Source organism: Arachis stenosperma, chromosome 10 (assembly GCF_014773155.1).
Source record: "Arachis stenosperma cultivar V10309 chromosome 10, arast.V10309.gnm1.PFL2, whole genome shotgun sequence".
Taxonomy (NCBI): Eukaryota; Viridiplantae; Streptophyta; class Magnoliopsida; order Fabales; family Fabaceae; genus Arachis; species Arachis stenosperma.
This window is the reverse complement of record NC_080386.1, coordinates 111257579-111329273: the sequence shown is the minus strand read 5'-3', so window position 1 is coordinate 111329273 and position 71695 is coordinate 111257579. Positions and strand designations below refer to the sequence as shown.

The 71695-nt window shown below is 34.8% G+C and overlaps 6 protein-coding genes and 1 pseudogene across 6 annotated transcripts; 3 read left to right on the top strand and 4 right to left on the bottom strand.

Annotated features, from left to right (window-relative positions):
- Positions 1–7679: 7679 nt before the first annotated feature.
- LOC130957469 (uncharacterized) lies at positions 7680–10068 on the bottom strand. The gene is made up of 3 exons (XM_057884326.1): positions 9804–10068; positions 8921–9150; positions 7680–7973 (listed from the first exon to the last, which is right to left on the bottom strand). Exons 1-3 carry the CDS (start codon positions 10066–10068, stop codon positions 7680–7682), a joined length of 789 nt encoding a protein of 262 aa, XP_057740309.1.
- Positions 10069–10256: 188 nt separating this feature from the next.
- On the bottom strand, positions 10257–12541 carry LOC130957468 (uncharacterized). The gene is made up of 2 exons (XM_057884325.1): positions 10696–12541; positions 10257–10540 (listed from the first exon to the last, which is right to left on the bottom strand). The coding sequence occupies exons 1-2, from the start codon at positions 12539–12541 to the stop codon at positions 10257–10259; spliced, it is 2130 nt and encodes a 709-aa protein (XP_057740308.1).
- Positions 12542–22720: 10179 nt separating this feature from the next.
- On the top strand, positions 22721–26051 carry LOC130954291 (BTB/POZ domain-containing protein NPY1-like). The gene is made up of 4 exons (XM_057881026.1): positions 22721–22782; positions 23952–24021; positions 24116–25294; positions 25386–26051. The coding sequence occupies exons 1-4, from the start codon at positions 22721–22723 to the stop codon at positions 25863–25865; spliced, it is 1791 nt and encodes a 596-aa protein (XP_057737009.1). The 3' UTR covers positions 25866–26051.
- Positions 26052–31904: 5853 nt separating this feature from the next.
- Positions 31905–34386, top strand: LOC130955052 (uncharacterized). The gene is made up of 7 exons (XM_057881829.1): positions 31905–32202; positions 32316–32520; positions 32642–32843; positions 33002–33195; positions 33315–33468; positions 33602–33766; positions 33830–34386. The coding sequence occupies exons 1-7, from the start codon at positions 31995–31997 to the stop codon at positions 34292–34294; spliced, it is 1593 nt and encodes a 530-aa protein (XP_057737812.1). The 5' UTR covers positions 31905–31994; the 3' UTR covers positions 34295–34386.
- Positions 34387–34811: 425 nt separating this feature from the next.
- LOC130955051 (DNA-directed RNA polymerases IV and V subunit 2-like) lies at positions 34812–40912 on the bottom strand. The gene is made up of 7 exons (XM_057881828.1): positions 40235–40912; positions 39887–40099; positions 38838–39727; positions 37640–37931; positions 36239–37174; positions 35844–36115; positions 34812–35544 (listed from the first exon to the last, which is right to left on the bottom strand). The coding sequence occupies exons 1-7, from the start codon at positions 40712–40714 to the stop codon at positions 35043–35045; spliced, it is 3585 nt and encodes a 1194-aa protein (XP_057737811.1). The 5' UTR covers positions 40715–40912; the 3' UTR covers positions 34812–35042.
- A 7381-nt stretch (positions 40913–48293) lies between these two features.
- Positions 48294–50015, bottom strand: LOC130957467 (uncharacterized; annotated as a pseudogene).
- A 5834-nt stretch (positions 50016–55849) lies between these two features.
- On the top strand, positions 55850–61026 carry LOC130958033 (potassium transporter 5-like). Its single transcript, XM_057884913.1, has 8 exons — positions 55850–56009; positions 56098–56326; positions 56612–56863; positions 58052–58102; positions 58270–58530; positions 58840–59007; positions 59469–59723; positions 60074–61026. Exons 1-8 carry the CDS (start codon positions 55977–55979, stop codon positions 60949–60951), a joined length of 2127 nt encoding a protein of 708 aa, XP_057740896.1. The 5' UTR covers positions 55850–55976; the 3' UTR covers positions 60952–61026.
- The last annotated feature ends 10669 nt before the right edge of the window (positions 61027–71695 follow it).

The following is a 71695-nucleotide window of genomic DNA, read 5'->3' as shown; positions in this document are numbered from 1 at the left end:
CGCTGGAACTGACGAGGTTAGTGCTTGATTTTTTACTACTAGGACTTTGAGCTCCTTTTTTAGTACTGAATTTGACCTTTTCGGCGCGTCCTTTCCAGTGATGACATTAACTATTATGGTGGCGTCGGTTTTCAGACTTTCTTGGGAATGTCTGTCGTATCGCCCTCGGGTTACGTCCTTCTTGTTCTGGTGATCTTTCTCTTTCAGGTTGCCTGGATTCTCGGATGATCTTGGCGAACTCGGGTAGTTTGCCATCTCGGATAGCTTGTTCGAGAGCGTTCTTTAGGTCAAGCGGTCTTGTATTTTATGTTCGTATCCTCAGTGGTAATCACAGTATAGGCTCTTGTTGTCGCATGTTTGTTCCTTCAGTGGTCGCGCCTTCGGAAGGATGCGTCGTTTCACTATTTAGTGATAGATTTCTGTGATGGGATAGGAAGGAGATGTAGTTCATGAACTTCCCTATCCTAAGTGGTGGCAATGGATTTGAAGTGTTTTTTTGGGTTATCTTTAGGTGGTGAGTTGCTACGAGGTGCCATGTTACCGTGCTGCCGTTTATTGGCGGCCACGACTTACCTTACCTCTTCGTCATTTATGTATTCTCTCGTGATGTTTTAGATTTTGTGCATGGTCTAGACTGGCTTGGTGGTGAGGTACTTTCGGAAGTCTTCATTCATTAAGCCATTGGTCAGACAAAGACTGGCGACCGAGTATGTGAGTGTGTCGACTGTTAGGCACTTATCGTTGAACTTGTCGAGGTATTTTCCCAAGGATTTGTCTTGTCTTTGGGTGATTTTGAGTAAGCTAATTGGGTACTTTGCTTTGATGATCCTGGTGGTGAACTGGGCCATCTTCCTGGAGACATCGTCGAAACTGGCTCTGGAGCTGTTCGGGAGGGCGTTGAACCATTTGATCGCAGGGGTGGCTAAGGTTACCAGAAAGGCCCTGCATCGGACCGCATTGGTGGCTCCTTCCAAATTCATCCTAGCCTCGAAGGCCATTAGGTGTTACTAGGGATCCTTGGTACCGTCGTACTTCATGTCGGTGGGTTTGTCAAAACCTTTTGGGAGTTTGTCTTTCAAGATTTTCTCTGTAAATGAGGTGGCTCCCATTATCATGTGCTCGTTTCATGTTTGCTTGGCATCCTAACAGTGTTGTTGATCGTCCTCGTCTCGTCATTTTTCGTGTCGTCGTTCGGGTGATTTGTCGTTCCTGGTCTTACGATGGGATCTTGTCCTAGAGGTTGCTTGGCTCGTGTATTCCAGGTGGTATCGCTCCTTGGACATGAGTCGGCCTTCAAGGTTTTACACTTTGAGGCAAAGTTCTTGGATTATCTGGATGGCTTTCTCTCCCAGACCATCAGGTGCTCGAGTATTACCTGGCTGCCGATCATTCTCCTCGGTTGCTGTCGATCGGGGGTTGGCTGGCGGTGCACAGCGCTGGTTATCCTCTTGTGGGTGAGGGAACGCTATCTCAAAGGTCGGGCATTGGGCTTTGTGGGTTTGAGTTGTGGTGGCGGCTCCTCAAGCTTCTCCGTCATGCTGCCACAACTTGGCAGTTTCTCACAGTCGGCGCCAATGTACTAAAGGTCTCTGGTACGGGTTGTGAGATGTATCAGAAATTTGCGAGTCAAAGCGGTCGTCGGATTATCTAACTGGAGCAATGGGGTGGATATCTGCAAAGACACTCTGACGCTCAAGTAAAAATGGATCTAAGAGGTATAAGGCGTGTGGAATGAGTGACGTATCTGAGGGGGCTTCTGGCTCCCCTTTATATAGCCAATGGTAGTTATCTTATCTTATCTAACTAAGATAAGGAAGGGATTTGAATTTGAATGTTAGACCATGATATTGAAAGTTATTGATCCGTTTTGAGCGGTATGAATGGCCCAATTCCGAGTATCTAGGTTCGTTGACCGTTCCGAGGAAGGACTTGGGGCCGGGTTTGGAACAATTTTGTTAATCTCTTTTTTATTTCTAATTTATTTTACATTGGATAACATTATTTTTTATTGATTATTAGATTGACATATAGCATTTAAATATGGCAAGATAAAAACTGTGTTATATATTTTTCATTATTTCAATCTTCTTTATTATTTTTCTCCTCTTTATTTTTCTATCTCATGGGACATGTAAGTTTTAATTTATTATTTTTTTATATATATTCTATTTTTTACACTATTTTATTTTATTAGATTTTTTAATTTATTTTATTATATTTTTGTTTTACTTTCAAAAGTTTAGGGTCTAAAGATCTCCCGTTTAAACGATTCCAACTATACGATCAAGAAGTAGTTTAAGAGAATATGTTTGAAGTTTGGTAATTTATTGAGTCTAATTGAAATAAACATATTAAAATATAATAAATAGAATCATTAATTCAACATTTATTAATGGATAACCAAAAGAAAAAAAATATTGCATAAATAATAGAAATAAATTGATATTATACAAACTAATTTAGATAGAAAAAAAGTAATAGAAGGAAGATATAAATTTTCACCTTTTATTATGTAGTACAAAGATAATATATAATATAATAAATGATAATATTCTCATATATAAGAACATGAAATTTAATATTATCTTTTCATGAAATTTCTCTGTATTTATATTTATTTTTGTGTTTAAAAAAGAACTAATATCATTTAATTTTAATTTTTATCTTTTAAAATAAATGAAAAGATGTGATTTTTCATGCATTAGATAATTTAAAAGATACTTATTATATAGTAAGTTAAAAATACTGTGAACTTAAAAAACTATTTAATAACAAAATTAAGTTTGTTCAAAATTATTAAGAGAGATAGAGAGAGAAAAAAGTTGAAACTTTTTAACTAATTACAAAAAATTATGACCATCAAAGCTATTAAATTTGAGTATATAAAATGAGGATTAAGAAGCAAAACAGAACGATAACTCTAAAAATTTTTTGTCTCTTTTTATATAATGTTTTACTTTAAATAATTATTTTTTACGGATAATATTCAAATGACAAATAAAATAATAAGAAAATTCACATTAAATTATAAAAATTAATCTCTTCCTTATAATACGATGGTATTATTTTAAAACATATAAAATAAAATAATAAAATACAGTTTAATTAATGTGCATAAGAAAATAAATTTAAAATTTATATAGTAGCAGTCAAATGTGGATAGCAATGGCTTAAATTGCGACTTAAGTTTATAATTATTAGTTAAAAAATTTACAATTATGTATTATTTTTTATTATTTTAGTTGAAAATAATATATTTTGATATTGCTTTTAAGGATTACTGACATTAAATTTTGATAATTTGGGCAAAATTTTTAAATGTTTCATATTTTAATTCTTTTAGCAAAACTTCAATAACTCATAAAAGTTAACAGAATAGATGATTATAAATCAAAGTGATAGATAAGATTAAAAATTGCGATAATAATACATGGTGATAATTAATTACGATCGGGTGAAGAGAATGTGGAAGAAGAAAAAAAAAGAAAGGAGAACAAGGTAATATAATAGTTGCAATGAGACAATGACGAGTATGTGTATAGAGAATAATAGTAAGAGAAAGAATAATGTTTGATATAGTGAGTGGATATAATAAAAATATAAATTAATAATAAAAAATAATAAAATTAAAGATAATTTAAAAAATTAAAAAGAAAAATAAAATATTTTTTAATTAGAATTATGTATGAAAATAAAAAATGTTTTTAATATAAATTTTTTATCTCTGTTTTAAATTAAATACTATTAAAAATAAATAAATAAACTTAACAACTTTTATAAATAGTTAATTTGTAAATATTTTTAAATATTTATTTTGATTTTGCTACACATAATAACAACATAATAAATTTGTTTAATATCTTATTTAATTTAAATTTATAAATTTTATACATTCTAAAAATTAAATAATTTATAAAATTTTTATTCTTAATATTTAAATTATTTGATCAAATTTTTATTTTTAAAATAAAAATACAAAAATTAATATCTTAAAATAATAAAAAAATGATTGAATAGTGTCTGTTGAATCGATAATAGTTATAAAATAAATAAAAAATTTAGTTATTGTATACATGTAGTTTAAGAATATTCCGATTATGAAATTAGTGTCATTTTATTCTTATTTATAATATTTCTGCAACGTATTTAATTTTTAACAGAACCGAAAAAGTCTTATTTTTCGAGAGAAATAAGAATTTGGTTAAAGAATTGTCGGACACATTCCTCTTTATCTGGGATTTTTTTAATAAATAAATTGAAGAGTATTTATAAATTAATTATTAATATTTGTTCTTGCGAAATGGGAGTATTAACCGAGCTTATTAGCTTTGAGGCTGATCGTCCGATCCTCGGATTCCGAGCTTTTCTCTCTCATGTAGCGTAGGTGGTGCGAACAAATGAGGGGGAGTGTACCTGCAAAGGCACTTCGAAACTTAAGTCAGTATATTGTGTTATTTCTTATTTGCCGAAGAAAATACCTTACCTGGCTTTATATCCTTTATTCCTCGGCTGTTACGCTTTCTAGTATTTAAAGTCGGTTACCAGAAGATAGGTAACGTCCCTTGTATTTAAAGTCGATTACGAGGGGACAGATAACGTTCCTTGATGACATTACCGTTTTATCGTTGGTTATGATGAGGTATTTATCTGACCGAGTTATGGCTCATGAATAGAGGAGTTATAACGGACCATGCCGAGTTATAGCTCATTTATGACGACCATATCATAGCCCCCAAGCTTAGCCTGTGGAGAGTTTTTAATGAAGCAGGTTGAGCTTCTTTAAGGAGTTATAACTCGGTTAGATAGGTATTGAGTGAGCTCCCAGTTCAACTTACTTCATTAAAAATTGTTGGTTGCGTGGCGTGGGGAATCGTGGCGCTGTTTTGGGGAGGAGAGAGAGAGTTTAATAGGAGCATTTAAAGCTTGTTGCCTTTCCAATGTAGTTTTGTGGTTTGAGGTTTTAATGGGAAACAGTTTCAGTATTCGAACCGTTTGGGTTACTGCTAGAAGTTAACTCTAGTTTTCTTGGGTGCTTGGGTTTTTCAATTTTGGGAAGAGAATGAGCAAAAGAGGTATGTGCATGTTGTCTCCTTGCTTCTGAATTATTTTTGTCTTTTTCTTTTCTCTGCTTCTTTTCTTGCTTCCTTCTACTGTTCTTGTTGTTGTGCTCCAATGGGGTTTGAGAAAGATAAAAAGGGTGGTATTGATTGGTCTTATGACTGGGTTGGTGAGGATGTGAAATCTCGATTGTCTCTGTTTCGTGATGAATCTGCGGTGAAGGAGGTGAACTTAGCAAAGGTCGTTAGGGCTGGTTCTGGTGTTCAGATTGAGTTGCTTCCGTGTAGTGATGATGATAGGGTGTAACATCGATGGGATGGTTTTGAGTTCTTCTACATGCACAGTTGTGTGCTTGAAGAGTTGGGGTAAAATTGCCATTTACAGAGTTTGAGTGCCAAGTTTTGAGACAGTTGAACTGTGCTCCGTCTCAGCTTCATTCTAATGGCTGGGCGTTTCTCCGTTCCTTTGAGGTTTTGATGGAATATCTTGAGGAGTTGCCAACAGTTGATTTGTTTTTTTCTTTATTTCAGGCAAAAGGGATATGGAAGGGGGTTGGATTAATTTAAATAGCACCCCTGGGTTCGCTATTTTTAGGTTGTATAAATCCTCATTCAAGGACTTTAAAGAAATGTATCTTAAGGTTAGAAGTGTAGAAAATGAGTTTTCTTTTTATGCTGATGAAAATTTGGCCGAGAAGTTTCCGTTGTGGTGGTGTTCGGAACCGCAAAATATACTCGGTCCTGATGTCATTTCGCCGAGGAATGTGTGTTTGATTGAGTTTTTGGTTGAGGGTATTGATCGTAAGGATCTAATATCGATGTATGAGTTACTCAAATTGGAAGATAATAAGGAAGTAGTGATAAATTATCTGGGTGAGTTTGGGATATTTGTTGTTTTTGTATTGGCATTGTATGGTTGTTTGATGTGTTTTGGTGTTTATATTTCAGGTGGGAAGTACCCTGGGGTTTCGGCTGCTTCTTTGAGGTCACGCTTTAAAAATAAGAATCTGGAAAAGGAGGTTTCATCAATGAACCGGGAGAAGGTGGCGACGCCTGGGGAGGTGGTTCAGCCTTGTCAGGGGCGCAGAAAGGTAATTGTCAGGAAGAGGAAGTCTGGGGTGGTGGACTTGTCCGATGAGTATAGCGAGATGGAGGAAAAAGTGTCTTTGGATGAAATTCGGGCTTTTGTTGGGAATCAAAGAAAACTTCATGAGATGTCCGAGTTTAGTGAGGGTGTCTCTGTGTGGGGGAAAGAGTATCCTTACATGGCTGTGGTAGACGAACATTGTCAATCTGAGGTTGATGTTTCTCTTGCAAAGGAGGTTGGTGATGTAGCTGTTGGGCAATATATGTAGGTAAGGTCTTTCCTTTAGTTTAGGGTTTTTCTTGGCTAGCTCAGTTTTATGTATTTTGTTGTTTGTTATATTTTGCAGGTTGTTGGGTTGAGGTTGGCCAGCTTGGGGCGGAGTCAGGAACTGAGACATAAGAAAGTGGTAGAGGAGAAGGATAAACTTCTGGTGATGAAAGAAGAGTTAAGTAAGAGCAAGAGTGTTATTTCTGAGTTGCAGAGTAAGTTGGCTGAAAGTGAAAAGTTGTTAAAAGAGACTAAGGATAGTTATGCTAAGGATATTGAGGATTTGAAGAAAAAGGAAGCTGATCTGGCGAGTATGGAAACTCGGATGATTGATGTTACTGCTCGGCTGAAGGAGATGGAGAAGAAGAAAAGTGATGAAATTTTGGATTCCTTTGTGGAAGGTTTTGAAAGAGCGGTCTTACAGGCGAGGTTTATTGCTCCAGGTGTTGATTTCTCTGAGTTTGATCCTGGTAAGATTGTTCGAGATGGGAAGATGGTTGAAGACGATGGTGTTGCTGAAGATGAGGCAGAGAATATTTAGTATTTGAATTTATTTAGGTAAAATATTTTTGTGTTTTGTTGGATAATGTAATTGATGATACATTATTGATAGTGACTGTTTTGAAGGTCATTAATATGGTTTGTTTGACCTTATTTATATTCATTTTTGATTTGTGCTGAATGGTTTGATCAGCGGTTTGTACGATTGATAGAAATTCAGCTAAGAGCATTCCATTTAGTATTTGCCGAATATGTTTGATGTAGATGAAGACGTGTGTCGTTTTGAGGTTTGACCATAGATGAAATCGTGTCAAGCATTGTAAAAGCAAATGTGATAATGTGACACATTTTGTATAAAATGAGATAGATTCATTACATATGATAGAATTGGTAGTCCTTTGGTTACAAAGGCTCAGGTAGGTTAGCCTCGTTAAAACCTCTCCAAGCAAAATCCATTGGGAAAAAATTTTGTAGTAGGAAAAAGAGTACTAGCATGTCCCTGATGTTTAACTGTAAAATTTCTTTAATGAGGAAATGTTCCAAGTGTTAGGGAGTATTGTATCATTCATGTATGCTAACCTATATGCTCCATTACCGAGGACTTCTATAACTCGGTAGGGGCCGTCCCAGTTTGCTGCGAGCTTTCCATGGGATGGAGGTCGGCGTGCTGCTTCTGTCTTTCGAAGAACTAAGTCGCCCATTTGGAATGATCGGTTTCTTACTGATTTGTTATGTCGTCGGGCGATTGCTTGTTGAGCCACGCGTTGTCACAGTGTGGATGTTTCTCTGATTTCTTCGATGAGATCTAACTCGGCTCGCCGGGCTTCGTCCTGATTGCCGATTTGAGTTCGGACCGAGCTGTGTGAGATTTCTAAGGGTATCATAGATTCAGAGCCATATACTAGACGAAACGGAGTCTCTCTTGTTGATGACTGAGGTGTTGTGTTGTAACCCCAAAGTATTTCTGGTATTAGTTCAGCCCAGAGTCCTTTGGCATCATCTAATTTTTTCTTTAAAGCATGTAGTATGATCTTGTTCGCTGCTTCTGCTAGCCCGTTTGTCTGAGGATGTTCAATGGAAGAGAAATGCTGTTTCACTTTAAGGTTCTGCAAAAAGGATTGGAACTTATGGTCGGCGAACTGGCGACCATTTTCAGTGATGATATGATGTGGAATGCCGAAATGGAAAATAATATTCTTCCAAGTAAAGGAAATTATTTGTTGGGATGTTATTCTTGCTAAAGGTTGGACTTCCAACCATTTTGAGAAATAATCAATTGCAACCAATAAAAATTTTACCTGCCCCGGTGCTGTTGGGAAAGGACCGAGGATGTCTAACCCCCATTGATAGAAAGGCCAACTTACGTCAGAATAGTGTAGTTGTTCGGCGGGAAGATGTATCAGTGGTGCATGTTTCTGGCAGCTTTCACAATTTTGAACTTTGGTCTTGCTTTCATGTTGTAAGGTCGGCCAAAAGAAACCTGCGCAGAGTATTTTTGAAGCTAGGCTTCGAGCGCCTGTATGTGTTCCACAAATCCCTTCATGTGCCTCTGATAGTGCAAGGTCGGCCTTTGCTTTGTTGAGACATTTTAAAAGCGGCCGAGTATATCCTCAGCGGTATAAAGTTTCGTTGATCAGTGTGAAGAACGACGCTTGTCTTCGGAATCTTTTTGGGTTGTCGACCTTATCAGGTATGTGACCTATTTTTAGATATTGTATGTAATCGTCTTGCCAACCCTGTTCCTGTGTGACACTTAGTACATCTGTTAGACTTACACTTGTGATGTGATAGTAGATTGGTGTAGTGTTGATAAGTCAGATTGTGTGCTGCCGAGTTTAGATAAGATATCGGCTCTTTGGTTTTGTTCTCGTGGGATGTGGTGAATTTTGAAATTTGAAAACTTTGAGATTAAATCTTTAACTAATAATAAATACTTAGAAAGGAGAGGGTCTCTTACTTGGAAGTGGTCGTTTACCTGTTGGACGACCAATAAGGAGTCACAGTATACCTTTAGGGTTGAAATGTGGAGGTCTGAGCAGAGGCAGAGTCCTGCTACAAGGGCCTCATATTCGGATTGATTGTTGCTAGCTTTGAATGTTAGGTGCAAGGAATATTCGAGAATAAAGCCGTCGTCGGACTGGAGACGTATTCCGGCGCCACAACCTTCGTTGTTAGATGAGCCATCGACGTACAAGCTCCATTGGGTTGTGTGATCGTCTGCTGAAGGAGTAGTTAGTTCTGCAATGAAGTTGCTAAAAATTGGGATTTAATCGGTCCTCTTGGTTGGTATCTGATGTCGAATTCTGACAATTCTATTGACCATTTAATAAGTTGTCCGGCGATTTCTGGTTTGTGTAACACTTGGCGTAATGGGTGATCAGTTTTGACATGAATCACATGACTTTGGAAATAAGGTCGGAGTCTTCTTGCTGAAAAAATTAGTGCTAAAGCCAGCTTTTCAATTCTCGGGTAATTGAGCTTGGCGTGCTGAAGAGTTTTGCTGACGAAGTAAACTGGATGTTGAGCTTTGTTTCTTTCTGTAACAAGAGCGGAGCTTATAGCCCAGTCAGTCACTAATAAATATAGGAATAAGTCTTCCCCTTGGTGAGGCTTTTGTAAGATCGGCGTTTGGGAGAGATTAGTTTTTAGCGTTTGAAAAGCTCTCTCGCAATCGTCGTTCCAATGAAATTTGTTTTTCTTTTTCATTGTTTGGAAAAAGGGAGTGGATTTTGAAGCTAAGCATGGGACAAATCTGGATAGTGCGGCGAGTCTGCCAGTGAGGCGCTGGACTTCCTTTATGGCTTTTGGGCTCGTCATCTCTAGGACTGCTCGACATTTGTCTGGATTTGCTTCGATGCCCCTGTTTGTCAGTAAAAAACCTAAAAATTTACCTCCCTGTACTGCGAAAGCGCATTTTTCTGGGTTTAGATGCATGTTGTAATGTTGAATCTGCTCGAAAATCTCTGATAAGTCGTCGATATGGTCTTTCCTGAGTTGTGTTTTGGCGACCATGTCATCGACATATACTTCGATGTTTCTGCCGATTTGTTTTGCGAAGACCTTATCCATGAGTCGCTGGTAAATTGCTCCTTCATTCTTTAGTCCAAATGGCATAACTTTATAGCAATAGTTACCGAATTCAGTTATAAATGCCATTTTGTTTTGATCGGAGGGATGCATAGGATTTGATTATAACCCGAATAAGCATCCATGAAACTCAAGGTGGCATAACCGGAGGCGTTATCCACCAAAGAATCTATGGATGGTAAAGGGTAAGAATCTTTGGGGCAGGCTTTATTTAAATCAGTAAAGTCGACGCACATGTGCCACTTACCGTTTTGTTTTCATACCATTACCACATTTGCTAGCCAGGTAGTGAATCTGATTTCTTTGATGAACTCTGCATTGATTATCTTTTGGGTTTCTTCTAATGATGCTTGTTTCTTTTCTGCGCCGAGGTTTCGCTTCTTCTGTTGTACTGGTCGTGCAGATGGGTTTATTGCTAATTTGTGGCTGATTACCTGAGGATCAATGCCAGGCATGTCGGAAGGTGTCCATGCGAAGAGGTCGGCTTGTGTTTGTAAAAAGTTGGTGATGGCTTGTAGTTCACCATCGCTTAGGGATGTGCCTACATAAGTGAATTTGTTAGGATTATTATAAAAATATATTTTTTGTAAGTCTCCTGATGGTGTTGGTCGTTCCAAAAAGTCGGCTCGGGGGTCAAGGTCGGCTTTGCCAAGTTGTTTAATGCGTGGTGTAGGTTGTTGACTTGTTGTTTGAAACGGGTTGGTAGCTTCATGCAGATGTTGTAGCATTGGCGTGCCTCTTTAAGATCTCCATGGATTGTTACAACCTGGTTATGCTGCGAAGGAAACTTGACACACAGGTGAACTGTAGATACAATAGCGCCGAACTTATTCAAAAAAGGTCGGCCTAGTATGAGGTTGTAAGGGCTAAAGCAGTCAACGACTAAATATTGAATATCACATGTTTTGGAAAGAGGATGCTCACCCAGTGTGGTTTGTAACCACACTGACCCCAAGATTGGTACTCGTTCGCCCGAGAATCCGATGAGGTCTCCTCCTGTTTGCTGGAGTGCGTTGTTGCTGAGCTTCATTTTTTGGAATGTTGTGTAGAATGGAACGTCTGCGCTGCTTCCTGGATCCAAAAGTACTTTCTTTACCAATAGATCTCCTAATTGAAGGGTGATGAGTACAAGGTCATCCAAGTTGTGTATGCTTGAATTGAAGTCGGCGTGTGTGAATGTCACTTGTGGAAGTTGTGTTGAGATAGTTGGTTCAGGGGGGATCCCATCTATCGAGCATATAGCTCGATACGATCGTTTTCTTGCCGAGCTTGATGACCCTCCACTGGCGTATCCACCTGAAATATAATTGATTATACCTTGGGGTTTTTCATATTGACTTGACGTTGTCCTTTCTTTTCCCCGGTGTTGTTGATCCGATGAATCTTCGTTCCTCGGGGCTGTGGAACGTTTTTGAATGTGGCCGCCGATGTACTTGTCAAGGTGGCCCTGCCGAGCTAAACGTTCTAAAAGATCCTTTGCTACCACACAGTCATCAGTTGTGTGGCCGTGCTTCTGGTGGAAGGCACAATACTTAGATTTGTCTACATTTTTAGTGTCCTGGTAGGTGCCGGCCTTTCGTGGTGGCTTGATGAGCTTTGAATTTAGAATTTCTTTGATAATATCCTCCCGTTTAGCGTTAAACTGCGTGTAAGAATCAAATCGAGGTGTTAGTTTGAAACATTTCTTACTAGTTGGAGTTTTATCATCGTCTCTGTAGGTTGTTCTATCAGATTTCTGAGCTTGTCTGAGCTCCTCGATATCGATTTGCCCTTTTGCTTTTTCCCGGAATTCGGCTAGGATTTTTGGCTTCGCTATCGCAATGGTCTCTTGGAACTTTCCAGGTCGGAGGCCGCTTTTGAGTGCGTGCAAATGGACTTCTGGGTGGAGATCAGGTATGCTGATGGCTATTTTGGTGAAACGAGTCATATAGTCTTTCAGGCTTTCATTATGGCCCTGCTTAATGGTGTTCAGATAGTCAGAGTCATGCAGATATATTGCGGATCCGGCAAAGTGCTCTTCGAACAGCTTGGCTAGTTGTTGAAATCGCGAAACAGAACCTGCAGGCAAAGCACACAACCAATCAAGTGCAGGACCGTCTAAATAATTTGGAAAACAACGGCATAAAACAGTGTCGGATGCACCGTTAACGATCATTATTGATTGGAATTTCTTGAGAAATTTTTTCGGGTCCCCGAGGCCATCATAAGGTGTGAGTGTTAGTGGTAGAGTGAATCTCTTCGGCAACTCGAAGTCCATCACTTCCTTGGTGAAGGGTCCCACATGATCATCGGTTCTTTCTTTTTCATTTTCGGGGTGAATTACATCAGCTCGGATGGTCTCTGAGACATGGGAGGGTGAATGATGCTCATCATTCTCTGTTTGCTGGTGTTGAGCGTCGTTGTGTTCTGTCCGAACATGGTTCAGTTCAGCGATTTGAGCGGCCATTATTTGATTTTCGTCGGCCATCCGCTGGTTGGCTTGTTGTAACTCAGCTATCATCTGCATGAGCTCGGATAGCGAAGGAGGCGGTGCGTCGGCCATTGGCGTAAGCAGGGGTAATGGGACCAAAAGAAAGATTTTATTTCCTCGGCCCCACGGTGGGCGTCAATTGTTCTTACTTGCGGAATGGGAGTATTAACCGAGCTTATTAGCTTTGAGGATGATCGTCCGATCCTCGGATTTCGAGCTTTTCTCTCTAATGTAGCGTAGGTGGTGCGAACAAATGAGGGGGAGTGTACCTGCAAAAGCACTCCGAAGCTTAAGTCAGTATATTGTGTTATTTCTTATCTGCCGAAGAAAATATCTTACCTGGCTTTATATCCTTTATTCCTCGGATGTTACGCTTTCTAGTATTTAAAGTCAGTTACCAGAAGATAGGTAACGTCCCTTGTTTTTAAAGTTGGTTACGAGGGGACAGGTAACGTCCCTTGATGACATTACCGTTTTATCGTTGGTTATGATGAGGTATTTATCTGACCGAGTTATGGCTCATGAATAGAGGAGTTATAATGGACCATGCCGAGTTATAGCTCGTTTATGATGACCATATCAATATTAAATATAAATAGTTGAATAATTATCGTTTACGGTTTAATTCTTTCTCTAACGTTATGTACCTGTATATATATATATTTTTTAAATGTATGGCGGGCAATAATATATATAATATAAAAAAATATATGTAAATAAATTATAATGTAAGATGCATTATAAAAGTATAATGATAGAGAATATATATTTAAAGTACAAAAATATGTGTACTTTTTACTAACGAAGTGGTACACGTTGATTCTTCATATCATAAAATTCATCGATAATAGAATCTGTGTCAAATCTTTCAGCAGTTTTCTTCTCGTAAATCAAAAGACAATTAGCAACTAGCAAGCAATTCATCTTCCATTTTGTTTCTGAGTCTATTCTTCACAATATTCATAGCTGAAAAAAATCTCTCAGTTGTAGCAGTTGAACAGGGAGAGTTAATACCAAGCGAATCAAATGATCAATCAAAGGATATATTAAAGACTTTTCTGTCTTTGTTAATTCTTGACATAACTCCAAAATTGTGCACAAGTTAGTTAATTCAACATGATTAGGAACGTCAAGTTCATAATGTTGAGCTTGCATTCTAATGTGAAAATTTTCTTGGTCACTAAAGTCACTGGATAAAACTGTTTTACTAATTCACATACTTCGTTGATACTGAAGAACTTATAATTATCTTTGGGATCTAAAGTTGAACTTAAAGTAAGCAATTCCACCATATTATCATTGAATCTTCCATTAAGCTCTTGCAATTATGTATCAATTACAGCAAAAAATAAATTAACACGGTAATGATGCTCCACTGAAATTTGATCAACAATTTTGCGAGTTCGGCCTCTTCTAGGAATATGCAATGCATTCATATCAGGAACTTCAACTTCATATTTCTCAAAAAATAATATAACTTCTTTTATGAAAGTCTCCCAACTTGATTCTCTCATTCTTTGGATTAAAGTCTTCGTAGTAGAAACAAGAGTTAAAGCATTCAATATGTCTTGATTTTTTCGTTGCAAAGCTTGACAAAGATCATGACTAACTTCCAAAATATTTCTCATCAAATGCAAAACAAAGATAAATTCAAAGGATGTGATAGCATCATAAGCAGCACTAGCATCACCACGAATGGAAAAATTACCTTCTTTGGTGCTTTTTTCAAGAACTTCACAAGTAGCATCAAACATGCATAACAAGCTACGTAAAGAATTCAAATGAGACCCCCATCTAGTATCTCCAGCTCTTTGAAAAGTACCAATTTGATTAAGTCCACTACCTGTCACAATTTGATCATTGGCAATTAAGTTTGCAACATTATTTGCTTGAGCAACCCTTAACTGATCATGACGTTTAGGAGAAACAGTCACAACATTCACAATTAGTGTAAGTTTTCAAAAGAATTGATGAACATAACAAACTTCTTTGACTGCAAAAACAAGTGCTAATTGCAATCGATGAGCAAGACAATGAATGTAATAAGCAAAAGGGCAATCTTTTAAAAATAGAGCTTGCAATCCATTCCATTCACCACGCATATTATTAGCTCCATCGTACCCTTGTCCCCTAAGATTTTGGACATCAAGATTATGACGAGAAAGAACTGATGAAATTTCTGTTTTCAATGTCAAAGAACATGTATCAGAAACATGTATAAGATAAAAAAATCTTTCTTGAACACAACCATGTTTGTCTACAAATCTCAAAACCACAGACATTTGTTCTCGCTTTGACTCATCTCTTGCTTCATCAATAATTATACAAAATTTAAAATCACCAATTTCTTCTCGAATTGTTGCACGCACTTTTCTAGCAAAGATATGCAATATATCTTTTTGAACACCAGGAGATATATATTGAGCATTTTCAAGAGCATTTTCAAAGACAACATTATTAACATTCTGATTACAAGAAGCTAAAAGCTTAATTAACTAAATAAAATTTTTCCTATTCAAAGATCCAGGACTTTCATCATCGCCTCTAAATGCACATGTTTGAAATGCAAGCCATCGAATACCATTAATAGATGTCTTCAACCTTAAACGGTTATTTGCAAAGTTTCATCACTATGCCTATCAAGAATTTTATCTATATGCTTAGATTGAGCCATTAAATCATCATAAGATTTCACACATAAATTATGGGGAGAATTAGGAATAGAACCCTCGTGACATACAAATGCACAATTTACACCATTGTTTACTTTCTTCCAATTACTAAATCCTAACTCTGAAAATGCATTTTTTTCATCATTGCGAGCACCATAATGTTTACCAAACAAGTAACAAGGCAAACAATAAGCAGCATCTTTTTCTAGTGAATATTCTAACCAACTTGAAAATTTCTTAAACGAAGAAGATTGAAAATATCGACGGTGATTGTTATTACCAGAAGCTGGATAGCTAATATTTGTTGGTTGATATGACCCAGCTATTACTTACTCTACGAATTTTATCACGTTCATTGACATTATACTGCAAAATTGGACGTCGCTTTCTTGGATCCCTTTCTAGTAAAGAGATATCAACATCTCTTTCTAATTTTGGAACTTTGGTTTCATGTTGATGTGTATTTTGAGTAAGATTAGAGAGCTCCCTTGCTTGACCTTCTTGTGAAATAAGATTAGAGGGTTGACTTGTTTGAACTCCAACATTATCAGTAACTTTTCTCTTAAAAATTGTATCAATTTTACTTTGCTTTTTCATCATAAAATGTTCTAGTTTCTTTTTACCTGAAAAAAAAAACTCAAATAATTATATACTTACATGAATAAACAAAGTCTAAGTATATTTTATTAATTAAACATTAATAATAATAATTTTTTCATTAAATCACTATCAATTTTATTAAAAAATAAAATAAAAAAATAAGAGAGAGTAAATCTTAAAATTAGGTCAACAATTTGTCTATGTAAATACAAAGAAATAAAATTACATTATTTCATATAAAAAATATACTTTGTTAATTAATAATTTTATGTAAGTATAAAAGAAGTGAAAAATAAAATAAATACCTTGCAGCCTTGCTTTAATTGATATGAATATGAATATAATTGAAAATTTTACTAGAGACTGGTGACATGACCCAGTAAAGACGCCGCGTGACTCGTGAGTGAGGGAACAAGAGGATTAGGAAAGAATAGGAAACGTGAAGAAAGAGAATTAGTTTTAGGGATTTAAGCAATTTTAAAAATTATTATGTTTTGTTTGGGTTGGTTGGGTTGCTACTACTTTTTTTTTTAAATTTGGGGGCAGGCTTCCACTTGTCCCCCATGTATCCGTCCCTGTGTAACAAAATAATAACAAGTATTATGTGTACATTTGATTTTAACTATTGAGAGTTTTCTTTGTTCAAGAGAGTTAATAATTTTTTATTATTGCTAACTAAGAAATTCATTGGTTTCATTATATCCTGGGAGTGTATTGTCATCAACCCTATAGCAACTAAGTATGGGGACAAATGTCTCTCTAAAGAAAGCGATCTAATTGTGCCTTGAAACCACTACACAAATATAAGATTGTCATCTTACCATCTTTATATACCCAACATTTTTAGAGAGATATTACTTGAAGATGGCACAAGATCAAAACACCACGTTCAAGATCATGAATCAAGAGTTTGTCAAGTTAGATTGCTTTGATGGAACAAACTTCAACCATTGGAAGGACAAGATGATGTTCCTTTCTTCGGTTTTCAATTTTGCATATGTGATTGACCCAAAGACTACACCAATTGCCGATGCCGTTGAAAATGTCACACCGGAAGAGAAAGAAAAGATTGTTCAATTGAAGAAAAAACGTGATGAAGATACTTTCGTATGTCGAGGTCATATTCTCAACACTTTATCCGACCGACTCTATGATCTCTACACGTTAATTCAATCACCATTTGAGATTTAGAAGTCTTTGGAAGAAAAGTACATTATCGAACGACAATGAACAGATAAGTTTATTATGATAAAATATTTTAAATTTATTATGAATGATACTATGCCAGTCATGGATCAAATTCATGAATTACAAATTCTTGTAAGTAAACTTCGTGATCTACAATTGGTGATTCCTAAATCATTACAAGTTGGAGCAAATATTTCAAAATTACCTTCATCTTGGGATGGTTATAGGAAGAAATTTTTACATCTTGGTGGGAACTTCACAATTGAGAAATTACTAAGACATATACGTATAGAGGAGGAAACTCAAAAATGGAATGCTGTGTATCGTTCTCAAAGTTCAAAAGTGAATCATATTGGTGAAAACAACACCAATAAGAAGAAAAAAAACTCTAAAGATTCAAAGCAAAATAAGAAGAGACAAAGAGAGTGTTATTATTGTCACAAGAAAGGACACTACATCAAAGAATGTAGACTTTTGAAAAAGGAAGCACTAAAGACTAACTTAATAGAAGAGAAGGATCTAATTGCTATGGTTACAGAAAAAGTATAAAATATGCATATTGGCATGATTATAGAAGTCAATATAGCAACATAAGAAAAATCACTTGAGTGATTAATTAGATTATGGGGCTACTATTTACGTTTGCAATTATTGCAACCAATTTAAAACATATGAAGAAGTGAACAATAGAGAAGTTTTGATGGAAAATGACAACTCAACTAAAGTTTATGGTCAAGGAACTGTGGAATTGAATTTTACATCTGGAAAGAAATTAAGTTTAATAAATATACTTCATGTTCCAGATTTGAGAAAAAATTTAGTTTCTACTAGTCTCTTGTGTAAGAAGGAATTTAAAGTTGTAATGGAATCCGATAAAGTGATATTGCTTAAGAATGATGTATTCATATGAAAAGGATATTGTACTAAGGGTATGTTTAAACTTAGTATTAATAAAGTGAATATTTTCTTGTATATTGTTGATTCTTGTAATTTATGGCATAATAGATTAGCACACTTAAATTACAAATCAATTGAATATATGCATAAAAATAACTATATTGATCTTAGTAACAAAAATTTTAATAGAAAATGTGATATTTGCATACAATCCAAAATTACTAAGAAACCTTTTCCTAAAGTTGAAAGAAATACACATTTACTAGAATTGATTCATAGTGATATTTGTGAACTAAATGGCAATATTACTAGAGGAGGAAAAAGATATTTTATAACCTTTATTGATGATTGTTCTAGATTTACTTATGTGTATTTGCTTAGAAATAAAGATGAAGCTTTTGAAATGTTTAAAAAATATAAAATGGAAGTAGAAAATATGCATGATAAGAAAATAAAAGTTCTTCGTAGTGATCGAGGTGGGGAATATTTTTCTAATGAATTTGATTATTTTTGTGAATTACATGGTATTGTGCATGAATCGTCCGCTCCATATACTCTGCAACAAAATGGTTTTGCGAAAAAAAAATTGTACCTTAGTGGATATGGTTAATTCAATGTTATTAAATACAAAATTGCCTTACAATTTGTAGGGTGAAACATTATTGACATCATGTCAAATCCATAATAGGATACCATCAAGACATAAAAAGTTTTCTCCTTATGAAATTTGAAAAAGAAGAAAACATAATTTGAAATAGAATATTAGACTTAATGTCTAATGTAGTTGTTGAATCAAGAGAGGTAGAATTTATTAAAAATAAATTTATCAACGATTCAACTTCTAATTCAGAATATTTTCAAAATGATACTAATATTTCACAAGAAATAAATAATCAAAATAATAAACATGTAAGCGATAAAGAGTTGATTGAACCAAGAAAGAACTTGAGAGTAAGAAAAGAAAAGGACTTGGGTCCAGATTTTATTTCCTCTCAGGTTATCACATTTTTGGTAGAAGAAACTAGAAATTCTATGACAAACAAAGAGGCTATAGCTTTAAGGGATTCTGCTTTTTGGAAAGAAGAAATAAATGATGAAATAGACTCAATATTATCAAATAATACTTGGGTCTCGGTTGATTTACTTCCAAGATCAAAGCCTATAGGATGTAAGTGGATATTTAAAAGAAAATATAACACTGATGGTTCATTTTTAAAGCAAGGTTAGTGGTTAAGGGGTTTAGAGACAACAAGAAGGTCTAGACTATTTTGATACCTACGCACTTGTGGCAATAATGACTTCTATTAGGACTCTTATAGTATTACCATCCATTCACAAGTTTCATATACATCAAATGGATATTAAAACAACTTTTCTAAATGGAGATCTTAATGAAGAAATTTATATGGAGCAACCGGAAGGCTATGTGCTATCCGAAAATGAAAAAAAAGTTTGCAAATTAATTAAGCTTTGTATGGGCTAAAACAAGCGCCTAAACAATGGCATGAGAAGTTTAATTTAGTGGTGTTATCAAATGGCTTCTCACATAATAGTGCGGATAAATCTATTTACTCAAAATTTACTATAGATTATGGAGTAATCATTTGTTTATATGTTGATGATATGTTAATCATCGGAACAAATTTAGAAGGAATTCGTATAACGAAGGAGTATCTAACTTCTAAATTCAAAATGAAGGATTTGAATGAAGTTGATACAATATTAGGCATAAAAGTGCATAAGAATGAAGTTGGCTTTTTTTTAAGTCAATCTCATTATATCAAAAAGGTATTGAAAAAATTTGATCATCTCACAATTAAAGAATCCAATACGCCCTATGATCCTAATCTTAAATCAGAAGAAAACATAGGAAGACTTATAGCACAATTAGAATATGCTAGTGTTATAGGAAATTTAATGTATGCAATACATTGTACTAGACCTGATATATCATTTGCGGTGTGCAAATTATCAAGGTTTACAGGAAAGCCTAGCAATCAATATTGGAAAGTTATAACAAGAGTTCTTGGTTATTTTAAGAAAACCATAAATTTGGGATTACATTATAGTGATTATCCCGCAGTTTTAGAAGGTTATTCCGACGCAAGTTGGATCACAAATCTTAGTGATAACAAATCCACTATACTAATCACGATAACAATTTTTTTTCCTGGAATTACTCTATTAGTCTCTATAGTTTCGTGAAATTTTTAATTAGATTCCTATATTTTTTTCTTTTTAATTGGGTTCTTGCACTAATTTTATTTTTCAATTAAGTCCCTCTTAGTAGTAATTGGCTTAATTTGATAGGGACCCAACTAAAAAAAAGAATTCGTATAGGGACCTAAATAAAATGAAAAAAAAGTGTAGGGACCCAATTAAAAAAAAATTGATGCAAGAACTCAATTAAAAAAAAAGTATAGGGACCTAATTGAAAATTTCACGAAACTATAATAACAATAACAATAATAATAATAATAATAATAATAATAATAATAATAATAATAATAATAGTTCATGACTAATAGTGTGATAACAAATTATTCTTCATACCATAGACATTATTATAAACATGTAAAAAAATTTGTTTGCTAAAACATAAATAAATAAAATCCAAATAAATATATTTATCTATCATAAAATTTTTTAAAAAAATTACTTACCTATTAAAGATGATCCAAGTATTCAATAATGTGATTTTCAGGTCTAGTAAAATCACGAACCATTTTTTTGTTTATGAACCAAATGAGCTTAAGTTTTTTACTCTTCTTCTTCTTCCCACAAGCTTTCACAAATCCTTTCAAACCCCTCTCTACACAACCCTCACACAACACTCTTCAATAACTTTCAACTCTTCCTTACGTTTTTGCGTTTTAAAGACCTCCTCAACACTCTCTCCAACACGTGGCATTCATGCAACCGGAGAGACTGCTAAACACAACCTGCGTTTTGGCTTGGCCAGCTGCCAAACGTAGCCTTCGTTTTTGGAGTTTTAAGATGGTCAACAAGGCAGGTCCTGTGTGCATGCAGGGGACAGGAACACGTTTCGAGCCCTCCATCTCCTTCCCTGCCAATCAGAAGCTGCGTTTTGCAGCTTGATGCAACTTTCTCATTTCGGGTTCACACAAAACGTAACCTGCGTTTTGCAGGTTACTTAACTTTTTGATTTTTGATTTAGTCAAAACGTAACCTACATTTTGCAGGTTACTATACAAAAAAAAAGCTCATATATATATAGTCATATACCAGGTTTTATGTCCAAAATTGTATCCAGCCCTGATACCGTGATACGGTTTATAGTTATATGACTGATTTTTGGTTCATAGTATATTTTATTTTATCTTATTCATGCTCTTAATATTTTATATAATATATATTTAAAAATTATATATATAATAAAAAAATAAATATTAAACTTAGGATATATTTTTTAAAAATTTAAAATAATTATTAAATTAATTATTTAAATTATTAATTTAGTACATTTATTTTTTTATAAATTCAACTTAAAATAAAAATAAAACTTAAAAATAAAATTTATATATGATAGTTTCATAAAGTACCAAGTGAATTTAGAAATCTTAAACTAATTTTATGGTTTCTCAAATTCTCTTCACGCAAAAATTTTGAATTCTTTTTCCTCTTTCTATCGCTACAACTCTATTTTATTATGTATAAAATATAGTCGCAAAAAAATATGTATAAAATATAGAATAATTAAATTTTATATTTATTTAAAAAAATTTAATTTTTCTACAAATAGGATTGGATAAGGTCGAGAACTTTAGAGTGCAGGTAAGTTAATGTTAAAAGATTCTCAATTCACAGATAGAGTAGAATTGAATTTTAAAAAAAATTTTCAACTTATAAGTAAAATTAGAATAAAGTTCAAACCTTATCATACTTTACCATACTTTATTTTGTATCATTTCAATTTTTTTTATTTAAATTATAAATATTTTTATTATTTTTATTTTATTTTTTTGTGTGTTTATTTCTATTCAATTATTAGCAGAATTTAAAATTAATTTGTTGATTTAATATTAGCTGCTATAGCACAGCACAGGTCAATGATTTCCCTAATGTGGACCTAAACTTATCCGTCAATGCTGAATCTTGTAATAGGCTTTTGGCCCTAACATGCATCATTGGAGCTAAATAGCAATTGACACTTGACAGTACCCACTTTTTGTTCGGTTTTTCCTAAAATAATTAGTTTATTCATGGTAATTAACATTAGTTTTTCCTCTATAACAATTGAAATTAAAAGTCTACTATACGTGGCATAATCTCGAGAGTAAGGAGAGCTATTTATGAAAAAGCAAAAGCAGAGTTAAATTGAAGGATGATGAATCGTGTGTAGGTGTGGTGGTCGCTCACTCTACAAAGTATAGGCCTGCAAAGGTTAGAGAGAGAGAAGCATCAATCCACTCATTATGGTCTGAGCCTGTGACCCCTGACCCCATTTTCTTCTGCACAACAACACAAACAGCATTCATAACATTACACCAAACACCAAACACTACACACCTCTCTTCTTTCTTTCTTTCTTTCTTTCTTTCTTCTTCTTCTTAATATTCCATTCCCAGCATTAGCATAACATCATTCATTATTCAAACATGACATAAATGCATTCCACCTTCCTCGTCCACAAACCAACAACCACATTCAATTGGCAAATTGGCAATGCTACCCCAACACGCCACGCAACAATACTCCTTGTCTCCCCATTCTTGGTACCATTCTTCTCTCCCTGCATTGTTAGTTATTGCTGCCCAACTCTATATGTAGCTACCCTCTTGTGTTAACTCCACAAGGATTTTCTCTTTTTCATGCTATATTTATGTGATCTTCTATCTCTTTACCTGCTTGCTTTCATATTCAAAAGAAAAATATGAAGTTTATGAAGTTGGGTTCCAAGCCTGATTCCCTTGAAGCTCGTGGACACTCTACCAGGTCATTCCTTTTCATTTTCCTTCTTCTTTATATTAAGTCATCCACATCCATGCATGCATTCTTCAATCTTCAGCGGTATCACCACCATTATTAGTTGAAAATGTTCAGTCTTTTGGTATTTGCATGCATTATTCAACAACAGTTGCTGCTGTAGTTTTAGATTCTTATACATTCATTTTTTAATAATGCTTTCAAAAAGTTCATACCCTTTATATTCACTCTAGTTACTTAACTAATGTTAACATTCTATTGCTGGTTAGAGAGAGAGAGAGAGAGAGAGAGAGAGAGAGAGAGAGAGAGAGAGAGAGAGAGAGGTGGTCCACACCTGGATTCTTTTTTATTTTTTATTTTTTATTTTTTAAATAAGATTGAATAATGAATACCCTTCATTTCCTTCTTCAATAGTTCAATCACAGTGGAAGCAGGGCCTTTTAAAACATGATGTTATTAATGTTAATAATGTTAATTTGTATAAATACATTGATGAGATAAATAACATCTCACATATTAGTATACACTATACATATTCCATTATTTCTTCTTTAATCTTGAACAGATGAGTTATTGTATATGGATTTATGATGTTATGGAGGTATAAAGGTAAGGGAATTTGTCCTAAGAGGGAAAGAGCATTTTTTGGTAACCTAGCTTATTGGCTTTTTCAGCCTGTTCTAAAGCATTATCGACAGTGAAATGTCATCTGTCACGCATGAGGTATGTGTGCAGATAAGAGACAAGTTTGTTAAAGTTGGTACTAATTTGGAACTGCATCCAACTGGTTATTATGCACTAATTTTAATGGTTTTGTTAAATAAATTACTTCATTCATATGACAATTAGAAAAAATAAAGTTTTAAGGGTGAGGTTTCAGACATTTCTCTGCCAGTAACATTAACATGTCCATAGAGATTCTTTTTCTTTTTTCTTCAGACATGTTTTCAGGTTTTGGGGCCCTTGGAGTTATCTGAGTTCTGCCATGATGAAAATAATGTGTAATAACATACTGAACAGTGTATCTTTTTCCTAAGAAATTATTGGCTGAAGATGATTGACTTTGTGGCATAATTATTTAAGATCAATTTATCACAAATTAACATTACCCCTGCTAATGGTTGATTTAACAACATACCTTTGTTAGTTTCGCATGCTGATTTCAATTTCTCATGCAGATATGTATCATCTGAATTGGCCACTGATGTTACCATTAATGTTGGTGAAGTTAAGTTTTACCTTCATAAGGTAACATATTTTCTTTAGGCATCTTAAGTTCTTAACTCTCGCCCTGTTATATCCACAAATCAATTGCTTGATAACTTTATTTTATGAGGTGCAGTTTCCTCTATTGTCGAAGAGCAAGCGATTACAGAAGTTGATGTCGAAAGCTAGTGAAGAGGATTCTGATGATATTTACTTAGATGATTTCCCAGGAGGACCTAAGGCCTTTGAAATATGTGCAAAATTCTGTTATGAAATGACAGTTACTCTTAATGCTTACAATGTTGTAGCTGCTCGCTGTGCGGCTGAATATCTTGAGATGACTGAGGATATTGATCTGGGGAACTTAGTTTTTAAAATTGAAGTGTTCCTTAACTCAGGAATCTTCTGTTGCTGGAAGGATTCTATAATAGTCCTCCAAACTTGTAATTCTTTTCTGCCATGGTCTGAGGATCTGAAGATCATTGAGAGATGCATAGGTTCCATAACTTCTAAAATTGCTGTTGATCCGGCGAGCGTGTTCTGGTCCTACACTTATAATAGGAAATTAACAGAGAGAAAAAAACTTGTTGAGCACAAGATGATGTTTCTAGATCACATTGAATCTGTTCCTAAGGATTGGTGGGTTGAAGATATATGTGAACTGGACATTGATCTTTACAAAAGAGTAATGATTTGTGTGAAATCAAATGGAAGAACCGATAGCATTGTGATTGCAGAGGCACTAAAAGTGTATGCAATGAGATGGTTACCTGATTCCATTGATGCATTGACTTGGGAAGAGCATGCATCAAGGAACAAGTCTCTGGTAGAAACAGTTATCTGTTTATTGCCATGTGATAATGGCATTGGTTGCTCTTGTAGTTTTTTACTGAAGCTTCTGAAATTTGCCATATTAGTTGGAGCAAATGAGTCAGCAAGAGAAGAACTGATGAAGAAAATTAGCTCGAAATTGCATGAAGCTTGTGTCAAGGATTTGCTGATTCCAGCAAAGTCTCCTCAGATAACAACTTATGATGTTGATTTGGTACAAGGCCTTTTGAATCAGTACTTGATTCACGAACAGGGAAGATGCAATATGGAGGTTATTGAGGAGAAAGATAATGGAAAAGATCTTTATATTTCGAGTGATAAATCCTTATTGAACATTGGAAAGTTGGTCGACGGTTACCTCGGAGAAATTGCCCATGAGCCTAATCTCGGTCTCTCTAGTTTCGTCAATCTGTCGCAATCAGTTCCTGATTGTGCTAGGCCAAGTCACGATGGTCTATACAGAGCTATTGACATTTATTTGAAGGTAGGCTTATTTTATATAACTATACTATTGGTGCTGCTGTATTATCTTTAAGTAGTTTAGTTTCTAACTTGTTGAACCTTGTTGTCTTCAGAAGCATCCGGATTTGACAAAAGCAGAAAGGAAGAAGCTATGTAGACTCATGGATGTGAAGAAACTGACGGCGAATGCTTCAATGCATGCTGCGCAGAATGACCGGCTTCCTCTTCGAGTGATAGTGCAGGTTCTGTTTTTTGAGCAGGTTAGAGCCACTGCCAGAATTCAAGCAATACATAACAATTCACATGATCCTTTGCGGGTTGGAGGAGGTGAGAAGAGAGGGATTAATAGATGCCAGTCCCTCAAGGTGCCGATGATGAAAGAGGAAGGCAAGCTGAGTAAGAAGAACAGCAAAAACAGCCGAAGCGGCATGCAGTTGCTGCGATCTGGGTCAAGGAGAATCATTGATAAGTTATGGATTGTGGGAAAAGGACAGCAAGAGAATAATAGGAGCTCTGAGACTTCAGGGAGTTTAGAGAATAATAGCCCAACTATGTCATCTGCTTTGAGACACCAGAGGCATTCTATCTCATAGCAACTTAATGCCGATTTAATAAGCTCTTAGGATCTAGGATCTTCCGAATGCTCATTAGGATAGAATAGTGATCTCTAGGTTTAGTATTTTAACTATTTACTATCGTCTATCACCTTCTGTATAGAATCACTATCCTTAATTGAAGCATGTGATTCATAAAGCTTTGTACTTTTTGTTTCACATAAAAAAAAGGGTAATTCACTTTTAAATTAAAAAAAAATAACTCATTTATCTCTGTCTTCATTCAACAGTATTCCTCTATGAAAAAATTTATTTTATTTTATATTGGCCAACATTTACAGATATTAGTCCAATATATTTAGTCCAACAATTTAATAATATTTTTAATTAATATTTTAAATATTATTAATTAATTATTAAAACAACAATGGATTCTGCTAATCCTCTACCTTTTAACTATATGTGCTATATAGCTTGCTACAAGCTTTTTCTAATTAATCAATAAATCAAAGCCATGCTATTTGTTTTACCTATTTTTTAAACAGGGATGCTACATGCATGGTTGGCCATAATAATTTGCACCCATGTTTAGAATTATTCTTTACATATAAACGTTTTTAATACAAATCATATAAGTTATTTATATTCACGCGTTTTTATGTTTTATTTCGTGCATCTTCTTCTTTTTAGTAATTTTTTTCTCGTTATCGTCATCATCAATATCACATCTTTCTCCTCTTCTTCCTTCTTTTTTCATTAAAATTTCTTCTCTTCTTTTTTTTTTCTTTCTTCTCCATCATCAATTATCTCGTTGTTGAAGATAATAAATAATTCAGATTCAAATTGTCAATTGAAGCAGAACGAAATTGATTATTGTTTTGAATCCAATCAAGTGACTGAGGTGTGGTTCAATTTAGAAAAAAAAATATAGCATTAGAGAAAATATTTTTCTGTATTTACAGTAAATTTGAGTGTAGCACAAAAATATTTGGGTGTAACACGAAAATATTTGGGTGTATTTTTATTCGGAAAAGTTCTGCATAATTCAAAACTCTTCCTCTTCCTCCTCCTCATTTTCTACTACTTTTTTTTATCATCATCACCATCTTCTTCGTTTTTTCTTATTCATCTTTTTCTTTTTATTTTACCTTCTCAAGTTTCTTCTTATTTTACTCTCTTAACAAGAATAAAAACAAAAAATCAAACAAAGAAGAAGAAGAAACACATAATACTGCAAAATTACTTGGAAGATGATGAACTTACATTCATTTAACTAAAAGAAAGAAAGAAATAAGAAAAAGAAGAAGAAAAAAATACAGTATTAGAGAAAATATTTTTCTCAGCAAATTTGGGTGTAACACGAAGATATTTGGGTGTATTTTAAGAATTTTTTGGTATATTTTTATTCTGATAAGTTTTGCATAATTCAAAACTCTTCCTCTTCCTCCTCCTCATCTTCTACTGTTTCTTCTTCCTCATCTTCTTATTTCATTTTCTTATAATTCTTCATGGGAAAAAAATCAAACAAAGAAAAAAAATACATACTATTGCAAAATCAATAGAAAGAGGAGAAGGAAAAAAATGCAGCAACAACAATAGTAATAAAAAAATAACGATAAAGATGAAACACACAAAAAAAAGGAGGAGAAATACAAAGAAGAAGGAGAAGAAGAAGGAAGAGGAGAAGGGGGAACGCGAAAAAGAAGCATCTTCTATAATGGTGAGTGAGAGCGCATTTTGAAAATGATTGAGTGACGCGCGTATTATCAAGCTCCAGTGGGTAAATGTAGTTTTTGTTAGACTTGGCCTAACTTGTAAGATTTGTAAGTCAAAAGGACTTGTATGTGTAGCATAACTCCATTTATAAAGATTTGTATACATAAAATTTATTTATTGAAAGTAATTTATTATTTGTATGGGTTAAATATTAGCCAATATTACTAAAAATTTATAGCTCTCAAGACTTTCTGTTTTTTAAATTCTTCGTAAATACATGGAATTTTTTTTTAAAAAAAGCTTATACTTGCTGCAATTTTTGTGTATATAAAGCAAGACATATAATTGAACAATGTTGAATCCGATCATAGAGTTAGTTATTTTTTTCTTGTTAAAAAAAAAGTAAATTACCCAATTCAAAGTGGTCTTCTTGTCCATAGAAAAATAAATAAGTAAACAAAGAGTAAAAACTTAAATTGATTCCTAAAAAATTTAGAACAAATATTTTAATTTTTAATAAATTTTTATTATTTTAAAATTTTTTGAGACAAATTGAGCCTCTTATAAAGATTTTGATTTATTTTATAATAATTTTTTGATACATAATTTAAAAATTTTATTAAAAACAGCGGCCGAAGAGATAAGAATACAACAACAACAACAACAACAACAAAGTCTTGTTCCATTAGGTGGGGTTGGCTACATGAATCAAATGGCCATTGTACTCTGTTATGTATCATATCTACAGAGAGACCGTTTACATGTAGATCTCGTTTGACCACTTCATGGATAGTCTTCTTAGGTCTTCCTCTGCCTTTCGCCCCTTGTCCATCTTCCATCTCATCCACCCTCCTGACTGAGTGTTTTATTGGTATTCTTCTCACATGTCCAAACCACCTGAGACGCGATTCAACCATCTTTTCCACAATGGGTGCTACTCCAACTCTCTCCCTTATATCTTCGTTCCTTATTTTATCCAATCGCGTATGATCACTTATCCATCTCAACATCTTCATCTCTGCCACACTCAACTTATGTTCGTGCTCTCCTTTGGCCGCCCAACACTCCGTACCATCAAGCATAGCCAGTCTTATAGCGGTGCAATAGAATTTACCTTTAAGTTTTAAAGGCATTTTTTTGTCGCATATAAAACCAGATGCACTCCGCCATTTTGACCAACCTGCTTAGATCCTCTGATTTACATCCTATTTAATCTCTCCATTATCTTGTATGATGCACCCAAGATACTTAAAACTTTTAACTTTTTGTAGGATGTTTTCTCCAATCTTCACCTCTATATTAGGGTTTTCCCTTCTCAAACTGAACTTACATTCCATATATTCCGTCTTACTACGGCTTATGCGCAGACCATACACTTCTAGAGCTTCACTCCATAAGTCCAACTTCTTATTTAGGTCTTCTCTTAACTCTCCCATAATGACGATATCATCGGCAAAAAGCATGCACCATGGCACAGGCTCTTGGATGTACTATGTGAGTACTTCCAAAACTAATGTGAAAAGATATGGACTTAAGGATGATCCCTAGTGTAATCCTATACCAATAGGAAATTCCTCTGTCACACTACTTTGAGTCTTCACACTAGTTGTGATCCCATCATACATGTCTTTAATTGCACGAATATATGAGATCCTTACTCTCCTCTTTTCTGAAATCTTCCATAAGACCTCCCTTGGTACCCTATCATATGGTTTTTCCAAATCAATAAACACCATATGTAGATCCCTTTTATTATTACGATACCTCTCCATCATCCTTCTTAATAGGTATATCGCTTTAGTGGTAGATCTGCTTGGCATAAATCCAAATTGGTTCTCTATTACTTGTATCTCTTTTCTCAACCTCCGTTCTATCACCCTTTCCCATAACTTCATGGTATGATTCATGAGCTTGATCCCTCTATAGTTTTCGCAACTTTGTATATCCCCCTTATTCTTGTAGATAGGTACCAAGGTACTCTTTCTCCACTCATCAAGCATCTTCTTTGACTTTAAAATCTCATTAAAAAGCTTGGTTAACTAGTTGATGTCTTTTTCTCCAAGGCCTTTCCAAACTTCAATCGGGATATTATCAGGTCCTACTGCCCTGCCATTTTTTATCTGCTTTAGAGCCTCTTTTACCTCGAAGTCTCGAATCCTTTGATAGTAGTCAAAGTTTTGATCTTCTTCCCTTGTGCATGACCAAGGCTCGGAAGAGTCTTCTGTCCCTCATTAAATAACTTGTAGAAGTAGCTCTTCCACCTTTCATTAATCTTCTCCTCTTGAGCCAACAACTCTCCATCCTTATCCTTTATGCACTTAACTTGATCCAAATCTCTCGTTCTTCTTCCATGGCTCTTTGCGATTCTATATATACATTTTTCTCCTTCTTTCGTGCCCAAAGACTAGTAGAGACCCTCATATGCTCTTATTCTTACTTCACTTACAGCCACTTTTGTCTCTTTCTTAGCCGCCTTATATTTTTTCTAATTATCTGCGTTGCGGCAAAAGACCACTCTTTAAAACACTTCCTTTTTATCTTTATCTTTTCTTGTACACTCGCATTCCACCACCAAAACTCCTTATCTCTTGGTCTTATTCCTTTAGATTCACCAAAGCTTTTTTTTTTTTTTTGCTGTTCTTCTAATAACTTATGTCATCTCCCTCCACATCTCTTCCACACTTCCATTCTCATCCCACTTTGTCTCTTCTCCTACCCGTCTTAGGAAGCTTCTTTATTCCTCACCTTTCATCCGCCACCATCTCGTCCTTGGATTCTTTGTATGATGTCTTTTACTCAACGCGAAAATCCATGACGAGCACCCTATGTTGTGTTGTCAAACTCTCTTCCGAGATAATTTTACAATTAATGCAAAATTTTCGGTCGACTCTCCTCAACAAGAAGTCGATTTGAGAGCTTGTCATGCCAATCTTATAGGTTATAAGATGTTCTTCTCTCTTTTTAAAACATGTATTTGCGATGAAGAGATCAAAGGTTGAGAAAAAGTCCAAAATAGTTTTACCCTCGACATTGATTACTCCGAAACCATGGCCTCTGTGAATACTCCCATACCCAGTCAATTCTCTCCCAACATGGTCATTTAAATCTCCTCCTAAGAAAATCTTATCTCCCAAAGGTATGTGTTGAACCAAACTCTCTAGATCCTCTCAAAACCTTATCTTGTATTGTTCGTCCGAACCCACTCACGGTGCATAGGCGCTAATCACATGGAAAGCACCTCCCTCCACCACAAGTTTGATAGAGATGATTCGCTCTCCCACCCTCTTGACATCCACTACGTCTTTCTTCCACTGCTTATCCACAATAATTCCAACCCCATTCCTATTCTTCACATTTCCTGTATACCAAAGTTTGAAACCAGAAGTATCCAACTCCTTAGCCTTCGCACCAACCCATTTTGTTTCTTGTAGGCACATAATGTTAATCTTTCTCCTTGTCATGGTGTCCATCACCTCCATGGACTTTCCTGTTAGAGTGCCTATGTTCCATGTCCCAAATATCAACCTTCTGTCGCTCCGACCTTTACCTTTTACTTTGTGAACTAGCTTATTTACCCTCGTCCGTTTACGAAAACGCGAGAACCCTTACTCATTTAACACTATATCCGAGCACCGATGCAGTGGCTCTTGTTCATTTGACACCGTACTCGAGCCATACAGTACGTTGCTTCCGGGCAACGACCTAACTTTAGCGCAATAATGTCTTTGATTCATGTAATGTGATTCGACTATATTTTTATGTTGGTTGTTGAAGACCTAACACGGAAATGGATCCTCTCCATTGTTTTAACACTTGAGAGAATAAAGTGTGATCTCTTACCTTTAATTCTATAAGTGGGACCAAATATAAATAGGAGAGAGAGCAATGAATGGTGAGATTAAACACTGGATATTATCCAGTTTTTTTTCACTGGAGAGGATCTACTCCCGACCTAATACAACCCTCCTCCTTTATCCGGATTTGGGACCGACTATGTACCGCAAGTGTAACATAGGCGGAGTTCGAAGAGATAAGAATAATCTTTATAATTTGAATAATAAAAATTTGTTAAAAATCAAAATATCCAATCTAAAATTTGTTAAGACTAATTTAGTATTTACTTATAATTGAAAATATATGAAAGCCTTAGCATTTTTTGGAGCTAGTGTGCAGATTGTATCTGACCCGATACATATGGATCTTCCAAGTGTAGCGTACAACTGGGCATAACATGTATCCCGCAATCACCAATTAATGCATTACCGAATATTCCAACAAGATTCTCTTCTGTTTTATTCCTTAACAAGAGTTAAGTTTTAAGAAGGAAGAAAAACTGTGTTAGAATTTCGTAGCATAACTTTGACTCCATCGAAAGTCAAATGTGACAGCTAGTATTCTTGTGTTGCATATCGTTGGTTCCATTGTTGTGCTTTTACTTAAACATTATGTGAGATGGAGCAATTTTTCTCATGTCACTATGCAATGATGATCAAACGCAGTATCATGATTGGTTTCTTCCACTTTGTGTTTTATATGTTTATATTGAGCAACCTTGCTCATTCGTCGTCATCGTCCACTCCAAACTGTAAAGCATGGCTGGTCCAATCCATCCCCACAAATATGCCTCACCTCTTCCATGTCCCTGGTGTCCTCTCTACCGGTATATCAACTCTCGTTATATTTTGGCATTCACAGTTTTTGCATAGAAAATTTAAGAATAAAAATATCAATAATTTTTCTCTAATTATGTTATCATGTTTGAGTAATTGGTAGGGGATGTGCTAAGTTGGATGGCTGGAAACTCCACCAGGAGGCTTGACATAACTGCTCAGTACTGGGAGCTGCTTGCTTCTCCGGATGATCCTCGCTCCGGCGATTATGGTTACTCTCAGCAACAGATGGAAGAGTTTGGTGCACAAGAAGGTGCTGCACTCTATCAAGCGCTGGAGGATGCTGCAGACCGCAATGTTAGCATCAGGTGCATTTCGAATACTATGCTGTTACATACCATGCTCAAGTATTAGTCTTGTTTTTTAATGCCTTTGAATGTTATTTGTGCAATGTTGAATTAACCAAATTTGAAATGGATATTGATGTAGGTTACTGTCACATTCTGGAGTCTATCCAACATTTACCTTAGAGCCATCAAAACTTGCTGCCGGAAGGCCAAACGTCGAGAATGTGACCCTGCTTCTTAAGGATTGGTGGGGTTCAGGCATTGTCCATGCCAAAGTTTGGATATCTGATAGTAGAGATGTGTACATTGGATCTGCAAACAATGACTGGAAATCTCTTACACAGGTAAATTCAACAAGTCATGGCTGTTTTTGTCTTTAAATTTATAATATGTCAATAAGCAATTAATATTTTTATTGTTACCATCTTCCTCTCTTCATCTTAGAGAGTGTTATAATTGAAATTCTGAATTTTTCTAATTGCTTATTACATGGTGGCTCTAGGTCAAGGAAGTAGGAATTTATTTTGCTGGTTGTCCAAGAATAGCTAACAAGGTTGAGATATATTTCGACAGTTTGTGGAAACTTGCATCTCTTAATTCTTCAGATTACACAAAAGCAGTGTTTGATCAAACGTGGCAAGTTGAAAGAAAGGTTCCCTGTTGGTCACATTTTATTGATCCTAAAGAGAGGTGCAAGTAAGTCAGGAACTCATATTATGAAATAAAGCTTACTGGGAAAATGGCTGCTTAATTATGATTAATGGTGTCTTACTCTTGAACTTTCAAAACAACTGTTTCCAATTATGTCGTCACAGGTCGCCTCTCCCTCGTTATGCAGAGACACCTCGTGTTACAGGATATCCTATTCTGTCTGATCCTCACATATTTGAAGTTTCAATTCAAACATCTTGGAGTAACAATTCAACAATGCTACCCCAAGTCAGCTATCTCTCCTTTGCTCCTCCAGAGGTAAATAAAGATTATTTTCAAACAATTTTACCATGTGCATCCTTGAATCTAAGCATAAGAACTCGGCTCTTTCTCAATGAATCTTAGTTGCCACTTCGAGATGCAAACTTAACATTTTGCCATGCTACTGCAGCTATTGTTCGGCAAGTATCAGGCTGATGAGCAAGCATGGATTGAAACAATTAAATCTGTTGGAGCGAAGGAGACAGTTAGAATCAGTACCATGGATTGTCTCGGTCAATCAGAATTTATGGACCCAACAGTTTTCTGGCCATCATTATCCACAGCAATATCAGAGGTAACTTCAAATCATTGTTTCTTTTGTTGCTTTCTTTCTTATCAATGACAATTTGTCAAACAGGTTGTGTTCTCCAAGCATGCAACAGTGAAGTTATTGGTGGCATATTGGGCACACAACATCAATAACACAGATCAGTACCTGAAGGCACTTCTCTACACCAACAATCTCTGCTCCTCTTTACAGTACAATAGTTGTTCTGGCAAAGTTGAGATCAAATATTATGTGGTTCCAGGTTTCAACATGACAGGGCCTGCAATTAAGGGTGGATCAAGAACAGGAAATATATACCCTGACTTTACAAGAGTGAATCATGGAAAATATGCAGTTAGTGACATAAGGGCTCACATAGGAACTAGCAATCTTGTGTGGGATTACTTTTATACTACAGCTGGTGTCAGCTTTGGGACATACAACACTGCCATTGTTTCTCAGCTCAAAGAAATCTTTGATGCTGATTGGAACTCACCCTATGCTGTGCCTGTTCCAGTTCAACAACTGGAGAAAGGCCATACTCGATCAATCTAAAAAACAATGAATTTGTTCATCTTGCAGACTGTAGTTCCATGTGGCTGAGATTCACATAAAAAATAAAAAATAAAAACTTTTTTCTTTTTTAAGCGAATGCAGTTTGCAAAGAAAAGGATAAGAATAATAACTCTGTCATTTAGCGAAATTGCCTTTCTCCTTTGCTAATCCATGTGAAGGTTAAATCCAAAATAGTGCATTAATTTGTTAAAAACTTAAAATAGAGCTTCCAATTACTAATGCAAATGCAAAGATCTGACGGTTCAAACTTCATAGGAGTTGCTACTGGTTTGTCAAAGGATTGTGAAGAGATTTGCTACATATTGATTTGTTGGCAATGATAAGACAAGGGGGAACAATTTTATAGAAGACCAACAGTAGACCAAATTTTATAACACCAGGGATTCTCCAATTGCTTCTCACTCTATCGAAGAATTTTCTTTTCTCCTCTCCTTTACTGGTCATCCAAGGAAGAAAAGACCACAAAATTCCATTAAGGCTAAAGTTCCAAAAATATGAAAAAAGCTGTTGAAGGCGTTCAAATTAAACTTCATTAATTCATGTGAATAATTAACTAACTGCATTCAGGCAATAATCCTGGGACCAAGTTGATATCTACACCGAGTTCACAAAAATTAAATTTCAGTAGTTCATGGGATAGTTAATTTGCATTCAAGCAATAATCCAGGATCCAAGATGATATCTACACCAAGTACACATGAAGTTAATATGGCAGTAAAATGGTTCTCTAGCAGAAATTGGTTTCAAATTTCAGATTTATGCCCATGCTAAAAAGCTCTTGGCATAACAATTTGGCTCCATATGGGACATTGACCATCACAATGTCATCCGCAGATTCACATATGCGGCAGTATGGACCCCTTATCTTGCGGCCACCAGATACTGGCCGCAATATCACATTAGCTACATTTTTGCATTTACTACAGATGTGTATCTGAGAGGAGTCACTGAGCGTAAAGAGACGTTCATACAGGTTGGCTGATGCGCCGTGAGCTATGAGGCAGTCTCGCTCCATTTCACCAAATTTGATACCTCCGAACCGTTTCCTATCTGCTACAGGTTGTCGTGTCAGTGGATGAACGGGACCTGTATTCCTGAATTTTACTTTGTCCTCGGACATGTGGTGTAGACGCTGGTAGAATGTTGGTCCCATAAATATTAGTGAACGGACCATCTCACCAGTTCTCCCATTTAGTACTCTCTCATATCCACATCTTGAAAACCCATTTCTGCAATAGCAACATGAGTCGGGCTTAGTAAAAGATATAAAAACAGAACACGACAGCTTAAACATTAACTAAAGAGAAGTGATTCCAAACTTCAGCAAGAGCCACAAACAAAGGGATGTGGCCATCTACAGGCCGAGAGACATGGGCAAACAAAAAATAACACTTGCGTTCATACAGTAATAGCAATTAGAAATAGTTCAAATTTCAAAAACAAGTTCTTTGGAGAAGCCCAAATAACATAGGACACATGTAACCATTTGAAGCATCGAAGTAGCATAATCATTGTAAAAAAACCGTACCTGTGGAGCTCATCCATGATGTCATCAACAGAGGGTGTGGAGAACGGGGTAGCATGCCTCAAAGAACCACCAAGAGCAATGCCCTTCCCCAAAGCAGCCTCAAGGAGTTGTCCTGGTGTTTGTCGTGAGGGGAATGCGTGTGGATTAATGACAATATCGGGAACCACACCATGTCTTGTGAAAGGGAAATTTTCCTGAGACTCCAGAAATCCCAAGACACCCTTTTGACCATGCATGCTTGAAAACTTGTCTCCAAGAACGGGAGTTCGAACCTGCAACATTAAATAACAGCTTTTTCCAATTAACAAAAATTCAATGCAACTATCATGAAAGTTAGCTTCAGATAAGCAGCATAAAGCATTAACAATTCATAAAGTTTGGGTTTTACCAGTTACCTGTCTCAATGAAACCACAGCAAAATTCTTCCCTTCGTCATTTGAGGACAGCACGACCTTCTGAACATACCCTCTTTCAGTGTGTTTTAACTTTATGCTATGGTCTGCTCCAGATTCGGCACCACGGCCAATAATAATATCACCACTTTGCAAATTTGCACTGACATATGGAAATCCATCTTCGTCAAGGCTATCAACACGACCAATTTTACTTTGTATCTTCCCAAAATTCACATTATCCTTCCGCTTCTCCTTAGATTCAGTATTATCAATTTCGGATTTGTAACTCCTTATATGCTCAGATCTGAACATACCACGCTGCAAAGAAGCACGGTTCATCACCAATGAATCCTCTTGATTGTATCCCATATGCACATTAACAGCCACAATTGCAACTTGCCCATTATAGAATTCAGCCTTTGGAAGTTTACTATTACCCAGTGAAAACCATTTCTTACCAAGACAATCAGAAGTCATGGTACGGAAGAGGGGCTTCTGGGGATAGTACAACTGGTGTGATAAGGTGTCCACTCTGATGTTGGGGTTTGTGGTAGCAAAGCCAATGGCCTGCGAGGAGTGCTTCTGGGCCTGGTAGAGTACCCTCCTTGCATGGTCATGATTGGCAAACGGTATCAGTGAACAGCTTAAACCCAGTAAAAATGACATGTCAAGTTCACAGTGGGTGTATTTGTCACCATCTTTCCCAAACAAATATCTGATACCCCATGCAGTCCGGCAGTCTTCCTCTTCTTCGGGCCCAACAAGTTCGATCACTCCATTCTCCAAAAGGGATTTGAAAGAAGAATGCTCCCATTTAGTTCCTTTTGATTCTTTTATCTTGTGAAGGTTTTCAACTACCAAAAGTGGACGTAGAATCCTTCCTGCATCAGTGTTTATGCGCACTTCTTTTAGAGATTTGTCCAATTTGATCTCCATCTGCAATGGAAAAATAGTTACGACTACATTCAATGTTAAATAATAATAATAATAATAATAATAATAATAATAATGAAAACCACACAAATATATGCAGACATTCTATACTCTTACTCTGTATAATTAAGAAAAAAGAGGGGATATTAAAGTAACTATATAGGGCTTAAAATGAAAGCAATATTCCTCAAGTTGCTCTAAACATCCAGTAACCACAGATAATGTCACCAAAGCAATAAACTTCCCAATAGAAACCAAGCTTCCAAATGAATATTTCACTACTACTTTACTTGACATGTGAATGGCTGAATGCATCCATCCAATTTTTAGGTTTAAGTGTGTTGTTAACCTATTAAAAGTATCTGCCTTGAGTTAATTTGGAATTGAATGCTCGTTCCATAAAATATCTAAAAAAAAGATGGCTATTGTAAAAATAAGCCAACTTAGAACGAGAAATTATAAGTGTACCTGATGAGGTAATTGATTTCTACGCCTTTTACTTCTGAGATCTGTAACAAATGCACTGGAATTTGTGCACACACCAACCCAATCCCCATTTAGGAAGATCTTATCCTTGTTGCCCAAGTCAGTAGAAGTGTCATCAAGTAACTCTTCCATACCAGAGTCAAGCAACTCAGACAATATGATTTCAGTTATGTTGGTGCTTACCAGTCCAGTAACAGCCAAATTTTTCACCAGGCCACAGTTTTCACCATCTGGGGTAGAGAGGAAGCAGACCTTCCCCCAGTGAGAAGGATGCCTGTAACAAGAAACTTTGATCAGTATAACTGAAAATGGAAAACACTTTTTCCATGGATAAAACAACCCAAAGTTTCAAATTTAAAAGATGAATAAATGCCATATTTTAAAAAAAAAGTTAAAAACATATCTTCACAGGAAAACACAAGCTAACATATTTGAACATTCAACTTAAACCAGTAAATCAGAGAACTTATCCATAAAATTATTCACATAAACCCCTTTGGATGGAGGGAAAGTAAGCAGTTGAAGATAATGGTACAAAACCAGACAGCCATTAAATCTGGAAGCTGATGGTCTTACTGATAACCAAAAGATGGCCCAAAAAGAAAGATTTAACCACAAAATTAGAGCACTCAAAAGTCCATCATGGTATGCACATCAGTCCCTTGGGCAAAGGGGAGGTAAACAGTTAAAATTATCAGTACAAACCCACACAACCAATAAATCGCATTAAAGTACAGGACGCTGATAGTCTTAGTAATAAGCAAAGATGACACACACACACACACACACACACACACACACATATATATATATATAAACGTTTGCATATCTCCTCTAAATCAAGGTACTTTACAGATACTGATATGCAACGAAATGGAAAAAACCTAAACATTCACAATAAAACTCAAATAGGGTCTGGGCTATGCATGGAGCACAAACAAATCTAGTTGACAGCTGAATAAAACCTAATTTTCTTCCTTGTTAACAAATTAAGTCTTAACATACAATTTTATTTTCTTGCATTAACCACTCGCAACATAAATGCCAAAAGACAGAAAACGAATGAACCATCAGTCAGCTAGGCTTAAAATTTCCATCTAGACACAACTTATTCACTGCATGACTGCAAAAGGAGGGGGGAAAAAAAGAATTATAATACACAGAGCTTAAAGTAACTTACGGGTATCTAGCATCACCAACTTTTCCAGTATACTGAACCTGCTGCCTTGTCCTTCTCAACTCAGCCATAGTTTGTAAAGGGTTGGTTCGCCCAACAGTTGCAACCACGCCGGAAATCCTTTCCAATCTCTTGTAAGGATGAGACCACGCTCCGGTGGAGAATGCTCTTTGGAGACCATTTGTAATTATCGAAGCATCAAGATAGCCTTCAATTGGGCGGACTTCACGGTCTGCATAGAGGTCTCTCTGCAATGCCTTTGACATTCGCTTCCGAGCATGTGCAATGTGCACTTTCAGCTCGCGCTCTAAAAGCTCCCCAGCCAACTCAAGCCTCTTGTTTCGAAAATCATCCCGGTTATCACACCTTCTGCGGCCAGTATAAGCCATTAAGAGACCTTTCACCATATATGCAAGGAATCGTGCCTTTTTCTTCAAGCCTCCCATGTTGGGAAAAATATACATTCTCAAGCAGTCTTCAACAGGTTCAGGAGGTGGAAACTGGACACCTTTAATACCCTTCTCTATGTAATTCACTGCATTCTTCCGTTCACGGAAATCGGAATAATTCTTACTCTCATCAGCATCGCGGATAGAGGCCATAAGGATATTTTCGACTCTGGCATCATCATAACCAAAATCAATGAGCTTTACCACCTCCCTGTCAGATGAGACTCCAAGAGCAAAAAACAGCACCCAAATGGGGATTTCAATGCCCAGGAAGTATACAGTTAGGACCTTCTCTCCACTATCAATTCCTTCAACACTTGAACTTCCCACCAGCTTAACGATCAATCTATGCCTCTTCACTTGAGACTTGTACCCGATTGACCACCATGGATTATCTATGATCCAGAGCCTTCTCAAATAGATATGCTCCTGTGCAATAAAAGTCTGCAACATTTTTTTCCACAAAACGAATTAGAACAGTAACAAAGAAATACACAACGAGAAATACAAGAAATGCCTAAAACATAAAACAAAAACATACACACACAACTCAAATTCTCAAAGCAAAACTAAACTGCAAAGTTAATGACAAGTTAAGCTAACCTTCTCAGCACCCTTGACCAGGAAGTACCCTCCATGATCAAACTCACAATCGCCTTTCTCAACCCCTTTCATCCAGCACAGATCAGACTTGACCATAATAGGCAGTCTCCCAATGATGATTTCTCTGCTCTCTTCCTTCAGAGTCTTTTGTTCAAGGTACTGTTCTTGCCCGGTCTTAAATTTGTCACTCCTCACCATCTGTGGCACATACACCTGCCAACCACAACAATCAACACAGACACAAAACGTATCAATAGCAAATCAATCAGCTTCACATATCACAAATTTCAAAGAATCGAAAGTTACTCTACACAGTAGCAACAGAGAACTGAGCTAAGCGGTGTTCACCTGAACTTGAATCTCGACTTTAATCTGGGAAGAGTATGTCATCCTTTGAAGGCGTGCATGTCTTGGAAGCATCTTGAAATCTCCATGCCCTTCGCCAGCATAGAACTTGGGTCGCTCGAGCGTCACCTTCCCAAACTTAACGGCGGCGTGACGGTAAAAATCATTTTCGTCGCGTTTCTTCGAAGGATCATAACCAGGCTCCACAATGAGATCACCAAAGGAATCGAAGGCGCTCTGAACACCGGTGGCGATAAACTGGTTGAAGGAATTGATCTGGTGGCTAATGAGGCCGTACTCCGCGAAGAAGAGCTCAGCGGCTTTCTTGCAGAAGTTCTTGAGTGGCTCCCGGCCTAAGCCCCTGAGTACGCCGTTTGAGGGGAAATCGTCGTCGTCGAAGTTTTCGTCGGAGTCAATGTCCATTGCATCGTGCTTACCCTTGTCGTAGAGCTTGACGTCTTTGCTGGAACCAATGTGACCCATGGATGATGATTATCGAAGCTGATTTTGGCGAAATAAAAGGGTTTCGAAATGCTAGGGTTTGAGGTTTACTGTGTTAGGGTTTAAGCTCAGAGCTACTACACACTCTGAAGAAGAAGAAGAGGAAGAAAGATGAAGAAACAGTGAATGAGACTGTGTTACTGTGAGTGAGAGTGCTAGCTCGGTTTTCTTTGAGAAGGGTATAAATGGCAAAGCAGTGCTTCATATTTGCAGTAGTTTGCTTTATTCAGATTAGAATTTTAGCAAGCCTATGAAGTCGAACCGGTCATTGAATAGCCTAAGTTGTCGGTTCATTTAACAATTTAACTGAAATAATTGAATTATTATAAAATAATATATAAATATAAATATACTTTTATATAAATTTTTAAAATATAATATTAATTAAAATATTATAATCTCATGTAAATATATAAATAGATTATACGAGCAAAATTAAATAAATTAATTATTTAATTAGCAATTAGATCAATTATTAACAATAACAACACTAGCTATTTAATTTAAAAAAATTATTTTGTTGATTTTTAAAATTTTACTAAATTTTTAATTAATTTTTTTATTTTTTAATTAAATCTCTATATTATTTTTAATTTATAATTAAATCATTCTTAGTATAAAAAAATGATAGAGTTAACTAAATATTTTTTTATAATAGAAGGTATTCATAATTAAAATTTTAACTAAATCTTTGATTATATATATTTTGTAAGAAATATTTTGTTAGTTTAACGTTTTTTATGTGAAAAGGATATAATTATAAAATTAAAAATAGTGTAGGGATCTAATTAAAAAAAAAAAGCATAAAAACTGATAATTAAACCTTTGGTAAATTTACAACATTAACAATAAACTAAAACCAATAAGGTGTAATAATAATAATTAATTAATTAACCACCAAATATTTAAATTAATACAATAATAATTTAAAAAATACTAAAAGACTATTTGAATTTATTGTTTTTAACTATTATTTTTAACTACTAACCAAATTTTTTAATTTAAAAATCTAACAATATACTTTAGTCTATATTTTTAAATATTAGTGACTAATTAATAGACAAAAATAATAAATTTTAATGATACTTTAATATTTCTTATTTTAAAAAACTCAACAACAATAAAGAAATAAGAGAGAAATCAAAAGTATTTATCTCAAAGAGAAAAAAACAATACCAAAAAAAAAAATCAAAGACATACTAGTAATAGATGAAAAAATGCGAAATGCAAGAGGAGACGACGTCGTCACCTGAAAATGCAATGTGAGGACAAAACAATTAACCAAAGAAGCAGTTCAAAGTAACAAAATGTTAAACTTAAAAAGAATATTGATCTGTTCATATTTCGTTGGATTTTTCATCTTCTTTTTTTCTCTTTAAATGGACTTAATTAAAAATCAGTTGATTTTCAGTCTAATATTCTAGTTCGACCCAGTAATTTTCATTCTAGAACAAGATCGTTTTTTTTAAGAATCAAAGCAAGCGACTTGATCTTGGTTTTTGGTTTAAGCCGGCTAATTTAGAACATATCTAATATTCCAATGAGAGCAAAGGAACATATGGAAAGAGATATTTGCTCCCGAGATGGGATTAATCATGAAGAACTTAGGTATTGTTTGGATACAAGATGAAAAAAGGAAAAAAGAAAATGGGAGGAAAGAAAATAAAAAAATAAAAAAAAAATAAATTTTTTGTGTATTGTTTGAATGAAGAGAAAATGAATGAAAAAAAATAGGAAGAAATTAGTTTATATCCTTATTAATATATTTAAGTCATTTTCTAAGAAAAAATAATCATTTAAATTAGTTTTCAAAATTTTAATATATTATTTTTATTAACAAAAATATTTTTTTAAAATTAAATAATATGAAAGATGTGTTTTAAAATTTCAAAGAGACTAAATTTAGAAATTTTACCATTTCTATTAAATAAAGGATAAAGTTGTCAATTTGACATTATTGACATATTTTCCATTCATTTTCATCTCATGAATGAAGAAAAAAGAGTTACATGAGTCCCACACTACTTTTTTTTCTTTTCTTTTCATTTTCTCTCCTAAATCAAACGACAAAAAATTTAATTTTCCATCTATTTTTTTCTTTACATTTTTCTTTCTACTTATATTCCTTCAAACCAAATAATGTGTTAGAGTTGGTCTTGCACCGGTCTCATTGCTTCCTTAAACCAATCAACAATTATTTTGCTTATTTTCAACCAATTTTTTTCCTATGATAATTACGCAAGTGTAATACAGGTAAATAATGGTTGAGAAAATGATAAATAGGTCATTAACCTTTTGGTTTATGGACATTTAAGTCTTTGATTTTTTCAAAATCTGGACATATCGATCCCTCTGTTCACTTGGATCTGTCATGCTAAACGGAAAAATCAAACGAGACTTCCGTTATACTGACGTGGCCGATATATGGATGCACATAGGGATTGATATGTCCATGTTTTGAGAAAGTCGATGACTTAAATGTATTTTCAAATTCTCGGGGACTTAAATTCTACAGGCTAAAAGGTCAGAGACCTATTTGTCCTTTTTTCATAATGGTTTCGGTGTGTAATTAACATACTGAAAGAGAAAACTAAAGGAAGAATCAACATACTAAAAGAGTACATTGATGATCTCACCTCGAAGCACATCTTTTTTGATGATGAGGATGCTGAGGAAGATGAACTCTCATCCAGTTCTGATGTTTAGGGACACTAGCCACTAAATTATTGTTACTTTTGTTTTTATATCTCGTTGGATTGTCTAAAATATTGTTATTTTTTTAAAGATTTTTTTTGGATGTCTTTCTGCTCCTAACAAATTCTTATAGGCTCTATATTTGCTCTCTCCATGACAAAAGAGAGAATAATAGAAATAAAGAGGGTTAGTCATTATTGTAGTTTATATTTAAAGTTTGTGACTGGATTTATTAAAGTTTATGATTAGTTTACGACTTGGTTGATCAACTGCAATCTCTTGATTATATCATATAAATATCACTGTTAGTTACTTGTTTGTATTCTCCATTACACTCTGATATTTCAGCACAAGACTCCATAGCACAAATTCAGGTGGAACTTTAATCTCTGGATTCAGGGGGAGATCTTTTCTACAAAAGAAACAGAAAAAATTTTTCATTATTCCTTTCCAAGTTCTCAACTCATCACAACCATCATCAATTCATAATTTTCCATTCCAAACTCATTGGTTCATCAGTTTCTCAATTCGTTGTCAGTAATCACCAAGTTCACTACTATTCCTTCTCTATCAATCAAACTCATCCTCAATACACCAGAAACCTAAACCTCCGTTCTCTAACTTTTCAAACTAAAACCCAAATTAAATGTCCTAGGACCTTTCCCATGTTTTGATACCCGAAAATAAGCCAAAGGGTCTTAAATAAGTGTCACAGAAGTTTACAAGCTTGTTGAGAAGGTAAAACAGTTAAAAACAAGATTTTAGTTGAAAAACAGGGCATGTGCGTACGCACAGGGGTGTGCGCGCGCATGCCTAGAAAAGTTTTCAAATGTGTGCGTACGCATAGAGGTGTGCGTACGCACAGGTAGTAAAATTTTCAACTCTGTTCATCTGCACAAGGCGTGCGAACGCCCTCAATAGAGTGCACCTTCCAACGTGTGCGTGCGCACAGCTTGCAAAACTTTGTTGGTTGTGTGTGCGCACAGGGTGTGCTAACGCTCTCATTAGCAAGCCTTCCCCTATGTGTGCGTGCGCACAAGACTGTGCGTCCGCACACTTTCAAAAACACACAGGATGTGAGTGTGCACAAGGCTGTGTGTGCGCACACAAACCAGACATCACAAATTCTGCAGCATTCACAGAATTCAGATTTCAACATGAAACTTTGAATGATCATAACTTCCCTTACAAAAATCCATTCTCTGCAAACTTTATATCAATTTAAAGCTCTCAAAGCCATCTTTAATTTAAACAATTTCATGCAATTTTAAGCTTTGAGGTTCAAGTTATGATCCGTCAAAGTTCACCAAAAATTCATTTTTATCAAAACTTTGAAAATTCAATTTACCACAACTCTCAACTTAAAACCAAATCAAAGCTTACTCACCACAATACCAAAATTGTTCATGAATCTATACCAAACATTTCTCAACCATATCAACTATTCAATCATCCAAACCATTTAATACCCACCTCAACTAACGCTAATTTCAACCTAATATTCACATCAAAACTTATAAATTCCACCATTATTCAACTATACTACATCCAACATTTAATATCTCAATTTATCAACTCTTTCAAAATTCATCAATCCAAGCATCAATTTATCATCATCCTAACTCCATAATTCACATCATTTATCAACAATCTCAATACTCACCTTCAATTACCAACAACATCAATATTCATAATCAATCATCAACCATATCAACAAACCCTCATCAACAACAATAAATCACACATTCATCATCAACTTTCAAAATCATTAAATACCAACAATCATCATCAAATTCATATATTCCTCATCCCAAAACTCCATATCATCATCACCATCATACAGTTTATCTTCAAACATCAAAATCACATACAATTAAATATACACCCAAAACATTCAATCCTATCTTAAGGTCAACTAGTCTAAGGTTCACGAAATATTACATATTACATAAAGAAAACCGAAACTATACCTTGACCGATTATCCTCCACACACGAAACCATCAAAAAGCCAAGATAACTCCAAAAAGCACCAAAGCTCAAACTAACAACACATATATCACCAAAATCAAAACCAAAAAACCACAACATACAATACTACAAGGGTATATGAGGAACTTTACCTTGTCCAAAAGGGATTGGGACAAAGCCCAACAATTACCTGCTACTAGAGATCACCTAAACAAGCAAAATTACAAAATCTACTAAAAAACTCTAACCCAAAAATGCAAAAATCTAGGGCTGGAAACTAGAGCTTGAGCTTCGAGTTCTTACCAGATTTTCTTAGATAGAAATGAAGAGCTCAACGAGAGCTTCACGTGGCTACAAACGGCTCGTCAATCGGAGTTCCGTAACTCAAGTTATGGCTAGAACAAGGAGAAGGTGAATAGTGTCATCCCTCTTCTCCTCTCTTTACCATCTTAGTGCCCCCTCTCATGTTTCTAGGGTTGAAATGAGCTGAAAGCTCATTATATATATATATATATATATATATATATATATATATATATATGATAAATCCCATTTGTAGGATTTATCTTGTGTTGAATTTAAGGGATTTTATGACCTTTTACCCACATTTATTCAATGAAATAACATGGTTTCATGATTGTCTCCCAATTTGTGTTTAAGTGTGAAAACATGCTTTCTAGGTCCTTAATTAGCTAAATTTGATTCACCTTTGATTCCACTAGATGCCTTGACTTGTTTGTTAAGTGATTTCAGGTTGAAAAAGGCTAGGAATGAATCAAAGGAGTGAAAGGAAAGCATACAAAGTGGAGAAGATCATGAAAAGCCAAAGAATTGAACTCACCTATGGACGCGCGCGCACACCAGGCGCTTACGCGCACCTTGCGAATTACCCCATGGACGCGTACGCGTGTTGTGCGCGTACGCGTCGGTGCTGGTATATGATTTTTAATTGAAAACGTGGCCAGCAAATTCAGAAGGGTTGTGGGGCCCAATCCCGACCAACTTTGGCACCAAAAATGCTATTTAAAGCCAAGGATTGAAGAGCAAAGGGGGATTCCATCATTCACACTCATTAGGATTAGTTTAGAGTTAGTTTTAGAGAGAGAAGCTCTCACTTCTCTCTATAATTAGGATTAGGATTAGGTTTAGTTCTTAGATCTAGGTTTTAATTCATGTTCTCTTCTACTTCTACTTCTCAATTCTTTGTTGTTACATTCATCTTCCTCTATTCTTTTGTTGTAATTTCCTTTATGTTGTTTCTATGCTTTGTTGTAGATCTACTCTTGTTCCTTCTATTTTCTTTCCATTCAATTCAAGGTAATTCATAATAATTGTGCTTCTTTTGATTGTTGTTATTAATTCTTTGCAATAATAGTTGTTAGATTTCATTCTAGTTGTCAAATTACTATGCTTTTCTTTTGTGCCTTTTAAGTGTTTGATAAAATGCTTGGTTGGATTTTAGTATAGATTTTGTTCCTCTTGGCCTAGGTAGAGTAATTAGTGACTTTCGAGTTATCTAATTCCTTTGTTGATTGATAATTAGAAGTTTCTAATTGATTTGAATGCCTCTAAAGCTAGTCTTTCCTTTAGGAGTTGATTAGGACTTGAGGAATCAAATTGATTCATCCACTTGACTTTCCTCCATGGTTAGAGGTTAACTAAGTGGTAGCAATGAACAATGTGTGGTCATAATTGAGGAGGATAACTAGGATAGGACTTCTAGTTCTCATATCTTGTCAAGAGCTTTGTTAGTTGTTAGTTTATTTTCTTTGCCATTTATATTTCTTGTCTAAAATCTCAAAAACCCCAAAACATAACTCATAACCAATAACAAGACACTGTGTTGTAATTCCTAGGGAGAATGACCCGAGGTTTAAATACTTCGATTTATAGATTTTAGAGGTTTCAAATTTTTGTATGAAAGGATTAGTGTTGGTTTAGAAACTATACTTGCAACGAGATTTCATTTGTAAAATTATAAACCGTCAAAAATCCAATCATTAATATACTACTTATTAAGCATTTTTAAAAAAAAACTTTTCGAAAACGATACATTTTCCAACTCAAAAAAATTCATTGAAATCAAATTTCACCTTTAAATTTTCAAATTAAAACTTCTAAATTTTGAATCTACTCCGGGCACTTAAAAATTATTATTTTTACTAAAGCGATTAAGCCGATTCTTACATTGAGAACCCCCGGTTCTCATTCCATACGGATATTTGTGGTTTTCAGATGCAGATCAGGCGGCATCTCGCTGAGGCATGTTGGAAGCTTTTGATAGTGAAAATCTTTGTCTTTGGGGCTTTATTTTATATATGTGTATATATGTAGATACTTTTATCTCCACTGCTTATGTATTTGATGTATTAATTTCCTTTTAGAGGTTATCATGGAGAAATAAGTTCTGTAATTCTGTTATTTGGGCTTATTTTGAGTTTTCTGATATATATATGTATATATACTTATGTGCTCAGGCGAGATAAGCATCAAAGTAGTCCCTGAAGTTATCCTCGAGCCTCAAAGTAATCCCTGAAGTTAAAAATTAGTTGTAATCGTCCCTGAAGTTGATCTCCGATACTCATAGTAGTCCTTCCGGTAAATTTTGCCCAGCTGGCGCAACCGGAAAGCTGACCTGGCGTCGTTGGTGACACGTTAGCAGCGCAACGGCTAGCTGACGTGGCGCAGTAAACATTTTGGACTCAATTTGGTCCCTAATTTTAGGTTAAAAACCCTAACCCCCAATTGACTCTCTTCTCCTTTCTTCTCCATCGCACATGCTGTTCTCCTCTACTCTCCGTCACACCAGAGGTGAGTTTTCAGTGTCTTCTTCATCTTCGAAAAGCACACGTTATGGCTAGCGCTAGCAACGCAGTTGGGAGTTCCAACAACCCACGATCATTTGGAAGCATCATGAGGACACATTTGTATGATATATCTATGAATGTTACAATTTGAAAGTTTCACCTTTTTCCACAAATTGCTTCTCCTCCCATATAACAGTGCAGATAGTACCTCAAGGACAGCACCAGAATACTCAGACAGTATTGCTCTGAATTAGTAAGAAAGAGAATAACTATGTTAAGTTCATAAATAAAAAATTAAAAATCTTATTTCAAGCATCACTCAACATGCGCAATACTAATATAATGAAGAAATAACTATATAATGATGGCAGCTGACAACAATTGGTCAATGACAAACTGTAAATCAGTTATCAGGGTTCTATGCGAATGAATTTCATTCAAGATGCTGCATGAGTAAAAAGACATAGTTAAAGACTAATAATATGGCACAGTAATCTTACAAACTAAAATTTTCTACAAGCATATTAAAACCAACCTAACTAGTTCACATGATCTCAGTCCCTTTCCCCACAAGACAAAATACAGTGCTGTTATAGCACCATTTATTATGGATGGCACAACCTGAAAAACAAATGGTACTAGTCAAGGACTGTTCATATCACTAAAACCTTTGGATATGAATGTATTGGTTTGTATATAGCACTCTGCCCTAAGATGAAAATAGTTAAATTTACCTGTGTATTAGAAAGTAGCCTGCCCTTCCAAGGCTTTTGCAAAATCAAAAAGAGGATTGCTGCATGAGCTATGCAGGCAAACAAGAAAAGAACAACCGAAGCTCCACTTTAGGTTAAGTAGCGATACATGGAGTATATCAACCATATCCTCATGAAATTTGCAGCAACATGAATAATTTGCAATGGTGTTTGTCTACAAACGGAAGATTATTATCAGCACGCTAAGAACAAACCCAGTCACTAATCAGTATGGCATAGTAGAATGTCACGAGACTCAGAAATTCTTGAGTACAATAAAGCTTTTCTCTACTGTACCACATCAACTACATAAATCAAACAATATCTTTGTATCTTACCAGAAACCATATCCACAAACACTGAAACACACCATCTAAATCCAAGCTCTTACTAATTTTGTTTACAAGTTAGAACCGCCCATTTTTAAATATTTTTCTACCAAACATCCAATATAATCTTCTTAATCTAGCATCCACTATCTTGTTCTCCCAAGACCAGATTACCCAAGACTTTCTTATATTATCATTATTAATTGATAAGTCACATAAAACTAGATAGTCATGTCTTTCCTACAGTAAATGATACACCAAATTTGTCCACAATCTACACTGATTCTTAATATTATCTTGTCTACTGTGTTAATGTGTCACAGTAACATACTAGCACTGAGCCAACTACAAACACAAATCAAACTAATCTAGTACATATTAGACAGCATGGTAAGGTAGGAATAATCGTCATAAAAAGTTTGAACCAGTGGCTACAACCGAGTTCTTAAAACAACTGAAATATTAAGATAACGACTACAATCAAATGCTAAAATATTGGCGCACTAAAAAATACCATAAAGCAAAAATCTCCTATTCCATTGTCACAAGATAAAAGCCAGTAATAATAAATATTGCCACAAATTAGAAATAACCGTTTAATAATGTGCATATCCAAAAGCAAAATATTAGAGAAATGGGGAGAATTTTAGGTTTTTCTCTTGAGATACAATTTTACCTTAGAGGTTGAGGAGGAGAGCCTCGATCCGCCAGAAATTTATTCGGGGACATCATCGTTTACGGAATCCAATAGACGCAGAGAAAGATGAAGATCGAAGGGAGAAATGAAAAGTGAAGAGTGTGACGGAGAGTAGAGGAGAACAGCGTGTGCGATGGAGAAGAAAGGAGAAGAGAGTCAATTGGAGGTTAGAATTTTTAACCTAAAATTAGGGACCAAATTGAGTCCAAAATGTTTACTGCGCCACGTCAGCTAGCCGTTGCACTGCTAACGTGTCACCAACGATGCCAGGTCAGCTTTCCGGTTGCGCCAGCTGGACAAAATTCACCGGAAGGACCACTATGAGTACCGGAGATCAACTTCAGGGACGATCTCGACAAATTTTTAAGTTCAAGGATTACTTTGAGTCTTGAGGGTAACTTCAGGGACCACTTTGATGCTTACCTCGTGCTCAGACTGATTTATCTTCACGAGCCGAGTCTTGAACTTTGATATTTGCACCTTGGAATTTTCTTTCAGATATATCTATGTTAGTTTCTCTTATCTTTGATGTATTAATTTACTCACATATATCTTTATGTAAATATATTCTTTAACTATTATTTTATTTTTTTAACAAATAACTGTTTACCCAGCAAATCAATATAACACTATTATTAATTTTTTTTAAAACCATATACTCATGAAAAATAATATTAGTAAAGTAATTCATCAAGAGAATAACTTTTATTAAGAGTAATTTTATAATTTATTTTTTAACTTAATCCAATACACTTCAAATTATTTTCTTAATTTAAGTGAAAATTTAAAAGTGAACACTTATTCAAAAAACGAATATATACTACATGAATTAGCTTTTTTTTTTTAAAGATTTTAATTAAAGAGAATAACTATTACTTATATATTAGCACATAGAGTTGATTTTCCTTTTCAAAATTATTTCTAACAATTATGTAATTTAGAGAAACACAATAATAGATGTTCGGGTAAAAAATGTAAACAAGCCAAAGAGAGAACAATTTGACACAAATAAGCCAAAGCAAAATCTAATTCATCAATCAACCAAAGCACATTTCTATGTAGTTTGAACCAACATGGTTCGAACTCACTTTCCACATAATTCAAACCACATAGGTTCGAATTACACATTATAACCCATAGCCACATAATTCGAACCAATTTGGTTCGAACTCTAACTTCATAATTCGAACCAATTAGGTTCGAATTACACTCCTCAAGTAATTCGAACCAGCTTGGTTTGAATTACACAAACCATATTTCGTACTAGGCTGGTTCGAATTAGTGAGGACCAGACCTGTATATATATGGTGTGAATGTGAGTTGCTATCATTAGAGGGGGGTAAGATGGCTAGTGAGGAGAGTTTCATAGTGTTGGTTCACCACAGAGGATCCATTAAGAGGAAAACTCATTCTGGTGTGAAGTTCACTGATAAGGATCCTCTCTGTATTATCGTCAGGCCTACGACGAGGTATGAGGACCTTGTTAGCTCTGTACTGCTGAAACTTGGTCTAGAAGGTGTGAAATGGGTTAAGTACTTTTTTTTATCGAATTCCAATCACGGTGCTCTAGGAAACCGTAAAGTACGATTGTTTCACGATCGGGAGTGATGAGGACTTGCAGGTCATGTTTCATTGTCGCCGACAGTTTCCAGAGGTGAGGACACCAGAACTATTGGCAAAGTTGGTTGACGCGGTCTCCAGCTCGGGGGGTTCAAACCGGAATACCACCACTATAGCCACGGTAGCCAGTTCTAGCTCCAGACCTGCCGTTGCATCTTCCTCCGTCCCTGCGTACGAGCCACCCGTCCAACCTGTCGCCTCCCCTTCGTTTGCTATTGATCTCAACGGCAGTGTAGGCGACGAGGTCGGAGAAGGAGAATGTCTGCAGACCTCTTTACAGTGTGCTGCACCGGCTGGGGTTGGAGATGGATTCTTGGATGATCCAGAGGACGATGATGTCGAGCCGGATATGATTGCTGATGACAGTGGCGATGATGTTGGAGCAAGTGAGCCTGCTGGGGCGGGCGGTAGTTCTAGCTCTGGCACGCAGCAGTACCCTCCACATTTTTCCTCTTTGGACTTGGATGCCATGAGGCAGGAGGGGGTTCATGGGCAGCCGACTGGATTTGGCGCTAGAGATGCTGAAGGGTCTGTAGGTCTGACAGAGTTTCAGGTTGGTCAGCAATTTCTGGATAAAGAAGAGGCCCTGTAAGTGTCAAGACTTACAGCATTCGTCGAGGGGTACAGTACAAGGTCGTGGAGTCTGACTATCGCCGATATGTGGGCAAGTGTTCTGAGTTCGGCAATGGGTGCACATGGTTGATTCAGCTTAGTCTCTGACAGCACAAGGGACTTTAGGAGGTCAAACGTTACAACGGACCGCATACTTATCTCGCCACCTCCATTTCCAGTGACCACAGCAGTTTGGATTACCATGTGATATCGGCATTCATTATGCCAATGGTTAGGGCTGATGCATCCGTCAGCAACAAGGTGCTCCTAAATGCCAGCGCCGCACACTTTGGGTTTAGGCCGACTTACAGGAGGGTCTGGTTGGCGAAGCAGAAGGTTGTTGCCCTCATCTATGGTGATTGGGATGAGTCGTACAACGAGTTCCCAAGGTGGGTGTTAGGAGTACAGTTGACGATTCCTGGTACTGTTGCAGTCCTAAGGATGAGCTCTGTTCGTGTCGGTGGATAGTTGGACGAGTCTCGAGCTTATTTTCACAGACTATTCTGGACGTTTCCACCGTGTATCGAGGCATTCCGTAATTGCAAGCCCCTAGTTAGTATTTACGGCACCCATCTGTATGGCAAATATGGGGGAACGTTGCTTGTCGCGATTGCACAGGACGGGAACTCCAACATACTCCCTGTTGCATTCGCATTAGTCGAGGGTGAGAATGATGAGTCGTGGTCCTTCTTTCTCTCCCACCTGCGTGAGCATGTGACACCGCAGCCGGGTCTGCTGGTTATCTCGGACAGGCATAACGGCATCAAGGCCGCGCTTGAGGCTCCTAACGGAGGCTGGTTACCTTCGTCTGCATACCGGGCATTCTGCATTTGACATGTTGCGGCAAATTTTGCCCTCACCTTCAAGGGCAAAGACACAAGGAGGCTACTTGTGAATGCGGCATACGCTAAGACCGAGGTCGAGTTCCATTACTGGTTTGATATTCTTAGGTCCGAAGACCCAGCGATGTGTGACTGGGCAAACCAGATTGAGTATTCGTTGTGGACGCAGCATTGTGATGAGGGGCGTAGATTCGGACACATAACGACGAATATATCTGAGTGTGTGAACTCGATCCTCAAGGGTGTCAGAAACCTTCCTGTGTGCTCGCTAGTGAAGGCAACCTACGGAAGGTTGGCCGGATTATTTATTCGCAAAGGGAGAGAGGCTGAGGCGCAGATGGGAACCGGACAATAATTTAGTCAGCACTTGGTGAAGTGTATAGAGGCCAACTTGAAGACGGCTAGGTGCTTCACGGTTACTGTGTATGACAGGGATAACTCCGAGTTCACCGTTGCAGAGACAACTCTGACTGGTTCTTTCTCACTGGGTAACTACAGAGTCTCGCTTGCATCTCACACATGTAACTGCAGATACTTCCAGGCACTTCATTTCCCGTGTCCCCACGCACTGGCATGCTGTGCCTACTCACGGCTTACATGGGAGCCTTACATCCACCAGATGTATCGTCTTAGTTCGGTTTTCAATGTGTATTGGATGGGTTTTACACCTCCCATTCCGGAGGATTTCTAGCCACCATATGACGGGCCGACTGTCATCCCTGACCCCAATAAGAGGCGTGCGAGAGAGGGTCGTCCGAGGTCCACTCGGATATAGACCAATATGGACGAGGCAGATCCGAACTGGCCAAAGAGATGTGGGCTTTGTCGGCAGCCCGGCCACACACGTCGGAGTTGCCTATAGCTCGGAGGAGCAGAGCACACACGGGGACATGATTAGGTGTATTGGTGGCTTTGGTACTTTTGTTATTTCAATTTCGTGTTTAGATTCCACTATTATCGATTTTCTTACTTGTAGTTGGTGACTGATAGAATTTGTTAACGTTAGTGCGATGTACTTTGAATGGGATTTTAGTTAATTAATATGTTCTGTCTCCGCATTTTTAAACGAAATGTATGTCTAATGCACACCGAAATAAATAACTGTACGAGTTTTATTAAGACATGATGCGGAAACTATGTTCGTAACTTAAATTGCTGTGTGGAACGAATTCTGAGTAATTTGAACCATGTTAGTTCGAATTACTTGGTGACTATTTCTTTAGTGTAATTCGAACCTAATTGGTTCGAATTATGAAGTTAGAGTTCGAACCAAATTGGTTCGAATTATGTGGCTATGGGTTACAATTTGGTTCGAATTACATGAAAAGTGAGTTCGAACCATGTTGGTTCGAACTACATAGAAATGTGCTTTGGTTGATTGATGAATCAGATTTTGCTTTGACTTATTTATGTCAAATTATTCTCTCCTTGGCTTGTTTACGTTTTTTACCCTAGATATTCTTCAGTTGTATGTAAATGCTGAAATTCGTCTTTTTAATGATATAGTTTGATATTACAGGTAATTTATTTCTATTATTATCAAATATATTTTTCCTCTTATAATCCTTTGACTATTTTAGATAAATATTATGAAAGAGAGAATATTGATTAAACAATCGTATATATTTAAAATTACATTTAATATCGTTATTATTAGTTTCTTTTTAATGCAATTAGATATTTTTATGAAATGAATTATATATATTCATGGCATATTGATTTATTAAGTAATCAAATGCATGTAGACATTAATCCATGATTTGGTAAAGGAAAAAATCATGTATTTCTACTTGTGGTATTTGTTTGTATCTAATATAGAATTTAAGGATACAATTCAATTCATAAGTAGATTTTAGATATGTATTTGTAGATCTAATTTTCAGATTCTCATATTTAAATAAAAAATTATAAAAAATTAAAATTAAATATTTTATTTTTATTATTCTTTTGTTATTCATATATATTTAGTTATTTTATTTTTCTTATTTAAAAATATAGTTTAATAACACTTCAAATTAAAGTAAATAGGAGTAAAAGAATGGAAAAAAGAGTTTTGAAATTTCAAAATTTTGAAGATATTTTTATTTTTTTTACAAGTAAATCTCTAATCCGATTTAAGGCATGCGCATTCGGGGTGCTGTTGTAGTATTTGAGATGTTGTGAGAAGCAAAAGATGTTTTTAATATTTGAATTTTTTTTTAAAAAATATATTTAAATATAAAATAATTTTTGTTGGTTAATTTTTTTTAAAAGATGAAAAAACTAAGTACTTTTTTTCGAAAGATAATTCAAATCGACTCTTAGTGTTAGTCCTCTACATGGATTTTTTTTGAGTGAAAAAAGTATTTTTTTTAAATAATAAAATATTTTTGTTTAATTTAAAATCTATTTAGATAATTTTTTAGAAAAAGTACTTTTATTAAAAAAATAATAAATTATTTACTTTTTTAGTTAATAATACCTTATTTTAAAAAAATAAAAAACAAAAGACGTCTTTAATATTTGAATTTTTTTTTTTAAAAAATATATTCAAATTTAAAATAATTTTTGTTTATTAATTTTTTTTAAAAATAAAAAATAAATATATTTTTAAAAGTCAATCCAAACTAATCCTTAATTTAAAGAGTTGAATTTTGTATAAATGCAATCGAATGATCTTAATTTCATAGCGCAAAAAAGTGTGGCCAAAATATTTGGACTAATTTTAGACAGATTCTATACGCGTGAAATTTGTTTATATGGGTCGTACGCGTGAAGTTATTGTTTAGGTTAGTAAGTTAGTTGAATTTTAGAGGCGTCAAGCCCGTACGTTATTTCATCCAACTTTGCTAGTTTGCTGTATAAAATACAAGAAGCAAGCTCTTCATTGATATGGCAGTAGCAGCAAACTAAAGGAATAATAAGTCGTTCCTGATCATAACAATGGAGGAGGGCTGCCATGAATACCACAACAAGGTTTGGTTTTCTCACATTAATTAATCATTATTTCGATAATTAATTAATTAATTAATTAAAAAGAGTTTGTGATATGTTTAATTTTCAGAGGATACTATCATGGTCAATGACACTACAGCTAGCATTTCAAAGTATTGGAGTTGTTTTTGGAGACCTTGGAACATCACCATTGTATGTTCTCCCCAGCACCTTTGCAAATGGCATAAAAGATAATGACGACCTTTTGGGAGTTCTCTCTTTGATCTATTATACTCTCACTTTCCTTCCTATGATTAAGTACATTGTAATTGTCTTGAGAGCCAACGACAATGGAGAAGGTAGGTAACACATTTATTTTTCATTCTACTCCTTTTTGCCTTTTTATGTATGAGTTCTTTCTGTAGGTAGACAATTTGTAATATATTTTCGTAAATCATGCCTGTGAATTTTAAAATCGAATAACCGTATAAAAAATTCATAAGAGATGAATTTGTTATTAGTTTCATTTTGATGCTTATTCTTGATTGGATTTTTTTTTTTTTTGGGTAACAATATAATGAACTAGAAAATATTGATAGCATATATATTTGTATAATTGATGAGTATTGATTTGATTTGTTTAGGAGGAACTTTTGCCTTATACTCATTGATATGTCGGTATGCAAAAGTGGGAATGATTCCAAACCAACAAGCAGAGGATGAAAATGTTTCCAATTATCGGTTAGAATTGCCAAGTAGCAATCGTACAAAGATAGCTTCCAAGATAAAGTCTTCATTAGAGAACAGTACTTTTGCCAAATACATGTTATTGATTGCTACCATGATTGGTACTTCCATGGTTATTGGAGATGGCGTCCTAACTCCTTGCATATCAGGTTTGTCGCTATTTATTAATTAAGAATCATGTTTATAATATATAAAATTTAATTTTCGATTTAAATGGAATTCAATATCCTGCGAATTAGTCCTTATTTATGGGGTTTGGGAATAGTGTGAGAAATAAAAAAAAATAAAAAATAAAAAAAATAAAAAAATAAAAAAATCGATATACTAAAACAGTTTTATAGTGTACTTAGTTATATAATGCTATTTCAATAAAGATAATTATTTTTTTATTGATTGTATAATTAATTATTAAAAAAAATAAAAAATATTATTTATATATTAAAATCAGTCATCATATATTTATATATAAATAAATATATTGTTTAATTTATTTTCAATATGTATTTTATATTTTAACATGTATTTTGTACTAATAACTAATTTTAATGATTGATTTTAGTATATACATAAATGATCGTAAAAAAATAGATATAGATAACTGTATAATATATTTTATATTATTTTATATTAAAAGTAATATATATGTGACTATCATACTTTTAGTTAAAATATAACCTGATATAACAAAAAAGAAGACAAGAAACCCAAATTGATTACACTATGCTTCGTGTCTCGATTTAGTGGCTAGAGATATTATTATTATTATTATTATTATTATTATTATTATTATTATTATTATTAGATTTTAATTAATATAGACATGAGTTTTTTTCCTTTCGACATTTAGATTTTGTTAATAAAAATTGAAACAATTCTTTAAAAAGTAAAAGTGCGAAAAAAAGGATTGCTACTACATTTTTTGAGGTATGTATATATTCAATTTCCCTCCTGAATCAATAAATCAATGGTAGAATGTGCCATTGCATTGAATTGCTTAAGCTAGAATATGAAATGAAGTTCTCACATTTTAAGAAGTGTATGTCAAAAACTTTAATTTATATTACATTTCTTTAATAATTTTAAACTTTAAAAAATAATAGTAAATAAAAAAACTAGGTATTGATTTTTGTTTTGGTGTCTAAATTAGGTATTGATGTGTATGTGTGTGTCTCTAGCTATCTTGCAAATTATTTCATATATAAGTATTTATTATGTCTATATATACTCAACAAATTTCTCATGTATATATTACATGAATACTTAATCTAACATTAAGTTCTACAAAAATAAATAAATCAAAGACAACAGATGTGAATTTTCTTTTTTTTGGGTTGCAGTTTTATCTGCCATGGAAGGAATTATGCAAGCTACTCCTGCAATGACAAGAGGTACTTCTTTTTCTTTTCTTTTTTTTTTTTTATATTTTACTAACCTAGAGTTATGTAACTGAATGGATATATAAAATTAATTTCATCAAAATTAAATTTCATAAAATAATCTGATTAAATATTAACAACATGCTCATGACTTATATTTTTATGTTCTTTATTCACAGAAAAAGTTGTTTGGCTATCAATTTTGATTTTAATCCTCCTGTTTTCGATACAAAGACTTGGATCAGATAAAGTAGGATACATTTTCGCACCAATTCTTACTCTGTGGTTCATTTGTATCGGAACTATTGGTGTTTATAACATCATCAAATATGATCCTACCGTGCTCAAAGCAATAAACCCTTTATGCATAGTTAGCTACTTTAAGAGGAACAAAAAACATGCTTGGGTTTCTCTTGGTGGAATTATTCTTTGCGTTACAGGTTCGTTCACATCTTTTTATTTTTAATTTTCATAGTAATAAATTTGTGCTTCCTCAAATTACCATTCAACTCTTTTTATTTTCAAAATGATTAGTATTAAATAAATGTTGGTAAATATAAAAATATATAAGTTGATAAGTATTTAAAGTTGAATAACTAAATATAGGTAATTAATTGTTATTTAATTAGAAAAATTAAATTTAAGTAATGTATATTTTTCAAAATTTGAGAGAAGTATTGAAAAGATAGAGTAGTTAAAACTAATTAACATTTAGTTATAGATGTAATGCAAGTAATTATATTGTGTAGGAGCTGAGGCATTCTTTGCTGATATTGGTCATTTCTCAGTAAGAGCAATACGGTTAAGTACATGCACTATAGTTTACCCTTCTATCATATTATGTTATAGTGGACAAGCATCTTATCTTCGCAAACACATGGATCATGGTCCAAACGCTTTTTATGCCTCCGTGCCAGGTGATACTTTTTAATTAACTAATTATTGTTACGTTATTAATTACATACTTTTGCTTAGAATAGAAACTATATTTGCAAATATTCATATTAATCTAAAATAATTTGTTATACTTTTTTTATATACAAAAAACATTAGTATACCATATTCTTGAAATGTAAATTATGTAATGACTATTTGCATTTATTACAACGTTATATATTCTCAATGCTCTGATTTCTCTATGATAAAGAGTTGAGCTCCAAATGTTAGAACTATAAGAAAACATGCTTACGAATTGTCCTAATTATCTTTCTTAGAACTTAAATGATTATATAGCTAGAAATACATAAATAAATATATATCTAATATTTGATGGTAAAAATTCTGATACTATATCATAAGTTATCTTTCTTATAAAATAAAATCATCAATAGATGTAATATAATTTGTCAATTAATTCCAATGGGTGAATGTTATGCAGATCCTCTATATTGGCCAATGTTTGTAATTGCTGTTATGGCAGCCATTATAGCTTCTCAAGCCTTGATTTCTGGGGCATTCTCTATAATACAACAGTCTCTTGCGATGGGATGTTTTCCTAACGTGAAAGTTGTGCACACATCAGCAAAAGTCTCGGGACAAGTTTACATCCCTGAAATTAATTACATTCTCATGCTGTTTTGTATTGTCGTCACTTTTTGCTTTAAAACAAGTGCAGCAATTGGCAATGCTTATGGTAACAATCTGCTCTTCTAATAATATTTTATTTTATATTTTTGTCCTTAAACAATTATCAAATAGGATCTGCATAACATATATTTGAGTTACGAAAATTAAAAATTAATTCACAAAATTACCCTTAATATTAATAGTTATTCTCTTTAATTATTTTATCTGTTTGTTCTCTTTCATTTACTTATTAAGGGGTATTACTGGTTAAAGAATATTAGTATTATATTGATTTCAAAAGGTGGAGTGTTAATTAAGAATAGATGGGACCGGATATGATCTTGTAATATTTAATTACTTGCTTTCTTGTGAATGAATTAAAACTCTAAAATATCTCACATGATTTTGAAAATGCAGGGATTGCAGTGGTGTTTGTGATGACACTCACATCATTTTTCATGGTTATAGTAATGTTAATGATATGGAAGACAAACGTGTTGTTAGTAATTGGCTATATTCTTGTCTTTATGACAATTGAACTTGTTTATCTAAGCTCACTACTATTCAAATTTAAAGATGGAGGGTATCTTCCTCTGGCATTTGCTGTAGTACTGATGTGCATAATGTACACTTGGAATGATGTGAATAGAAGAAAGTACTACTATGAATTGGAGAACAAGATGTCCCCAGAAATGGTTCGAGACATTATTGGCAGCACAAATGTTTGCAATGTCCCAGGATTGGCCATATTCTACTCTGATCTTGTTGATGGTATTCCACCTATTTTCAAGCACTACATTAAAAATGTGCATGCATTACACTCTGTTCTTGTATTTGTGTGCATCAAGTCATTGCCTATTAGCAAAGTTCCTGTGGAAGATCGGTTCCTCTTCAATCGAATCGGGTCGAAAGAGCTCAACGTGTATCGATGTGTCGTGCGATATGGCTACACTGATCTTCGCAGTGAGCACGAGTCTTTCGAGATTGTGCTGGTCAGAAGGCTTAGGGAGTTTGTTGCTGATGAAATTTTAGTGTCACAAGAGAACCTCCAAAATGGTGAAAGTGATGAACTAACAAGAACTAATAATGTTATTGACCAAGCAGTGGATGCAGGTATTGTTCACTTTATTGGTGAAAGAGAGGTGATTGCTCGCAAAGAATCTAATATAAGGAAGAAGTTCTTGATCAATTATGGATACAATTTCTTGGTAAAAAACTTGAGGCAACAAACAAGCAAAGTATTTGATGTTCCCCATCAGCGTATGGTCAAAGTGGGAATGATTTATGAACTATAGATGATTGCTAATAAGCTTTTCATTCCATGAACTGGTGTGTTCGTGCTTTGTGCAGCCATTTAGTAGACATATTTTATGGACAAAAATATTTGTTAAAATTGATTGATAAATTTTCTTTATTTATATTGATGTTTAAAATCTTGTTAAGAAAATTAGTATATAAAATTTAGAGTGATCAATATTTTTTAATATTTAAGTTAACATTAATTTGTATCATTTAAATAAAATTTTGTTTATATATTAATAGACTATATTCAATCAAAAATTAAATTCTCTCTTTCTTTTTATATGATTATCTCACAATAATCTAATATTTATTATATACTTAATCAATATATTTCTATTTTCTTATTGAAAATATAACTTTTTGGTTTTGAATTCTAAACCAACTCATGGACAGTTGGAATTTTTTTTAAATAAATAAAATAAATGTTTTAATTACCGAAATATAATATTTCAGAGTGTTTTTATCAAAATATCTCGCATCTCTTATCTCGTTTACAGTGTAAATGATATATACCTTTTATTTCTACCTAGCCTTATCTTATTTACAGTGAAAATGAGATGCCTTATCTCGTTTATAGTGCAAACGAGATACGTGTTAACTTATCTCGTTTACACTGTAAACGAGATACATTAAGACAAATTTTCAACAGTTATAAAAGGATGTGCAATCCTTTATATTCACCAGAAATATTTCACTACTTCTTTTCTACCCATTCCTTCCCAAAATAAACCAAAATGTCTAGTAGTAGTGGATACTTAGTTGTAAGTATGTATCCGAATTACCGTATGAGAAATAATGATAATTGGGTGACATTTGAGTGTGAGAATCTCATTCTATTGCGTACCTTTCCAGTAAGTTCATTGTTAGAATTGAAGAATTTGATATTGGGTAGAGTCTGTGGCAGCAGGAGAAAAGAGATCGGAAGGGTGGGATATTATAGGTTGCTAGCACCGATTGAAAATGGAGTTTTTCGATTTCGTCTGTTTTGCCTCCATAGTAATGAGCATGTGTGCCTGATGTTTCACTTTCATGGGAGAATCATGGGAGAGCAAATGGTGGAGCTTTCTGTGGAAGTTGACAACATCGATGGCAGTGGATCTGGGTCGTCAGACTTCGTCCAAGATGACCTAACTCTCGCACCACCACCGATTCATGTTGCTAATCCAGCGGAAGACATGGAGGTCGACGGTGAAGACTCCGACGAGGAGTATGTTGTGGATAGCAACGAGAGTGGTTCTTTCGAGGATGATGATGAGAAAGAGTTTATACCGGAGACCCCAATTGAGGCATCACGTATGTATTTTCTGCCTGCTCCGCACCCAATTCCGGTCTTGTCATCCATACCCAGTTAGTATGGTACGTTGGATCTGGACGCGATGCAAGAGAAGAACTAATTTTCTAACACGGGTGAAGAAGATTACAACTTGGGCGGTGGCATGGAGTTTATGGTTGGCCATAGATTTAAAAGTTGAGTTGCAGTAATGCAGGGTGTGAAGAATTATCGCATTCGTAGAAGTGCTGAATAACGAGTAGTAGAGTCGGATCGATGAAAGTACCATGTGCATTGCCGACAACATGCAGCAGGCTGCCCTTGGAGTCTCTGTGTTGTTCTCGGACAGAATCTCGAATACTAGTTAGTTAAAGATTCATTGTGTTCTATATTCTCAATTGTCATTGTTATGCTTGTTGAACCTATTTACTACTGTTGTTCTATTTCGCTAGGGAGGTGCGTAGGGTGGGAGGAGCGCATACGTATTTAGCACCCACTATGTCGCAGGACCACCGACAGTTGAACAACAGTCTCATTTGCCATGTCAACCTCCGTTGAAACAATCAAACCTGTTCGTCAGCATCTCAGTCCTGCAAGGTGCAGTTAGGCAGAGCTATCACTTCAAACTCTCGTACAGGAAGGTTTGGATGGCAAAGCAAAAGACAATTGCACAGATATACGGTGACTGGGAGGAGTCGTACAATAAGTTAGGAGGAGTATGATGGTGCTGGCGGTTCTAAAAAGTAAAAACGCAACGCTAGTTCACCTCCACAATGCCGACAGCTCCAGCGACAGCAATGATAGTGGCTCCAGCAGCTAGCCCTAGCAACAGCAGCGATGCTACCTCTTTTTCTGACCATTGTATTCTCCTTCTCCCCTGTTCAACAACGATGGTGATGCCTAGGGTTTCTTCCAAAATTGGCTCCTCTGACGGCGATGACTTCCATCATGGCAGCTGCAGCGGCGGCGATGAGGCGTGGCAGCGCGGGACAACAGCTCCTTCTTCTCCTTTCTCTCGCGTCGCTTGCTCTTCACTTTACTCTACAAATACAATGATAGCGGAAGCCTACCCGTTGGTCGTCATTGTCTTCTTCTTCTTCTCGGCTCCTTCGCTCCTCACTCTCTCGCATCCCTTCCTCTCTGTATCTCTGATCCTTTTTCTTCTTAGTGACTTAGTGTATAGTTATTTTGTGTGGTGAACGTTGTTTTGTGAATGAGGGGCTAAGGATGATGATGCGTGGTTTAAGAGGGAAGGATGAGTGGCAAGGTATGTGTGGGTAAGTAATTGGTCAAGGAGTATACGTGTTAGAGTAAAATACATACTAGTAATATAGCAATTTTACAAAATCTCTGGGATAATATAATAATTAGGGATTAAAATATAATACCATAAAATTATTTTGGAAACATAAAATTTTATTTATCAATATACTAATAAATTCAAATAACTATTTCCAATTTCAAATCTAAAATAACCTAATTAATTATCTTTTATAAAATATAAATTTAAACTCAAAATACCAATTACTCCAATTAAATTATATAATTTTTATCGTTTTTTAATTACTCAAATTTTAGTTTCAATTATGTAAAATATCTAATTACAGTAAAATTATATAAAAAAGTATTAATTAACTTAAACTCAAAATATTTATACAATTAATTTAATTATTCTGGATAAATTAGTTTCTAAAAATAAAGAGTTCAAGAAATCTAGCAGGCCATCTCCTACTCGAGGATATACGGATCGAACTTGTGATTCAAAATCATCCAAAGCCACATCAAAATCATATGACATTCCAACCATATTCACTCTGAAGCATGGTTCGACAAACCCAGCTTCAGCATCAAAGGGATCGGTGTCCACTTTCATCTCTTTCTTCCCATCATCGAACTTCAACCGTCCTACCATTATAGCTTCCTGTATCAAATTCCTGAAACAAACACAATTGTTAGTCGAATGACTGGTTGCTTGGTGAAATTTACAATAAGGTTTCTCTTTTAAATTTTTCACTGAAAGTAAAGTTCTACCCTCAGGCAGAATTAATTATTTATCTTTAAGCAACATATCGAAAATCTGATAAGATTTTCAAATATCAAAACTATATTTTTTCCCACTTATTAGTTTTGAATCATTCGACTTTTCATTACTAGGAAGCTTTTTGAGTAAGGAACAAACATATGGAGGACCTTTCTTAAGTTTGGCCAAATCGACCTCTGCCTCTCGAGATCAAACTCCTCCTCTAAGGACTCCATGGTTACATAAGCAACTTTCTCCTTTCGAGTAAAAGGTTTACTCTTTAACTTCTGTTCATTCCTATATTTCTAATTTTCTTCCTTCATTAATTCGACCTGACGAACCCTTTCGGCCAAATGGGCTAAGTCAAGAATATGCACATTAAGCAACTTTCAACGCATATAGAATCCTAACCCCATAACTGCTATTTTCACCACTTCACTCTCTGGTAATGACACATAGCATCTACTTCTAGCATTTTTGAAAGGTATCATATAGTCATCAATGGTTTCACCATCCTCTCGTTTCAAAGCAAGTAGGTCAGTAACTGCCATATTCAACTCCCTTCAATAAAATTGAACGTGAAAAGCAGTTTCCAACTGATTCCATGTCGTTATTGAATTTGGTCTAAGATTCGAAAACCAAGTAAACGCATTCTTCGCTAATGAAGAAGGAAAAGACTTTATTTTTAAATTCTCATAATTGGCTAAATTCTCAATCTCGACCAAATATCGAGCGACATGTTCGGTGGTTGACTCTCCAACTTTTCCTGTAAATTTTGTGATTATTTTTGGGTTTTTCACTCCTCTTGGCACTTTAGCCATTTCAACTACTTGAGAGAAAGCAGACACAAAATGGGGTCGGTTCATAAAATCAACGTTCAAACCAACTCGATTGAGTACTTCTTCCACAATTCTTGTGACTTGATAACGTTCACCACCATGATTAGCACGTAATCTGGCTAAAACATCATCTGCATTCTGACCATGGAGAATTATCTGAGGATTCTCTCTGTTTAAAACATTGTTTTTATTTTGAAATATATTTTCGAATCCTTCATTATTCCCCCTAGCATCATGCCTTTCACCTTCCTCATAATCCACGATTCGAGCAATCCGTTCGACTTGCCTAGCAAGGGGTTCGAATTTTAATTCGTGATCATCCATCATAGAATTTAGAATTGTGATCATTTGTTGAGTCAATAAATTGGCTAAATCATGATGACTTTTCTCTACATGTTGTCGAAATACTGCCATGGAAATAGAAGCATTCGATGTAGAGCCCACATTATCATCATGAGAGTACTCGGAATGCTGTTGTGGATTTTGAGTATTATTTACTCCACTTCCACTCCCAAAACAGACAGAAGGAACAAAACGACTCACTGGTGGAGTATATCCAGGAGGAAGACCATAAGGAGGCCATCCAGTGGTTAATGGAGGCTGGATTGGTGGTAAGTTACCACGTGGACGAATATTGCGGCCAATATTTTCAGTTTGTACGCTAGTAACCACCGTACTTTCACTTACAACCATACCTTCCGAATGTGAAGTGACGTCCGAAGGTTGCACAGTTACTGATATGCTGTCATTGGTGGACGAACCACAATTCACATTTGACATTTCATCAACCATGTGAATAATCCTTCTACTTCTCAATTGCATGCACCAAATGACACCAAAAAATTAATCCTTTGACACACTTCAGTTTAAAATTGTCCCACCGAACGTGCCAATTTATTTTGTTGATTTTTAGCAAATCGATGGTGGTTCGATTCTAAAGGTTTGGGAGCGAAACCTACTCCTCTTTTGCAGGTACCAGTTCTATAAGTGCATCAAAGGTTCTCGAATTAGACGAGTATTGAAATAGAAAATAAGTTCAAAAAGTGCCAAAAAGATAAAAAAAAGTGTAAAAGAAAAAATTCAAAAAGTAAATTGACTGAAATTGAAATAGTTTGCATTGAATTTAAACAAAGTGGTAAAATACCTTCGACTGAATCAAAGGACTTTTGACATAGAAATTAAAGATGCTGAAATGTAAATTGTGCAAAGAAATTAAAGATTGCTTGAAAGATAAATTGGACGGGAAAAGTAAAGTTTTACAGAAAATGTAAATGGAAATTTAAAGACAATGGAAGGAACCCTACAGAAATCGAACTCGAATGCAGACTCAGAAATTCACTGGGGATGTGAGTGTGCTTGAGTGTATTTCTGAAGAAAAATTTCAACTCTCGTTTCCTAAAACTTTCTACCATTTATAACCCATGTCTATAACCGATCCTTAATTACACGACGCTGCCTTGTATGCGGATTCTCAGGTAACTGTTCCCGCTCTCTTGCCTATAGACGTTACCCATAAATTTCTCACTTGGAGAAAGCCTTTAACTTCTCTACTTAATGTAACCGTCCGATCCTTTATTCGAGCACCTGTTCGATTCTTTAATCGAGCCCATGTTCGATTTACCAAGGTGCCTAAGTCGAGTCCGTGTCAAATAACTTCTAATGAATGCCTGCACGTGCATCATTTCAACCTTTGCTTTCTTCCTAACCCTTCACTAATATTTTGAATTAGCCTAATTAGTCGAAATAATTATTTCAAATAACAATAATTTACACTAAAATGAATTGGAGTATTTATAGATATGATGACTTTAACAAGGACTCGTATATGTCATTGATCACTATCTACTAATACACAAATTTTTTCAAGGTAAATTCTATGGTGTTTTTTGTTGTGGTACTTAAATTATCTAACTTGTTTTTATAAGTAAAAAATAAAATGTATAAAATAAAAATAAAATATTTAAAGTTTATTAAATATTATATATTTATCTTTTTAATAAGTTAGACACAATGTTATAGGCACTATAACATTCACTTTTCTTCAATTAGTTATTAAGATCCTTTCCTCAAAACCCAACAACCAAAAAATAGCAAAATCTGGGGCATAAATAATGACATCATCACAATCTTATCTTATGCAATTTAGACTAGTGTCTCCTTCATATGTCATAATTATACCAACTGTCATTCTTACTTCTTGTTGTTGTCTTTTATGAAAACCCTAAAAGTATGAGTTGCTTTGCCCTTATTATTAGGATCATCAACCCATTTCAAGTATATATGCATGTAATTATGTATGTATATGGTCCAATCACAACTGTTTTTTTATAACTATTCCCACGGTTAAAGTAAAATATAGTTATTTTTACTGATTTAATAATACATATTTAGTAGGGCCGTCAAAATGGGCTAAATTCATCGCCCCAATCCGTTTACCCATTTAAATGGGATGGCTTTGCCTCTAAAATTAAGCCCGTTTAAATTTCGAGCTAAACGAGTTGAGCTGATTAATCTGAAAAAATGACTGGGTTAAACGGGTGGCCCGCTTAAATTATTTTACATTTAAAAAAAAAGTAGCACTCGGAGCTGATTTTTCTCCCGACCCGAAAATCTGATCCATCAACTAAAAATATATTATTTTTCAAAGATTTTTTTACCTAAAAGTGGTATTTTTTGTCAAAATATTTTCCAAAAAATAAAATAAAATGATAAATAGGCTAGCCCGTTTAACCCATTGGGCTGACCATAAATGGTCCGGACTAAAAATGTATAGCCTGCGAATAAAGTGGGCTTAAACGGGTCAGCCCATTTAACCTGCGAACTTAACGGGCCGGACTAGCCCGTTTGACAGCCTTAATATTTAGATACATATTACACTGACAATGCATTAAAATTAACTCTCTCTCTCTCTCTCTCTCTCTCTCTCTCTCTCATTTTTTAGATTAAAGCAGCTACATAGTGAATGCTTGATAGCATAGTAAATCTAATGAAAGTTTACTTGAAATTTATTTAATATTCCTTCTGATTTATGTTTTAAACACGTAATATTAAAATAAATAATTTAATTTTGATGCACTATCAATGTTTATAACATCATCAAATATGATCTCACCATGTTCAAAGTAATAAGTTAGGACTGTCAAACAGGCCCGCCTGACTTGTTTAGACCTGGCTCGTTTAAGCCTGTGGATTAAATAGGCTGGTCTGTTTAAACCCGCTATCATAACTATTTTGATTATTAATACTAACATGTTATTCTTATAAGGACTAAAGTATAGTATCCAAAGGTACTGAAACATGGTAGCTCACCATTCTTAAACTATCCATTTTGGCTTTCACTGGTTCACCAAACATGAATTGTATGTCAACTAATTTTCTTCGTAGAAATTGAGTTACACTTGAACTCCCAAAGTTCACTACAAAAAAAGTCTACGATCACAGTAGCTAGTGAAAAGGGCGACTATAGGTCTATGGTCACGGTTTTCGACCTATGATCACGGTTTTTATTACCGTGGCCTATTCTACAGTGGCCATAGACTTATGGTCATGGTTGCAATGATCAAATTCTAGTACTTTAGGTTATATTTTTTTTACCATGACCATAGGTTACTCTATGGTCACGCGTTAAAACTGTGACCATAGTCTAATCTATGGTTATGGTTTTAGCATGACCATAGCTTATCTATGGTCACGCTTTTGTAAAACCGTGATCATAGCTTACTCTATGGTCACTCATGTTTTATACCGTGACCATAGGTATATATGGTCACCCTACTTTAAAATCTTGACCATAGTTTAGTTTATGGTCACCCTTTTGTGAAAACTGTGACTCTAGCCTTATCAATGGTCACAGTTTTTACTGTGACCATAGCTTATTATGGTCACCCTACTTTAAAATCATGACCATAACTTATTTATGATGATCTCTCTTTTAAAACTGTGACCATAGCCTTATCTATGGTCGCAGTTTTTACCATGAGCATAGCTTATCTATGGTCACCTTCCTTTAAAATTGTGACCATAGCTTGTCTATGATCACCTCCCTTTAAAATCGTGACTATAGCCATATCTATGCTTACGATAAAATACCGTGACCATAGCCTTATCTGTGGTCACGATTTTTACCGTGACTATAGCTTATCTAATAAAATTCAATATTTTCTGAACTAATAAAATTTAATTTTACTATTTTATATAATAATTTTTTTATTTTTATCATTAAAACTTCACAAAGTAAACACTTTCTAATTAACTTGTAAGTTTTAATCTAGTAATCAGCAATAATACCGATGACATCAGCAGCAAAAATTTAGAACAAACAAAATTTTCAACAAGAAGAATAAGTTGTGATTAAAAATAAAATACTAACATATCAATATATTTGAGTGATTACACTTGTCTTAATCTCAGTTCTAAATAATGACATATATACTAACATTAAGTAGACACTATACACAGAATTGTTCCACAGATGTGAGAGCAATACAATTTGGACAGAGCTAAGAGAATTGTTTCTGGTATTACAATTCTTCCTTTTTAGCGCTTGAAAACTTTTGTTTCATCTACTTTACCATATGAAAGCTCAGCACCTGCTTCATTAACATGCAAAACAAAGTCACATTAGACATAAATTAGTATAACTAGGCTAAACACCTTATAGAGGACTTTGATCTCTAATATCAATAGAATTCGCATTCTTCTAGTCCTTTAGTCTCTACAATTAAATTGTGATGTGATCAACTAAAAGACCAAATTATAGTCAAAAACCTAAATTTAAAAAAAGATCTCAGAAATAAAAATTAAATAATGAAACATTAAATCTTCCATGGTATTTGATAACATGAATAACTTTCGAAGATAAGTACAAATTCATATTTATCAATTGTTACTTAACAAATCAAATTAAACAAACTTTTTAACATCACCACAAGAGAGCTTCCATTATTAGCGCCAACAATGGAAGTAATATAATAGTTCTTTTCCCATTGTTCTGTAATCCATTCCTAAATAAAAGTAGAGTCTCATGAATAAGCTTCAAAACTTGAAAATAGAGAATGGAATTATAGGCAAATATAATATATAACATACAAATTCACCTTGTGAAAGAAAAATGGTGACAACTTGTAAACTTGAGTTGTAAAACCAGTTCCAGCATCCATAATAAACACTCAGAGATTAGAACAAGATGCAACACAACTAATAAAAAGGCCATCTACAATCCCTTTCTCAACATGCTATGTTAGTCTTACATTAGCTACATTATAGTGATACCTAGTACACAACCAATTCAAAGTTCAAAATCTGATAGTGGTCATGATCACATCTTTTCTAGGTAATAGCTTAACATTATTGCATAGATGAAAAAAATAAGGCTTTCATCAACCAAACCACATCAATACACAAAAGGAAAAGGAATATCCAAGCAACGAAAGAATACATTAATTTCAGCCAAGAATGCATTGAATTTAATGAACTAAAAAAGAGAATTACTTCTAGTTCAGAAGTACTCCACAATAAACTACCAAATAACAGGGACAATGTCATTTAGATGTAATTAATAATGAACAATGATATTAAAGAATTGACTTGAAATTAAAGATTAAGGCAATACAATCCAAGAGAAAAAATATCGGATTAGAGAGAGTTTGATTTTAAGAGGTTAATGCGTGAGCATCTTGTACCATTTTTTTCTTTATTTTCTAGTTATTTTTAGTTATAAATTTTTAAGTTTTATATTAATTTAGTGCAAAAATTATCTTTGGATGCTACTTTGAGTTGCTTTAGTGTTTTTAAGATTTCAGGTGAAATTCGGAGCAGTTTGGCAAAGTTTTGAGCATAAACAGAGAAGTTTGTGTACCCCATTGATGCGCTAAACGCCAAGCGCCAGCAACATGCACGTCTCTGCCCCCTCTAGGGCGCTAAACGTCCAACTGGTGTTTAGCGCCGGCAAGCCTGATCTGAATTTGAAGGCCCACTCTTGAAGCATCTCTAGTTGGACTTAGCTTTTATTAGTTATATTTTATTTTATATTTGTAATTCTTTTATTTTAAGAATAATGTCTTTTAGTTTTAGGATTTAATACATTATTTTATTTTCAAGTCAAATTAGGATAGATATAAAAGGAAAAAGATTCTCCCTTTAGAGGGATCGAACACTTTTGGTTTTTGGTGTACTTTTCAGAACCCTAGTTTTTCTCTGTAAGTCATGAGCCACTAAACCTCTTTGGTTCAGGTTAGGAGCTCTATTTATCTTCTACGGATTGAGATTATTTCTTTTATATTTTAATTAATGTATTGATTCAAGTTTCAAGGATTATTTTGGTTCTTAATTTTATGAATCTGGGTGGAACGAGAGTATGACCCTTATTCTAGATGCGCTCTTGTGACCCTTGGAAGAGGTCTCTCACCTGAACACAGCTTGAAAGTAAATTCTTCCTAAATTGCTAATTACATGAACTAATTGGGATACGTGACATATAATCCTGTTAGCTTTGGGTAATTAAGGTTTTTGTGGCCATAAACTAGTTCTGAACTTAACCATCTAATCGTAATTAAGTGACCACGAGAGTGGCGGTTAATGAAGGCTAGAGGAGGCTAAGTCACTAAGAG

Bases quoted from the DNA above. Each gene is read 5' to 3' on its own strand.
- LOC130957469 (XM_057884326.1), bottom strand. From the start codon at position 10,068: ATGGCATTTATAACTGAATTCGGTAACTATTGCTATAAAGTTATGCCA. The intron at 9,151-9,803 runs GTAAATTTTTAG...ACTTCATTGCAG, and splicing joins CGCTTTCGCAGTACAGGGAG to AACTAACTACTCCTTCAGCA. The intron at 7,974-8,920 runs GTATACTGTGAC...GAACATCCTCAG, and splicing joins TCCACATTTCAACCCTAAAG to ACAAACGGGCTAGCAGAAGC.
- LOC130957468 (XM_057884325.1), bottom strand. From the start codon at position 12,541: ATGGCCGACGCACCGCCTCCTTCGCTATCCGAGCTCATGCAGATGATA. The intron at 10,541-10,695 runs GTTTCAAACAAC...TCACTTATGTAG, and splicing joins CTGCATGAAGCTACCAACCC to GCACATCCCTAAGCGATGGT.
- LOC130954291 (XM_057881026.1), top strand. From the start codon at position 22,721: ATGAAGTTTATGAAGTTGGGTTCCAAGCCTGATTCCCTTGAAGCTCGT. The intron at 24,022-24,115 runs GTAACATATTTT...TATGAGGTGCAG, and splicing joins TTAAGTTTTACCTTCATAAG to TTTCCTCTATTGTCGAAGAG. The intron at 25,295-25,385 runs GTAGGCTTATTT...TGTTGTCTTCAG, and splicing joins CTATTGACATTTATTTGAAG to AAGCATCCGGATTTGACAAA.
- LOC130955052 (XM_057881829.1), top strand. From the start codon at position 31,995: ATGGAGCAATTTTTCTCATGTCACTATGCAATGATGATCAAACGCAGT. The intron at 32,521-32,641 runs GTGCATTTCGAA...ATATTGATGTAG, and splicing joins GACCGCAATGTTAGCATCAG to GTTACTGTCACATTCTGGAG. The intron at 32,844-33,001 runs GTAAATTCAACA...TGGTGGCTCTAG, and splicing joins ACTGGAAATCTCTTACACAG to GTCAAGGAAGTAGGAATTTA.
- LOC130955051 (XM_057881828.1), bottom strand. From the start codon at position 40,714: ATGGGTCACATTGGTTCCAGCAAAGACGTCAAGCTCTACGACAAGGGT. The intron at 36,116-36,238 runs GTAACTGGTAAA...TTAATGTTGCAG, and splicing joins CTGTGGTTTCATTGAGACAG to GTTCGAACTCCCGTTCTTGG. The intron at 35,545-35,843 runs GTACGGTTTTTT...TTGCTATTGCAG, and splicing joins ATCATGGATGAGCTCCACAG to AAATGGGTTTTCAAGATGTG.
- LOC130958033 (XM_057884913.1), top strand. From the start codon at position 55,977: ATGGAGGAGGGCTGCCATGAATACCACAACAAG. The intron at 56,864-58,051 runs GTTTGTCGCTAT...TTTGGGTTGCAG, and splicing joins CCTAACTCCTTGCATATCAG to TTTTATCTGCCATGGAAGGA. The intron at 59,724-60,073 runs GTAACAATCTGC...TTGAAAATGCAG, and splicing joins AGCAATTGGCAATGCTTATG to GGATTGCAGTGGTGTTTGTG.